The following is a 69,458-nucleotide window of genomic DNA, read 5'->3' on the forward strand; positions in this document are numbered from 1 at the left end:
ACTCATGTGCCACTCCCCTGCTATAGAGCCTTCCATGGCTCCCCGGAGCATCCAGGTCAAGTCCTTAGCTCAACTCCAAGCTCTTTAACATCTGATCTGTTTGCCCCTCTCCCAGTTCCTCTTTAGTCCCCCCTCCCCCCAATCTCTGTTTAACTAAACAGCGTACTATTCACTAATATGCCATGTTCTTTTGGGACACTACCTTTGCACATGCTGTTCCCCTGCCTGGAATGCCCTTCCCCACCTTGGCCTCCTTGGAGCCTGACTCGAGTCATCTCCGGGCAGCCTTCTCTGACTTCCTGAGTTAGGGGCCACTCCAAAGCCTTCACACTGTATGTCATCCCCACCCCTTGAGATCAGGAGCCAAGTTCTGTGAATGGCTGTGGCCCCAGCACAGTACTTAACACTTAGCAGGGATCCGTGAGATGCTTGTTGGATAAAGGACTCAGGATGCAAAGGGAGAGTTGTGCTGGCAGGAGGTGGTAGACTAGGAGCCAGGTGACAGGGCTTCTGCACCAGGCTGCACTCCTAGCCCCTGGTGTGATCATGAGCACATCTTTGCCCCTAGGGTCACCAGCCATTGCCTTCCTAGGGTAGCTCCTGGGGCCTGGGCAGCTATCCAGGAGGCCACCCTGCCTCCTCTGACTCCACAGTGGCCTCCGGACAGCTGGCAACCAGGCTGAGCAGGAAGCAGAATCTGCTCAGTCAAGGATATGAGGTTGGTGCCCAGAGCCTCATTTAATCTCCAAAAACGGGCCTCAGATCAGGCGGTTTTATTCCAGGCAGCTGAGCTCACCAGGTGAGTGGACATTGGAGGCCCGGGGGCAGGTGGGGGTGTGGCAAGAACCCAGGACCCAGGGCTCCCCCACCCTTTGGCTCACAGTGGCGGCTGCCCACTTGGCTGTCTCCAGGCCTCTGAGGGCACCTCCTCGGGGCACCCTCCACCCCGACCTCTCAAGTTAGGCTGGGGCGACACTGGCTGGAATCTGTTCTCTGGAGTGGATACTCCCAGGCAGCCTCTGCATTGGGGGTGGGGTGGGGTGGGGTGGAGGCTTCAGATGCTCCTACTGCAACCTGGAGGCCACATCCTCATTGCTGAACAGTTTCCCCCCAGAGTCAGCAGTGGAGGACAGGGCAGGAGAAGAGAATCGAGAGGCGACAGGCTGGATATGAACCCACCAGCCAGGCCCGGGTGACCATCCGGGCACTCGGGGAAAGTCTTGAGCACCAGCTGAGGGCCCTCCTCCCTCCTCGTGCCCTCTCTTGGGTGATGTCAGGGAGTAGGCTGGGGGACAAGATGCCACTCCTTTCACAGGGCCCCACGGCCCCAGAATACTTGTCCCCTGCCTGATGGGTGCCCTGGGCTCTCTGAGTCCAAGAGGTGGGCCCCAGCTCTGCAGGGGGCAACTCCTCAGGTCAGCACCTGCTGGATCCAGCCAATCACACCTGTGATGCGAGTGTAGACACCAAAGTAGTTGGGCCGGCCACAGCCCAGGCCCCAGCTGACCAGCCCAGCCAGGAACCAGCGGCCACTGGGCTCCCTGCACACCAGTGGGCCGCCCGAGTCACCCTGAAGGGAGAGAGGAAAGGCCTACATCAGGGTAATGGCACCTCGGTTCCGGGACAGGATCCTGACTGCTGGAGTTTCTGAGTGACAGCAAGAAGGTCGCATTGCCTCTTGAAGCCTCGGCTTCCCCTGTACCCTGACCTGGCCTTCAGCGCGTCCTGACTGGCCTGGCACTGGGGACCTGTGTCCACATGCTCCATCCACCTCTGCCTCCCTCTGTGGGCTTGTTCTAGTCCCCTCTACTGTGTCACCTCGGGCAAACTGCCTTGCCGCGGGAGAGGAGCAGAACCAGGTTTGAGCCTCAGACCTGCCTGCCCACCACAGATCTCCCGATCTGTGGCCTGCAACCTGGGGCAAGTCCCTCAACCTCCTCGAGCCTTGGTTTTGTCAACTGCAAAGTGGTGACAGCCATTGACCTTACTGGGGGCCCGGGAAGCTTCGGCAAGTTGATGTGAGCAGATGGCCAGGCCCTGGGTGACGGGAGTGTCGCCCTCTCCCTCCTCTCCCCCAGCCCATGGGAGTCACCTGGCAGGCATCCTTCTTGCCCTTGTGGTAGCCGGCACACAGCATGCGGGGCGTCACCTGGTAGCGGTAGGCCTCACTGCACAGGTCCTGCGGGATCAGCTGCACGTCCACCTTCTGCAGACCGTTGCTGGTGGGGCCTGCCGGGTGCCGTCAAGGCCAGAGGGCAGAGGTGAGAAGATCCGAGATGCCCAGGAGTCCCCGCCCTTCCTTCCCAGTTTCCTTTGCATCTCAGGAGCCTCCTCTCCTGCTCCACCCACCCCTGCACCTCCGCCTCATGGTCACTCTGTTCGGGCTCCTGTGTGGCCCACGGGCACAGACCTCTACCCAAAGCCTGTCTGCACTGGTGTCTTCTCCACCTTTTCCTCCCCTTCCTCCTGCTCGAGGCTCTTGCTGCCTCCCCTCTGCTCTCTGACAGCCCTGGGGGATTTTTCCAGAGCCCACATCTTACTCCTCCACCCTCCCTCTAACTCCTCCGCATCTCCCCACTGTCCAACCCAGCGCTTCTCAGTGAGGGCTGCGTGTGAGCCCCAGGAAGCTCCAGTGTGCACGGTGCCTCTTCTCAGAGCTGCTCGCCTGGGGTGGGGCCGGGGCACCAGGATTTTTCTTGACGCCTGCAGGTGGTTCTAAAGCCCAGGGCAAGGTCCTTCCCAGATCCTCGCCCAGGTCCACCTGCCCCACTTCCCTCTGGTGCCGGGTGTTGGCTGGGCTCCCCGCGTCGCTTTCCTGGGAATGCCTTTCCCCTGTTCCAGGGCACTGCCAACACCCTCCACGCCTCAGCTCAGCCCACCCGTCCCCTGGAAGCCTCCCTGGCCCATTTAGTTGCCTCCTCTGAGCGGCCTCTGCTGCCACCCAGGTTAGCTCTTAGCACACTCTCTATCTCCCCAACAAATGTTATCTCTTCCTCTGTATATCCCCTTGGCCCAACTCGATGTCTGGCGTATAGTAGGAGCTCATAAATGTGTCATTGAATGAGTGAGTGAATGAATGAGAGCCAGCCTTTGCTTCACCACTGTTCTCCGTCATCCTCTTGGACAAGTCACCTTTCATCTGAGCCTGTGTCATTTATAAATGATTTCTGCAGTTCTGCCTCCACATTGTAAATCCTTGTACACATTTTAAAAGCCACCACCACCACGAAGGGCGCAGGGAGGGCATGGCTGTGGTTCTGCCAGCCCAGGCCTGTGTTCATAGAACTGAGGTGACCTCTAGGGTCGGCTGGCTCCGGTCAGTTTAGGCAGGAAGGGGAGAAACCCCCTGTATCTGAGAGGCCATAACAGGAATAGCGGGAGCTCGGGTCAGGCAGTCCTGGGTTCCAGTCTCTGCTCCAACCCTCTCTGGCTATGTGTCTTTGAGCAATTGCTAAATGTCTCTGAGCCTCCATTTCTCCATCCATAAAATGGGGCCATAATACTCACCCTGGGGTTACTGGGTGGGTTAAATAAAATCGTGTTCCCCTAAAATCCAACTTTAATTAAGAGCCTCTCCTGCCTTGCCCTCCAACACCCCCCCAGAGGCCCTCCCTCCTCCCGCCTTGACTCCAAGGAGCAGAGGGTTGGAGCTTGCCTGTGGGCTGTGGGGTTCCTGGCCTGGCCCTTTACCCCACACATAGCCACCAAGATAACCTCCCATGACTTTGGTTCTCCTTAATGCCCTCCCAGGAAGAAGGGAAGGGCCAGAAGGGCAGGGACCCACGGGTAGTAAAAGACTCTTGTTCTGTGAAATCCAACCCAACTTAATCCCAAGACTTGCAGGCCTGAGGGGTGGAGCCCTGGGCCCCCCTCGCCCCGCCCCGACAGGCTAGTCCGCACCCCACAGGCCCGCTCACCCCCCTCGCGCAGGGCGCCCCAGCCGGTGATCCAGCAGTGCAGGCCGGGCTCGAAGAAGTGGGAGCGCGCGGGCAGGCAGACGGGCCGGATGGCGGCCGAGCGCACCACGGGGTGGTCCAGCTGCAGCAGGGCCACGTCGTAGTCGTGGCTGTCCTCCTCGTGGTAAGGGTGCAGGAGCAGGCGGCTCACCTTGAAGGACACCTCGCCCGGCCAGCGTGAGCTCTGCCACACCTTGCCCAGGAAAACCGTCCACAGCGCTGGGGAGGCCATGCTGGGGGCGGGAGGGTGTCCTGCTCAGCGGCGGCCTCTCCCATCCCAGACCCTGGAATAGCCAGCTTCCCCACCTGGGACACCGTGCCCCCACCCGTCCCCCACACCCGCCGCCTCCTGCTCTGGAAGGTGGGGTAGCTGGAGGCTGGTACTCATGGTCCGCCCTGGAGCCCGGCTGCCTGGGTTCCAGCCCCACCTCCGCCCTTTTCTAGACAAGTGTGTGCCTCTCTAAGCCTCAGTCTCCTTATCCGTGAAATGGGAATAGCATCTTCTCCTGTTTCTGGGGAATGCAGTAAGACTGTATGGAAAAAGGAGTCCAGGGCTGGCCTGCCCGGGGTGGGGCCTGGGGTCCCAGAAGGTAGGGCTGGGTGGAAAGGGGACATTGCAAGGCCACCCCCATGCACAGCCCCTGGCACGTAGCAGGAGCACAACACACACTGCTGAGTGGATGCATGAGCGAATGAATGAGTAGATCTCTGACGCAGCTTAAAGCAGGATACCAAAAGAGCACAGAGAGGCTGAGCAACCTGCCCAGGGCCACAGAGTATGTTTGTGGTGGAGCCGGGACTGAGCCCAAGTGTGGAAGCAGGCAGTTTGGGGGGCTCCTCACCAGCCTTCCCTCTGTCTGCTTAGAGCTTAGAGACACTGCACTTCCCTGCTCTGGCCTTCCCTACCCCACCTCTTATGGTCTCGGCGCCACACCCCCCCCTCACCTGTCCTCCTGGAAGCAGTGGGCAGCTGTTATCACCCAGCGGTCAGCGATGAGGGCCCCCCCACAGATGTGTCGGCCCCGAACCTGGAGGCTCGCCTGCCAAGGCCACTCACCCTCCGAGGACACGGCCCCACCCACAATGCGGCCAGAGGGGCCCTGGAGGCCGCAATCTGGGGGTGAGGAGAGAGGGCGAGGAGAGACAGAAGTGGAGCGGCAAGACGGAGGCCAGTGAGGCACAGAGACAGAGAGACAGAGAGACAGAGAAGGGAGAGGGAGAGAGGGAGAGAAGACATGGAGGGAAAGAATGAAGGACCGAGGTGGGATGGAGAGACAGATGGACACCTTGTGAGCTCTTCCTCCAGCTTCCCCGCGTGCGCACCTCCCTCCCTCCCACGCTCTAGGGCCCCTAGGGCCCCGTGGGTGGGAGGGCCTGCTGCACCCCGCCGCCCGAGCCCGGCCGCCAGGCAGGGCCGGCTCACCACAGTGCTGCTCATCGGAGCCGTCCCTGCAGTCGGGCCGCCCGTCACACTGCGGGTTGGGCTTCTTCACGCAGCTCCGATCCTCACACTGGAACGTGAACGTCCCACAGGACACCCCTGGGATAGAAGGGGTGGGGGCAGGGCACAGAGGATGGGTCCCTGAGCCCAAGGGAGCCTCCAATCAAGGCCCAGGGAAGACGAAGCCTGGAAGAGGCCAGGAGGTGACTGGTGAAGGGTCTCTTGACCATACCGAAGGTTCCCCTAAGGCTCCTTCAGTGTCTCCTAAAGGCAGGCTATCCCCCCCCCCCCCCCCCCCCGGCCATTCCGTTGAGAACAAGGCTAAGTCTCCACCCTCAGACGGGCCCCTGACCATAGTGTCATACCTCCCACTTTGGTGTGGAACCTGAGGGCAGAACTGTGACTCTACTTTCAGACTAGGCTCAGAAGAGCCGGACGTGGCCTCTCCCATCAGACTAAGGCTCTGCCCTTAGCCTGGCAGTCCTCCAGGTCCTGGCCCCACCTAGCCGCCCACCTGCTCCTCACTGCTTTACCACGAAGAACTTTCTGCTCCACCGCCTGGTTTTCCCCTGGTCTCCTCTCCTCCCGCCTATTTGAATGGTACCTCTCTTCAGGGCCCAGTTCAAGCCTGCGTCCTCTAGGAAGCTTCCCCTGCCTGATCTTCCCACCCTCCAGTCTCCCCATGCTACTGGACATAATGTCCAGAAGGCTTCGGGCAGAGAGAGTCGCCCATCGTGTCTTCCCACTAACAGATAACCCTCCGAGGGCAGGGATCATGTCCCTGGTATCTTTTACTCCCACGGCCTCCCTCTGCCTCACCTATCACTGGGTAGTCTGCAAGTGTTGGTTGGTTGGTCAGTTGGGTGGATGGATAAACCAGTGGACACAGACAGGAGATTGGGCCAACACATGGGTGGAATGACGGTCCAGTAGGGAAACTGACAGCTAGAGGAACGGATAACTGAGAGGATGTGAAGATCAGTGGACAGACAGGTAGTTGGAGAGAGTGGCAGATGCATGCACACATGCATTCCTGGACGCATGAGAGAACGGAACAGTGCCACACAGGCAGACAGTTGGGTAAACCAGTAAATGGGTAGATTGACCGTTCAATGGACAGGGAGGTAGATGGACAGGACAATGGGTGGATAAGTTCTGGTTGGAGAGACCAGAAGATGGATGGATGGATGGATGGATGGATGGATGGGTGAGTGGACGCACAGATGGGTTGGTAAGTATTTGGACAGGAGAGCAGAAACCTTTGCCAAAGACGCATGCAGAAGGGCCGGGCTGCCTGGCTGAGACTCACCCTGCTTCCCCCAGACACGTGGCCATACCCCGCCCTACCTTCCTGGCACTGCTCTTCATCACTCCCGTTGGGGCAGTGGGGCTGCCCGTCACAGACCCTGGCCAGTGAGATGCACGAGCTGTCCTCTTGGCACTGGAATGTGGCTCTGCAAACTGTGTGGGGACACGGGACAGGTAGGGGGAGCCAGAGGAAGCAGGCTGGGACTCCTGATGCCTGTAGAGCCTGTATGGCCTGTCACAGTCACAAGCCCTTCTCAGCTACTTTACACTCGAGTTTCACAGCAGCCCAGTGAGAGACCCTGTCTCACTGATGAAGACAGGAATGAAGTGACTTGGCCAAGGTCAGCTGGCTCAGCCAGAACTGGAAGCCAGATGTTCTGGTTCCAAATGAGGCACCTTCCCCAGCACCCAGGCAGGATCACCCCAGAGGAAGGCGTATCTCCCTTCCCTCCGGCTTCTCTCCCCACATGTTGCAAACTTTGATGGGATAGGGGAGGAGGTAGGTCTGGGAAGATCAGACTAGATTTAGAGGAAGAGGTATTATTCCAAGAGGCTTGGCAACTGCCAAGTCCCTGAGCCTCTTCTGCAGGGCTGGGCAGTGGTGAGCATACTTCCGCAAGAGTTGGCAACTCCAGGCTGAACCCCTGAAGTGGACGGGTGAGAACCCATTCAAGGGAGGGAGATGGAGGAGTCTCTCCTTGGCCACCCAGGGCCTGCCTGCCCCTGCTTAACAGCCTCTCCCTCCTGGGCCTGCCCTCTTGAGTGGATGGTTGGCACAGAGACTGGGGGTGATGGCCTGATGTGGAGAAGCCCTGAGCTGGGAATCAGGACACCTGGTCCCAGCTTGTCCCTCCCACTGCCCCATGGGGAGGCGGCTTTCCCACTCCGTGCCCCACCTTGCCATCTCAGCACAGAGAGCCCCCCACTTCTGGAATGCTGATAATGGGAGCTGCACTTGGGGGTCTCTACTCAAAAGGGTTGGCTCAGCTCAGCGCCGAGATGAGGAGAGGGCAGACTGCTCACCGCAGTTTCTCTCGTCCAGGCCGTTGGGGCAGTCCTTGACGCCGTCACAGGCAGGCACACAGAGGCCGTTCACAGAGCAGAGGAACTCTCCAGGGCAAGCTGGGGTGGGGAGGTGCCATCAGGACATGCCATTGTGAAAACATGTAGATGCAGCATCTGTGTGCTACACATGTACCCACATGTACACAGGCTGTGTCCACGGTCCACGTGGACACCCATGTCCAGGCACACGCGAGTGGCACACACGCGGGTATGTATGAGAGCGTACACCTAGCGGACACACGGGACTGCTTTGCACTTACGGGCACACACAAAGCTATATATGTTCATGCACAGGCATACACGTGTTCACACACATGGGTGCACACACGCACTTACTCACACACTCCCTTTGCCTAGCCCCTTGGTGCTCCCAGAGACGGCAGGGCCCGACGGGGCCGTGGGCTGTGCGGGCACTTCCCTGCCCGGCCAGCCCATACTCACGGTCCGACTGGTTGTACAAGCCGTAGTGCACCTGCACGCCCGGCCCCGTGAGGGAGATCTGGGAGGTGAAGTTGATGGTGATGCCGGTGCTGGCCACCACGGGAATCCTCTCGGCATAGGGCTGCAGGGTGCGCAGGCCACACAGCCTGGGGTCACAAGAGACAGACTCAGAGCCACTTGGGTCCATCCAAAGGAAGGGACAGCCTGGTCCCGGTGCAGACAGGGCAAGGACAGGGCAGCTGGGAAGGAAGGAGGAGCCATATCCCCACCCTGCCTCCTCCGTCTTGCTTTTTCCCTTGCTGACCGCTCACTCCCAGAGTCATCTTCTAGAAAGCAGCCTGGCTATGTCACTCCCCTGCTCAAAAACCTTCAGTGGCTCCCTATTACCTACAGAATAAAACTCAAAGTCTGGGTGCCAGTCCCCATTACCTAGCAATTCAAGACCCTTCTCTGAGCCTCACTTCCCTCCCTTATAAAATAGGATATTTGGTTTCTGTTGACCTGGAATCTGACAATACGACTTGAATGTGCCAGTGGAGGCAGAATCCTGACTGTTCTCTCTGTAGACAGGAGAGGATGTCCCCCTTGTGCTCCATGTAGGGTGAGGAGGCAGCAGAGCTCCGGCTCAGCCACTGTCCCTCCCACAGAGACACCCGCATAGCCCTCTGGTCTCCCTGTGACCCTCTGGGCATGAGGGAGGTACCAGTCCTGCTCCAGGACCAATAGCGCGGTGCTGATGGGAAGCTCCTTCTCTGTGCCTGGCCACTCCTGGTGGGACCATCCCCCAGCCATGAGCACCCCAAATCCCTGCCGGACCCCCTCCCTCCCAAGAAGATGCTCTTATTTCCACAGAGCACGTGGGAGAACATCCACGGAGAGGACGAGTTCGCCCCAGAGAACAGGTGGGGGTCCCTCCATCTCCACGGTGGGGGATCAGGGAGCTCACCCCACAGTGTCTGGGTGGATCTCACCTCACAGAGCAAGTGGGTGGATGAAACCACACCCCGGAGCAGCATGGGGTCCCTGGCTGCTCACAGATGGGATGCTCACAGGAATGCCCCCCAGGGAAGGGAGCCCTTCGCAGGCGAGGGGAGCACGCCCAGAGCGCAGGTGGGCAGACTCCGGAGAGAGGGGAAAGTGCCCCAGCAGAGAGGTAGGAGGAAGCCAAGAGGCAGGGGGAATGCCCAAAGCATGCTGGGAACATCCCACCACGCAGGCCGCCCAATCCCCAGAGGCCGGGTACTTCCACAGGACTTCTAGAACATGCTAAGCACTTCAATTCATTACTCAGCGAGTTAATCAGTGAACAGCTGAGGACCACTTTGGGGCCACGCTAACGTCTCAAAGCCTGGGGCCGGGGCTGCACGCAGCTGGACCTGGTCCCGCTCCTCCCTCAGTGGCTGGAGCATCGCAAGGCCTCGCTGTATAGGGATCTCGAGGTTCCTGAAGCAACACCACCCTGTGAGGGACGAATTGTCCCCAAGGCCAGAGTCCAGCTGCCTCAGGGCCCAGGAGGACGCACCCAGCCTGCCCAGGGGGAGGTGGGCCCCTACTCTCAATGCAACGTGAGCTTCAGGGGCTGGGCCCTCACGCCCCCCATGTCCCCGCACAGCCTGGCCTAAGGTACAGCTTGCCACACTGTCTGGCCACAGTGACTGTATTCTTGCCTCATACCAATACGTAGTTCTCAAGGTGAGGTCTGGGGAGCCCTGGGGGGCCAGAGTAAAAATTATTTTCATAACAGTGCTCAGATATCATTTGCCTTTTTAACACTCTCACAATATTACAGTGGAATTTTCCAGAGGCTACATGTTGTGTGGTATGGTAACCAATTAAATGCAGAAGCAAATGTAGGATCCGGCTGTGGTCTAGTAATGCAGTTATTAAAGAAAGTTGCAAGAGTGTGCATTTTTCTCACCAAATGTTATTGGCTTTGGAAAACATAATTTTTAAGTAAGACATGTTAAAATGTAATAGGTTTATTATTATTTTAAATGAATTGGTAAGTATTTTAATTTTTTTTTCAGTTTTAACTTATAATACTGTAAATATAAATTATGTAACCTGTATAAAAACTCTTTGGGGTGCTCAAGAATTTAAAAAAGTGTCAAGGGGTCCTGAGGTGGAAAAGTTTGAGAACCATTGCTCTACACAAGATTGCCACGGCGGGGAGGGGGAGGGGGATGACATGACAGGGACAGGACACAACACGGGAACATGGGACAGGCTTGGTTAAGGTGCCACCAGGGGGCACCCCTCGCCCTTCTGGTCTTTTTAAAACTAAGGAAACAAAGGGATTTTGTCTGTTTTTTGTTGGTTTTTTTTTTTTTTAAGAGAACATTCATTTGGTAAATCACAGAGGTAGGAAAAGTAATTTCTGTTTTTAAAGTGGATAAACAAATGTTATCATAGATTGTCATCCACAGAGAACTGCCCTGGGAGCAGACAGAGGGGCCAGGGGCTGGGAATGCTGGGCAGGGAGGAGTGCCGAATCCAGAGCCTCCCTGAACAAATTCAAGTTCAAGGGTATGGGACGCTGTCCCCACACAGTTCCTGGAGACTGTGGAGAGACTAGAAGGAACCAGAGCCGGGTGGAGGGGAGCGGAAATATTCCAATCTAGAAGAATGTTTCATGGTCGCTCCAAAGTACCAGCTCCTGTGCACAGGATGTGTTCTCAACTGGGGTCCGAGAGAAAATTCCCGAATAAGCTCATGGCTCAACCTGGTACCCCAAGAACCCAGCCTGGGCAGCATTTGGTTCTCACCCTGGAGGCCTGGGGCAGGGGTGGGTGACAATTCCTGGGGCAAGTCTCTCGGTTACCAGGGGGCCAGGCAAGAATTGAAGGCAGAGGCTGCAGGCCAGTTACTCAAGCTGAGTCACTCAACTCAGAGATGATCTGTTTAGTCTATGCAAGAGTAGTGTTTTTTCAAATTTAGTTGCTAGCTAATTTCACATCATAACCTAGATTCTTGTTTCTCCTGAAAAATGAGCCCCAGAAACACAGCTGGTATTTGAGGCCACCTGGATTGGGCAGGACACATGTGGCCCTGCTACCTGACCCACTCCCCCCAGGCGGCCTGCCTCCTGGGCCTGCACTCCCGCCCGGCCCCCTGCCCATCTGCCTTTCTGGCTCCTGCGGGGGAGGGTCTGCATCCTCTAGCTCTCCCACGCCCCCCACCCGCCGAATGCCACCTCCTCCCCCGCAAGCCCTCTCCCAGAAGCGCCAGCAGTGGGAAAGCTGTGGGCCCGCCGCTCATCTCAGCCCAAGGTTCTGAAGGCACAGCTTTGCACTATGGTCTGCTGGGTTTTTCACCCGGATTTGGGGCCTTTTCCTTCTCGCCTCAGATGCTAAGCAGGGACCCTGTCAACTGTATTGCGTACCAGCAACTCCACCCGCACAGGGGGGAAGTCAAGGAAGATTGGATGGCTGGATAGATGATGGATGAATGGAAGGGCAAGAGGCCAAAGGGAAGAAAGCACAGGTGGGTGGGTGGGTGGATGGCGGATGGACAGATGCCAGGGTGGTGGAAGGAAGGAAGGAAGGAAGGAAGGAAGGAAGGAAGGAAGGAAGGAAGGAAGGAAGGGAGGGAGGGAGGGAGGGAGGGAGGGAGGAAGGATGGGAGGAGGGAGGATGGGAGGAGGGAGGATGGGAGGAGGGAGGATGGGAGGGAGGGAGGGAGGGAGGGAGGATGGGAGGAGGGAGGATGGGAGGGAGGGAGGGTGGGAGGGAGGGAGGGAGGGAGGATGGGAGGGAGGGAGATGGATGGCCGATTTCCTTCCCTGAGGACGGGTTAAGGGGAAGGAGGGTCAGGGAAGGCAAGCAGTAAATAGGGAGGAGAGCAGCATCTGATGAGGCAGCCAGAGCCAGGACCTGGAGCTGCAGAGCTGAGTTTCAAGCCCAGCGTTGCCATATGACACAGCTGTGTGACCTGGCATGTGGCTCAACCTCATCCAGCTTGTTTCCACTTCTGTAAAACGGTGACATCTCCCTTGTAGTGTGTTTTAAGGAATACATGAGAAAATGACTTCTCTGTAAGCCAGCTGCTGATGTCGTCAGGCTGAGTTCATCTGGGGACCAGCTGGAGCTCTGCCCCGCTCACTGCCAGCACCCAGCACAGGCTCTGACAGTCGGCACTGTCCAGGCGGCCTTCGGGTTGCAGGTAGTGCTGGCAGCCCGGGGGGCTCGGGGAAGCGGAAGGGCCAGGCCAGGGGAGGCTCCAGCAGCCCAAGGAACGGAGGTTCTGCCTGTCCCCATCAGCAGGAGAGGCAGAAATGGTTGGAAAGATCACAAGAAGGGTGACATCACAGGGGAGGAAGCTGGTGAGAGGCAGGTTCCCAGAAAGGGGGAAGCCTTGTGCAGAGACGCCCAGCCAGAGCAGGTTCTGCGAAACCAAGCAGCTGGCATCTGGATGTCATGAGGCCCAGTCCCTGCCCCGCCTCTAGGCTGCTCAGAGGGCATAAGGCCTCAGCCAGAGCCAGGCGGGCACCGGGAGAAGCTGGGAAGAAAGCAGGGAGGTGGTGGGGCAGCAGAAAGCACTCAGAGTGAGGCGATGTGCCCAAGGATGCCCAGGCAGTGGAGGGCACCCGGGCCAGTGTTTCCTCCTCACCTAGCTAGCACCTGAGGGCTAAGACAACCTCTGGCCGACCCACCCGCTGCTGCTTCTTACCAGTGGTCACTCTGGCCAAGGACTGTGCCTCCCCCTGCTGCAAACCCTGTGCCTGGAAATCTACACCCATCCCCAGACCCCTCACGTCTTCACCACCCACACAAGCAGATTTTCCAACGAATGCTCATTCAAAGAATTTCCCAGCATCGACACAGGACGATCATTATCTAAAGATCGTAACTAGAGGAAACGGTCTGTCCGGTGCTTATAGTTGGGAGGAACGCCTCTGCCTTCCCTTCCACATGCACGCATGGACAGGAGCCTGGGGGCAGGGGACATGAGTCTCCGCTTGGAGACCCTGGGCCCTTAACGAAGGTCTGAGAAGGTAGAGATGGGACTCTCCAGGCTGCTCTGGGAACTGGCAAGACCACAGAAACTGTCAGTCCTCTCTTCAGGATGCCCATGGATTGGTCGGGAACGCCTTAGCCAAGAGAGTGAATGGCTGGCACGGCTGCCCAGAGGCTCTGCGGGAAGCATCTCCACAAGCACGACCACTACCTGTGTGCACACATGTGCAGGAATGCACAGACCCGGCACGTGTATGCACGCCCACACAACGCCTTGGGTCAGACCACCTAGCTCAACTCTGGTGTCTCCAGTTACAAGCTGGGTGACTTTGTGGAAATGGCTTGGCCTCTCTGTGCCTCAGGGTCCTCAGTGGCCCATGGGGGGGGTGGGATCTGGGCAGTAGGGGGAGCTGCTTCCTTACCAGGTTTCAGAGAATGAAGGAAATGGCACCTAACCCTTAGCTTGCGGCCTACCCGGCACAGTCCACAGCCAGTTACTAATTCATGGTAGGTGCTTTCTCGAGTTTTTTCCAGGCCTGCAGGAGCCAGTGACCTCCATCCATTATCTCACTTAGTCTTTCCTGGGTAGGGATCTGTTTCATGCCCATTTCCCAGATGAGTTACCTGAGGCTGGGAGAGGGGAGTCCTTGCTGAGTGGGAAGGAGAAGAGTCAGAATTTGAACCCTGCTCTGCCTGGTTTCCACCCTAAGCTCTTTCCACATGACATTTCACTAGAAACTAATAAGGACAGCGTACTGGGTACATCTCTCTGATGGGTAAATAGTGAAAAGTTGGGGCCCAGGGCTGACCTAACCCCCTTGTTTTACAGATGAGGAAGGGGGTATCCCCAGAGTTCCATGCACAAACAAGGTGGCCTCCATGAAGAGGGGAGAGGTGTGGGAAGAGAGAGGACAGGGTTGGGGGCACTGAGCCCTGTCAGGCCTCCCCCTCCCCACCCCACCCACCACCTGGCTGCACTCTGGAGTCCCTCCCCCCCACTTCAAGGCAAAAAGACAAGGACAAGAGGCCAAGTCCTTGTCCTCTCTAGGCCTCAGTTTTCCCACCTGTACAATGGGTGAGGGTTGAACTTGATGGCCAGATCAGCTCACACTTTCTATAGCTCAATGGTTCTTTGAGACTCTGAGATGGGGAACCCCTCTCCGACCCCATTAGAATCTGTCACAGTGCCTGAAATTTCGCCATCGTGGCATCATTCCTTCTGATTAAGACTATACCCATCTGTGGTCCACATTTAAAACCCAAGTGTAGCTAACAAAGTCCCTAGCGCCCAGTGCCCATCCCCTTGCCCGACCCCTCCAGGTCTCATCAGGGAGGGAGGAAGAAGGCCCTCTGCAGGGAGCACGATGTGGACCACAGTGTGCCCTGCTGCTCACGGTGGTGGGCATGGGAGAGGCTCTGACTGTGGACCCATACCTGGGCTGGTGCCTCAACAGCATGGGCCTGAACTCATATCATCTGATGTCACCCCCCAAACTGCACAGGCCTGAAGTCACACCATGTGTCACCCCCAAACAGCATGGGCCTGAACTCAAACCGTCTGTCATCCCCCAAACAGCACAATGCCAGTCACACCATCCGATGTCATACACCCCCCCCCCCCCCCCCCCCGCAAACAGCATGGGCCTGAAGTTACACAATCTGCGTTTCTTCTTTCTCATTTCAACCACAGTCCCTTATAAATCTCAAAAGCCCTGGGAAGGACGATACTGAGTCCACGAGCATTGTCAGTCCCTGTCACCTTTGTCTGGCTGGTGCTTTTGAAAAGTGTAAACCTATAAGCAAAGTGTAAGTATTGATGCATGTGGATACCACCCCCAGATTCCAAGCCTTCCAGAGTTCTAGAACCTCCCACTTGCAGTTTATTGGAATCTTGGAAGCTCAAAATCTGCGAAGCCAAGAAGTCAGGCCTTGCATTAGAGTCCCAGCCTCTGATACCCCAGGACCAGCCCTGGAAGAGAGGACAGAGGGCCAACCTGCTCTTAGATGTAGAATCTTCTATTCAACATCCTTGGATCCCAGGTTGGAAGGGGTCTCCTGGCTCTGCAAGGCTACTTTAAGATCCCTCTTCTCTCCACAAGGCTCTGCCCCCCCACAGTGGAGCCTGGTAGGGCCTCCTTCTGCTCCCCGCCACGGCGCCACCCCTCCCAGCCCTTCCCTCCAAGCGTTGTCACCTGCGCCTGAACCTTCCTTGTCTCTCTCTCTCTACTGGAGTTTGCACACAGCATTTAGACCTGGAGCCCTCCCAACGTAAATATCCCCTCCCTAAACATCTACTGGCGCCCCCTCTCCCGTTGGCCTGCCTCCCTGCCCACCCCCCTCCTTTGCAGCTGCCAGGACCACCAGCAGCCTCAGGTTGCCCTCCCCAGTGGGCATTGACCGGTCCTCATCCTACTGACCAAACTGCAGCCACGGCTGACCTGAGGGCGGCCCCTGTCACCTGCGCCCACTGTGGCCTGCCCACCTCCCCGAGGGACTCACTGCTTCAGAAATTTTGTCACCAGGGGAGCCAAGGGCGGAACAGCTAGCAGGGTGGGTGCCCGGCAGGGGATGCAGGTGACACAGGGTGACACCAGGCAGCCCTGCGGAAGAGGGCAGGTTAGCGAAAGCGCTGGACGTGGCCTTGCAGCTTTCCAGCCAGGAGGCCACCTGATTTTGACCAAGAGCAAGGAGCCGGGTGGGGAAGGGGCCCGCAGCTGCACGAGGGTGGTTTAGGGAGGGGCCTCCCGCGGCTCCGTATCGCCTCGGGTAAGGATTCAGGCACCAGACGGGGGTGGGGGGTGGGGGGTGGGGGGGGGTGGCAGCCCCCAAGGAGATGAAACCGTTTCACTCTAACTAGGATCACACCCGACTCTGGGAGGCAGGAGGGGAGGCTGGGCGGCGGGGGGCCACGGGCTTGAGCAGCCCTGCCTCTACTGCCTTCCTGTGCTGTTCCTCTGAGGCAGGGGCTCGGGGTGCCCAGGGGGTGCCTGTGGGGAGAGGCAGGGGTGCCATGGGGTGGGTACCTCCGGTTCTGGATCGTCCACTGGCCCTGGGTGCAGGGCAGGTCGTACTTCTGCCTCCGCAGTGCGTAGGCGTCAAACCAGAGGGCCAGGCCGTAGTCGAGGGAGGGTACCTGTGACACAGAGGCTGGTCACAGGGCTGTGGCTGGTCCGGTGACCCCACCTTCTAGGACAACAAAGGGCAAAGGAGGACTGCCAACAGAGTGCCGGCCGGGGGTGAAGTTGGTCGGTCACTCGGCAAACAGGCATCGCTGTGGCCGACGGCCGTCATCCCCCTCCCGGAGGGGTCCGGGCCAGGCTCGGCCTCTGGGTGCTTCAGCGGAGGCAGGACACTGGGGCCTCCCAGCAGGGGGCCCTGGAGGTCCCTAGGGTGTTCTGGGCAGACAGCAGGCGGGCAGGCAGGGTCCGGGGCTCACCATGAGGTGCCAGGAGCAGTGGGTGCTGGGCGAGTAGTAGCTGGGGAAGTACGGTGTGCTGAGGACGCCCTTTGTCTCCAGCTGGCCGTCCAGGGTCAGGTTCACCTCGCAGGCTGGCCCAGAGAACATGGTTACACAGGGTCCCTCGGCCCCGTCCCATTGCACCTCCCCGCTGCCACTGAACAGTAAAGCCTAGTGGCTGAGTGTGGCTGTGTGGTCTTGGGCCTCCGTTACCTCATCTGTAAAATGGGGACAGTAAGTACATACCTCATAGGGTAGCTGAGAGGGTTAGACAAACATAAAACGCTCACACAGGCTGGTATGCAGTAAGTGCTCAGTAACTTAGCCATGGATATTCGCTGTCAGCATTGGACCGTCTACTGAGTGCACTCACAGCCCTGAGAGCCAGTCACAGGCCTTGGGGGAGGAACCGGTGCCCTCTTCAAAGATGAGGTTTGGAGAAGAAGAGTGACTTAGTTGAAGTCACACAGTGAGAGAGTGAGGGATCCGCAGTGGGAGTGTCCCCAGCTGCCCTGCCACCTCTCCGTGGAGTCAAGTCCCTAAAGCCCTGAGTGGGAAGAGGCAGGCAAGGAGGGGGAGCGCAGCTGTGTGTGGTCTGCTGGTGACACCCCCTACCCAGAGCTTTGGGAGCTGCTGGCTTGCTTTGCCTGCCCAGAGGCAAGGCGGTGGCAGGTCCGAGGACAGCCAGCAGGTGTGAAGGGGGCGTGCTTCTCCTGAGAGGGGTGGTGGAGGGGCGTCCAGAGCAGGAGAGGGTGGCTGGGGAAGGGCCCGTGGCAGCCGGGGGAGAGCTTTCCCAGGAAATGCTGGGTAGCTACCCTCCCCATCTCCCGGGAGACCTTTGGGCACACCTTCCATGTGAGACGATTGTCTGGAGGTGAATCTCAGGTTCTCAGGCCTGTTAACCATGGACCCCAACCTCCAGGTGAGTGCAAGGGGAAGAGAGACAGGGAGGGCCCAGCAGAGGAGACAGAGCCAGGACAAGAGGGAAGGAGAGGGGACAGCTCAGGAAAGGAGATCAGAAGGCAGGAGAGAGAGGGAGGGAGGGAGGGTGAAGCCAGTGTCTCCTCCCGGGTAGGAGCAAAGGAGAAGATGCGGGAAGTGGACCGAGAATGGAGGAAGGAAGAGAGGGGTTGGGGTGTATGCGGGAAGGCGGGGTGGAGCGCAGAGGCTCTTCCAGAACCTTCCCTCTCCCTCATCCCACACCAGCTAGAGCCAGGATGGTGAAGAGCATGCCTGGGGTTGCATTCGGTTTCTGTCACTTCCCTGCTCCCTGCCCCAGGGCCCCGAGCCCTCACCCTGGAAGGCCACGGACTGCACAGAGAGCACGAAGGGGTCGTAGTAGCTGTGTAGACCCTTCTTCCAGACCACCGCCATGATGGCGCCCGATGCCAGGACCTCCACCACGGGCTCCTGGCGGCTGCAGCCATAGACCCTGGGGGACACAGGAAGGTGGGGAGGGTGAGCCGGGGAGGGCATCTGGGAGGAGCAGAGCAGGGTCCACTAGGAATCTATACCTGGGTGTGCAGCCAGCCTGCTGTGTGTTCACAGACAAGTTGCTGACCCTCTCTGGCCCAGGGGACTGACGGGAGGCCCTGTAAGGGTCAGGCCAGCACCTCAGGTGAGCAAGGCCAGGAGGTTGCTCAGACTTCTAGAGCTCATACTCGACTCTGCCAGCTGACCCCAGTCCCACAGAATCTCTCCCACCCCTCGGAATCCCTATGACTCTGAGTATCCAGCCTGTGCCCGCAGGAAGACCAGACTGGCACCTGTGGGAAACACGTCCTTTCTGGGCTGGGACAGAGAGGAGGCAAGAGTATGGTCTGGTGACCCCTAGAGCTTGGTGCCTGGGATGCACAGAAAACGTAATGGTATCTTTAAATTCTAGGCTCAGAGGTCTGAATGTCAGCCCTGCAAAGGCCCTTAGAAGATTGTCAAGGTCAACTGCTTGGTTTCCAGGTGGGAAAACTGAGGCCAAGGCCCCACTGCAGGTTCACAGCAGAGACAAGGGCGCTGGACAATGCCTGTAACAGCACCTGGTGTGTCCTCCCAGCAGGTGCCCCCTGGTCTGCCATCTCAAGCAGGGGTGCTCCCGGCTTCCCCTCTCCTTTCACGAACCTCCATCAAACTACCCCTCATCTCTGACAGAATCCTCTGAGCCATTGCTAATCGTAGACCAATTCCTAGGAAGCGACTAACCCGGCTCCCAGAGTGGGCATGCCACTGGCCTGCAGCAGGGTTCTGCCTGTCTATGACGTGCTGGCCACGGACTTGACCAGAGGGGTGGGGGCCGACGGGGCACTGCAGGCATCCCCGCAACTGTGTATGTGAGATGGAAACACAGCCTCGAAACCCAGAGTTCAGTGAGTAATCCCAAGGGGCTGGCGGATCCTGGGAAGGGGCTCTGGCCTTAGCTCCTGCCAGGGAGGGAGACGGCACAGCCGCCGCAGTCCCCCACTCCTCCTGCTTTTACCACCTGGTTTGTTCTCACTGCTGGGCGCCCCCACCCTCCCCCACACCAGGCCCCCCTCTCCCCACCTCCTCTTCTCCCCCAGAAAGTGGGAGGTAAGACAGTAGGGTCAAGAGGGATCTGGAGGTGACCTTTAACGGGGGCTTCAGCTTTTAATGTTGGGGCTTCTTTTATTGTCTTTTATTAACTTAGCAGCAGAGCTGCTCCAGTCACCCAGGGTGTGAAACATGAAAACAAGCCAACAGGTTGAACCAGCGAGGGTCTCCCCTGTCTTCCCATCATCACTAACGTTCCCTCGCACACTCCGGGGTGCAAGTTTGAGGATCTCCCCCAAGCTTATCTGTCATTTTAGACCTTCTCTTTGGGTCTAAGGTGGAGTGAGTCACCTGCCCAGGTGCCGCAGTGAGTAGGGACAGAGCTGAGCCCAGCAGCCAGGATGGGGGGTGGGAGGGACACTCAGAGAAGCCCCAGGGGAAGTTCGTAAGTGTCCCCACCCTCCCGAAAATCAGATACCATCTGGCTTCTCTGTACTTCCCAGAGCCCTCCAGGAACCCTGCCCACACACACCCAGACTGAGGTCACTGTGTGGCAGGGCGCAGGGCGGCAGGGGTGGGTGCAAGGGAGTGTACCGCCTCAGTGCCTGGAGACTCAGAGAGGCCCCGGGGAGAGAGCTGGGAGGAAGCCTCACCCGGCTCACCCTTTGGCACCCCAGTGTCTTCCCCTACCTGCTACAGAGCCTTGTAGGCCCATCACCCATCCCCACCCTGTGAACCTGGGTCCGGAGACTAAGGCCATTCCCAGCCCTTTTATGTCTCCCCACCCTCCACTACCTGCCCTCTGGCCTGGTCACTTTTGCACTCCACACTATATCCTGTGTCCTAAAGCCCTGCTCCTTGGTCAAGACTGTAGTTAGTGCCCCACTTCCCAGGTGTTGAAGTTGAACTTGCTCCTGGCACTCAGTGCCCTCTGTGACTTTGCCCCAGATGGACAGCATTGCTGTGTGTGAAGACCTTGGCACAGATGGGCTGATTTAAATGCTCACAATAACCCTGCAAGGTGAGCATGAGTGTGCACCCATTTTATAGGCGAGAAAACTGAGGTTCAGAGAGGCAAAGTGACTTGCCTTAGGGCACTTAGCTAGGAAGCAGCAGAGTGGGAGTTGGAAGTCAGGGCTGCCAGACTCTGGAGCATTCTTCTAACAAGCCATGTGGCCTCCCACAACTGACCTGAGGGGTCATCTAATCCAACTGTTTTGTCACAAATGTGGAAATTGGCGGTGGAGGGGGGGGAGGGCTGCCCACAGTCCACAGTCATCTCCAGCTTCCCCTCTCCCTCTCCTTCTGGGCTGGCCTCACTGTCTCCCTGATAGTGAACCTGAGGTCACACAGCCCCTGGTCTGAGAATGCTCGGTGTGACCTTTGACCCCATATCACCACTTCCTTCCCAAACCTCACACCTCCACCCCACACCCCACCTTCCCAGGGACTCACGAGGTGATGAGCCTCTTTTCCAGGGGCCCAGCCACGTCGTACATGGCCAGCCGGTCCCGGCAGTCGGCCAGCGTCCACTCCAGCCGGAGTTTGAGCATGAGATCCTCGGGGCCCTGCAGGTGCCACAGGCAGCTGGAGACCAGGTAGTCGGGCCCCTTCAGCTGGAGGACCTGGCCCCGGCCCACGTAGCTGTATCGGTAGCAGCCTGGAGGGGGGAAAGGGACAGGCTTCCTGACCTCTATTAGCCAGGAGGAGAGACCTGGGGAGCCAGCCCCTGCAGGTCCTCACTGGGGCGGGGGGGGGGGGGGGAAGAGCAGCTGGATGGGGGTCAGCCCAGAGCTGCTATGTCCCATCTTTCTGCTTCCCTGCGCTTTTGTCTCCAGTCTCCTCATGCATGCATTCATTCGTGGGTTCCTTCATTCATTCACATAGCACTCACTGAGCTCTGTGTGCCAGGCGTGTGCCAGAGAAAGGTCCAGTCGCCACTTCGAATGCCAGGAGCAGCGTGGACAGATACGAAGCCCAGCGGTAATAGCTTAGGAGGTGAGGGCTCTGGCCCGGTCTGTGAGGTAGGGGAGTCCTGGGGGGTCACCGTGTGAGCAGAGCAATGGAGGCCCAGGTGGGGGGGGAGGAGTCAGGCTTGGATCACAGGCTCTCTGGCTGCAGGGAGCCCCGTTAAGGAGGCTGGAGACCAGCGAGCTGGCTGTACCATACGCGTGAGGGTTTCATTTCGGGTGGAGAGAAGGGAGTGTGTGCCAGTGGGGCTGGGGCAGCCCCAGTGGAGGAAATGTGCTCTAGCTGATGAGGACAAACAATGAGAGTGAAACCGAGCAAGTGTCTGATACACACGGAACTAGCTAGAGGGTCCTCTGGCCACCTCATCGAATGCCTCTGTGAAATAGTTTCTGTTATGGTCCCCGTTTTACAGACTCCGGACAGACAGGCCTGGGTTCACCTAACCTCCACCCAGGCTTTTCTAGGCCTTGGTTTTCTCCTCTGAAGGATGGAAACAATGAGATCATCCTTGCAGGATTGCCACATTGCTTAGGGGCGATGCACGCTTGAGTGCTCAGCACAGTCCCTTGCACACAGTAGGTGCTCAATATATGTAGTGGCTGTTCTTTAGGTGGGTATGGGGGAGAGGGTGAAGGTGAAGCTCGAGTGAAAGCTCTATGACTCGTCACCCTTCAGCTGGCCCCACTTGAGGCTCGGATGTAGCTGATCGCATTGGCTGCTCTCCCTTCACACCTCCCCCTTCACACAGACACACCCACTCGCACCCACAGCCGGAGGCTTTGCCTCCTCTCTCAGGTGTAATCTATGAGCTTTGTATGTGGTGCTCAGTTTGCATAGCAGAACCACCTACACCATTCAATCGTTCATTGGGATCCTCCACTGTGTTTGATTTAGGCACCAGGGACCAGCAGGGCACAAACAAATCTCTCCCATGGAGCATAAACATCTGGCTTAAACCTCACCGTGAGCCTGCAAGGCAGGGAGGCTGTGCGCTCGGCCAGGAAGCGGAGGGATGTGGGATTGAGGCCCAGATGCAGGAGGCAGCCTGGTGTGCAGGGCGTCCATACCCTGCACTAGAGCCCCCACACCACCTCTCATCGGCTGTGTGACCCTGGACCACTTGCTTAGCCACTCTGAGTTCTGTCAATGGACACAATGGTGCTCCCTGTCCCACCTCCCCTCTGAGTGCTTCTGAGGACCAGGAAGGGAACGGCAGCGAACAGGCTTTGCTCGGATATTGCTGCCTGTTGCTGGGTTCCCTCTCTCTGACCCCTGACCGTCCTGACCCCACTGGGGAGCCGGCCTCCTCCAGGGAGTGACTTCTGACATCTGCAGGGGAAGGGGCAGGGACTGTGACATCTGCTCAGTCAGGGCTGGGGAAAGGGCCTGGCTGTTCCTAGGCACTTAGGTGTTTATATTCTTTAGATCTTGCTCCAGGCTCATGCTTCGCTTTTGCATTTTAATAATTACTTTTTTTAAGGCTAATTAAATGGAGAGGTAAGTGCTGGTCTCTGTTGATAATTGGAAACACTTTTGGGAGCCTGGTCCCTGTGGTCGCTGGAAGAAAGTAACTGAACCTGCCTTGTGCATTCTCTGCACCCAGCCTTTGCTCACGCCGTTCCCTCTGCCCAGACTGCCCTTGCCCCTCTTCAACCTGACAGATTCCTACCTCTGCCCCATGCTTGGGACTGCCGCCCCCTCCTCCATGAAGGCTTCCAGGACCCCCACCCCTAGGCAGGAGCAACTCCTTCCTCCTCCAAGAGGCATGTCCTGTTCCCTGCTTTGGATGGTAGCCCCTGTCCCCAGGGCAGGATGATCCCCTCTGTCCACTGCCCCGGGGCCTCCATTCTAGCACGGGCACTTTGGGTGTGAGATTCTGGTGATGAGTCTGTCTCCCTCCTCGAGCTCTGAGCTCCGCCGAGGGCAGGGGTGAGGACACGGTCACCTGGTGTCCCCAGCACAGGCACGGGGCCTGGCATGGGAGAAGTGCTCAAAAACCAGTTTAGCCCAGCTGGGCGTGCTCAGCAGTTGAGCATCGGCCTAGGATCCAGGAGATCGCAGTTTGAGTCCCGGTTAGGACACATGCCCAGGTCGCGGGCTTGATCCCCAGTTGGGGGCGTGCAGGAGGCAGCTGATCAATGATGACTCTCTCATCATTGATGTTTCTAGCTCTCTCTCCCCCTCTCCCTTCCTCTCTCTGAAATCAATAAAGATATATTTTTTTAAAAAACCATCCAAAAAAAAAACCTGTTTAAAGGGTTTCAATGGGCATCACTGCACCGTTAGACATTGTGTTCCCAGAGGGCAGGGGTTCCAGGCATTCATGGAACCAAATAAGGGTAACTGCGAAGAAGCTCCCAGAAACCTGGGGACACATGGACATCTGGCACAGGCCAGGGCAACGGGAAGGCCCATCCAAACCAAGGGTCAGAGCTCCCAGCGTGCCAATGCAGTGTAAGATAGATAGATAGGTGACAGACAAACGGTGACAGAGAGACAGAGAAGAGGGATAGATTGACAGGATAGACAGATGGTTGGTCATAGATCAATTACAGATAGACAGATGATATAAGCGATAGACAAATAATAGATAGATGATAGAGAGCAGAGGGATAGGTGACAAACAGGTGATAGATGGGCAGGCAGATAGGTAACAAACGACAGGCGGTTCTCGTGCATGCCTTTGAACCAGCTCTGCTCTCCTGCTGCTTCCTTCATACAGAGCCAACCAAATCCCTGACGTGTGCCCACAGCTTCTGTGTGTGAGAATCATGGTCTTAACTACCTGAAAGTTGTACTTTGAGCCCATTATTTCCATCCACCAAGGAATTAACCCTTTGCGGTCGTATTAAATTTGGACATGGGTGTCGTACTGGTCGGAATTAAGAGCTTTCAGAGAAATTATGAACTGATACATGAGTGAATAGAGCTAAGATTCGTACGGTTCCTTGCTGTGGTGGCTGAGAGCAGACAAACGACCGCAAAGGGTTAAGCCTTTGACCAGCCAGATGGGAGGAGGGGAAGGTCAGCGAGGGTATAACCAGGATTTAAACCCTGACCCCACATGGAGAGGGCAGCGAGGCCCTCAGCCCAGCCTCAGCTATGGGTGGAGACTCTAGGGAGTGTAGGAAGACCCTGAGGGTGTCGGGGCCTGTGCTCAGGACCGCAGAGCACAGCAGCACAGGAGCACCGCACAACCCCAAGACCTGCCAGGCACATGGCTGCCGCGCAGAGAGCGCCCGGCCTTGTGCAGCGTGAGGGCCCCGCACTGCTCTCCTCCGGGGGCTCAGCAGCAAGGCTGCGGGGCCTCTTGGAAAACAGCGAGGGGACTCGAGCAACGTGGCACAGGGGTGGGTGGGGGCAGAGGGCGGTTAGCGGGCCGGCTGGGGAAGGGAAGGAAAGGTGGAAGGGGTGTCCTTGAATGTGGCAGAAATGTCTCCAGAAAACCAAGGTCTTTTGTTTGTTTTTAACCCTTACCCAAGGATATCCTTCCCATTGCTTTTCAGAGAGAGAGAGAGAGGAAGGGAGAGAGAGAGAAAGGTCAGTGTGAGAGAGACACGTCGATTGGTTGCCTTCTGCATGCACCCCGACCAGGCCTGGGATGGAGCCTGCAGCTGAGGTACATGACCTTGGCCGGAGTCAAACCCGGGACCTTCAGTCTGAGGGCCAATGCTCTAACCTCTGAGCCAAACCGGCCAGGGCAGAAGGCCAAGTTTTAAACCTAAAGCGACTGGCATAGCTTGAACTGGCAAGATAATTTTCTACCATCACGGCAAACAGTGGCTTGTGGGCAAATTGAACTCAGTGATAGAACAGTAGAGCCACTCTCACGCCCGACACAGGCAGCACATACACACTGTGTACAAAGCACACACACATGTTCACACATGCACACCTCCTCTCCCCCCACAGGCCCCATGCTTGCTCGGGACCCATCGCTGAGTCCCTCGTGGCATCCCCTAGGTGACTTAGGCCAGGGCTCCCTGCACCCGCCGTGAGAGCCGTGCGGGGCCCTGACATGGACCAAGCCGAGAAAGACAACTGAGAAGTGAACAGCAGCGTACCCAGAGTGGAATTCAGTGCAACTAGGTCTCTTATGCTGGCTTCTGTTAAAAGGAAATGAACAAACAAATGAAGACAAATAATAAATAAATAAAATGAAAATAAAATAGAGGAGAGCATCCGAGCCAGCCTGTCTGAGGTTTGCCCCGAGTGCGACCCCCCCCCGGGCCTCCGCCCCGGCCTGGCTCCTGGTCCCTGGGCTTCCACCCTGAGAGCATCCCAGCCCTAGCGGGCGGCCTTCCCGGGCCTCATCAGACCGTCCCACGCTGCGCCCCGGTACTCACCCAGGATCACCAGGCCCTCGGGGTCCGGCTCATACTCCGCCCGGTAGGGAGCGGGGCCCGAGCTGTTGGCCGTGGACAGCAGCTCCTCCACCAGCAGTGTCCGCACCACCTCGGCGCTCAGCATCCGCTGGCGGTGCTCGGGGATTTGGAGGATGAACCAGAAGAAGCAGGTGAGGGGTCCCTCCCTACGGCGGGCCAGGCTGAGTGTGAGGGGCTGGGGAAGGGCCTGCGGTCCCCCCCCCCCCGCCCAGCCCCTGCTCCGGTGGGGACACCAGCTGGGGCTCATGCGCGCTGAGCGCTCCCTGCAGCCCAGGTGTCGCTCTCCACCCTCACGGGGAAGCCTCCCAACGGCTCTGAGGCAGGTGCTCGCCTCATCCCCATTATGCAGATGAGGAAACTGAGGCCAAAAACCACGTCGAAAGTGGCAGAACCAGATATGAATGGAAGAGCTGGGTCACCCCCACTTGCACCCCCACTGTGGCCTCATCTAACACATGCCAGGCCCCTGGTAAGCACATTGTGGCCCTTGTCCCCCCCGCACCTCTGTGCCCGCTCTGCAGATGAGGAAACCAAGCGCAGTGAAGGAAGGTCACAGGAAGCCGAGTTGCCTCTCTGTGCCTCAGTTTCCCCATTTTTAAAAACGAAGGCATGGCATCAGAAGCCAAGTCCCCTTCCCTTCTTTGAGTTCGAGGTTCTAGCGGGGGTCAGTCAGGGGATCCAGGCCACTCACCCAAAGGAGTAGACGGAGCTGGAGTTGTAGTAAGTGCCCAGGGGTGTGCTAGCGAGGAGGGCCTTGAGCTAAAAGGAGGGGAAACAACAGCCCCCTGGTGACCCTCTGCAGAAGCCCCTCTGACCTTGAGATGCCCTTTCCCCCCCAGGCAGCCCTGCATGACAGGGAGCCTGCAGGGTAGATAGTATTGCCAGTGGTCACACAGGGGCTGTGGCCACACCAGGAAACCTCAGAGCCATTCCACTTTCCCCTCCCCCTACACTCAGGCACTGCCCCCCAACCCCCTCCACCAGTTCTGACCTCCTTCAGGCCACCAATGGTCTCTGTCCCCCTCGTTAAATGTCACTCAGCTCTGAGAAGCCCTATGTGGCCCTTGAGTTCCCTCCTTACGCCCAGCCAGCAGCCACAGCGCTCAGCTGGCTGGTTTTCACACATGTTCAACCACAGTGCTGGTGGCAGGGGGACCGGCAGGGTTGGGCATCAGTTAAGGCCTTGGCACAGCATAGAGGAAACGTCCTCTCATCTCATTTCAACCCCTCAGCAACCCTACTGGCAGGCACTGCAGTCACCACCGGCTTCACGGAGGGGGAGAGAGCCTCGGTGGGTCCTCCAGAAGCAGGTCGAGTCAAGGATGTGAGGCAAGTGGTTTGTGTGGAAGTGATTCTGGGGACACCAGTGGGGGTGGGGAAGAGAGACTGGAAGTGGGGGCAGCCCACATGGCTGGGAAGGAGCAGGGTAGAGCTGTGGGCCACTGAGGCTCAGGCCGCAGGGAACCCTGGGAGACGGAGGGGCATCCTCAAATCTGCCCCCACCAAGGGCCAGGGTTGCTGGGTGTTGATCTGCCTGCTCTGTGCCCCACGGCTGAGGGTTGCTTCTGGGAGTAACTCCTCAGCACTCCAGCCTGCCTGTGGGCAGGGTGAGGTCCTGCACCTGAGAGAGGAGGTGCTGGCAGTGGGAGACCATCCCCAGTGGCAGCAGGGAGCCATTGCCCTGGAGGGGAGGCGATGTGGGGGGGGGGGCCCTGACAGCTTCCTTGCACTGCCCTAACTTTCCAATGTCACCCTCCTTGGAAGTGGCACAATTAGGATTTAATCCAAGTGCATTTGATGCCACAGTCCACTGACTCCCACCACCCTCTACCACTCCCCCTTCCATCGTTCCAGGACCAGGCCTCTGCTCCCAGCCAGCTCCCTAGATGGACTGACCAATGGGCTTGACACCATCAAGCCCCTCCCTCTCCCTGCTCACCACCCTCCCATCCCCCCCCCCCCCCCCCGAATCCTTCCCTACCATTTCCTGGGCTTTGGCCGTTTCACTGCGGAAGGCACTGGACTCCCGGTGGGCAAGGTCCTGGGAGAAGTGGCGATTGAGCACGCGGAGGCTGCCTGAGTACACCTGGCTGACGGTCACCTCTGCCTTGGACCCTGCGCAGGAAGAAGCCAGCAGGTTAAGCGAGGCGCAGCAGGGAAGGCTCCCACCTCCCCCACACCTTCCCCACCTGAACCCTCGGCTCAGCCTCCAACATCTTGGGCCTCCAAGGCACCATCCTCATCTTTGTCATTGTCATTGCCATCCAAAGTTCATTTAGTTACAAACTGGCCCCCAGGTGCCAGGGAGGAGGGAAGGCCCACAGATGGATGGTGTCCCCGGGGCCCCCAGTCCAAAGCTGATGCAGCAATCAATCCAGGACATGGATGACATAAAGGCCAGGAAACCCCATGGCCCAGGTCAAGTTCATGGGTTACAACCTCTATTCATCCTTCCACTCACCATGTTGTCCAGGTTGCACCTACTGCGTGGGGGACACTAGTAAACCAAGACAGATGTGTCTCCCCATGAGGAACTAACAGTGGAGGGTAAGACAGGTGTTAAGGGCCTTCAAGAAGAGGCGCGAGGTACTATTGAAGGGACATGACAAAGAAACCAGGCCTGGGTCAGGGTGACCCTCCAGCTGAGGTGGAAAGACGAGTATAAATTGCAAAGAGGGAAGGGAGGGAAGTATAGCATGTGCAAAGGCCCTGAGACAGAGGGTTCATGGTAAAAAGAGGGCTAAAACCTGTTTGGCTGGCACAATCAGGTCAGGGCAACAAGAGGCTGTGACATCAGCTGGCAGGATTTTGTCTTTACCAGATAAACAAGGAACACTATGAAAGGTTTAAAATTGGGATGACATCATCAGATTTCCCTTTTGCAAAGATTATTTTGGTTGATGTGAAGTGAATAGATCCATAGCCTTCAGTTTATACCTCTATCTATTCACTTATTCATTCACCCAACTAATATTTATGGGGAGCCTACTATGTGCAAGGACTGGCCTAGAGCACCTGGGAATATAACAATAAACAAAACAATAAAGAAAATAAACCCTTGCCCTAAAGAGCTTTTGGTCTAGCAACAAACATACTATACAACATGTTAGAGGTGTCAGTGGAAACCAGGGCTGGGGTGAGCTGTGACATGAAGGCCAGAGAAGAAGGTGGTGGTGTCAGCCATGTGGATGTTAATCTGTAGAAATAGCTATCCAGGCATCAAGACCAGCAAGTGCAAAGGCCCTGAGGCAGGAGCTTGTCTGGTGTTTTTGAGGAATAGCAAAGAGTGAGTGAGGGGGAAGCGGGAGGAGATGAGTTGGGGGAGCACTTTGGTTTTACTCTGAGTGAGATGGGATCTGTGGGGGATTTTAAACAGAGAAGTTAGATGCTTCAATTTGCTATTGTGCTGAGAACAGGAGGCAAGGGCAGAAGCAGGGAAACCTGCAGGAAGCGGCCCAAGTGAGAGAGATCCAGGTGAGAGCGGTCTGGGTAAGAGGCGATGGAGCCTGGACCAGGTTGCACCGTGGAGAGGGTGAGATGTGGTTGGAGTCAAGCAGTATTTTGGAGTTAGAGATGACCAGGTGTGCTGGCAAGTCAAGAAGGAGCATTGCTGGAGCCTGGCCACCGTGCGGAGCCCGGGGGAGCTGGTTTTAAAACAGGCAGCAATGGTTCACCTTGGGGACAGGTGGGAGGGCAGAATATGTGGGTATAGCTGGGAGGGCACCTAGGGGCCTTCTCTTCTGACTGGTTCCATTTTGTCATTGAAACAGGTAGCAGAGTGGGTGGAGGTACAGGAGGTTTGAGAATAAAGCACAATACTGTCACCTGGAGAGCGGGAGAGGGGAAGGACCAGGGAAACACAGTTGGGCCTCATTAGGGAGCAGGGCCCATCTGCCTTGGGAAGCTAGTCCCCACCCTCTCCTCTCCTCGGCCGCTTTCTGGGCCAGGCTGCCGCTCACTCGGGGCTTATCCTACTCCGGTGTTCTAGGCCTCTTGACCATCTCCCCTTCCAGACCTGGCAGGGCACATCTCTGATTCATCTCCTCGCCCAGTGCCCAGTACCTGGAGCACAGCCTGGCCAGGGCGGGAGGAATGGCTCAGACGTCTCCTGAAGGGCCTCTTCTACCCTAATCCCTTTGCGGGTCAGGAATTGGCTTCTCCCAGCTGAGGCTTGGGGGCACTCAGCCCCATGGAGCATACCCTCCGGGGGGCAATTTACTCCTGGAGCGTAACCAGGAGAAATTAGACTCATCTGCAAAGAAAGACAATTGACAGGTGAGTTCCTGGCCTCGCAGCCTGATGGTCTGTGGTTTACCCCGGAGACTCATTACCCTGCAGCCCAGGGAGGCTGTGGCAGCCCCATGCCATCTGGGGCACTGGCTTCCTGAGGTGGTGAAACGCACTCAGCTTCCACTCCCTGCCGCAGTGGCTCAGTTCTGAGCAGAATTACCATCCACCCTGAGTCATGGCAGGCGGATTCTCGGCAGGCCTGGGCTTCCTCACAGTGTCTGCCCAGCGGGTGGTTCGAGACTACCGCCACCTCCACTCAGTCTGGAGCTGGGCCTAGGCTGATCTCCCCACGACTACTCCAAAGCGGGTCCCCCTTCCTTTCAATGAGCCTGACATCCCACCATGAGACTTAGCCAGTAAGAATACTACCTAACTTTTGCAGAGTGTTTAATGGGAAGTCTCTGATCATGATCCCTGCTGTGGCTGCCCAGCCCCTCAGCTTCCTCTGTCCTGGCACATGCCAAGCTTTATGGTGAGGCAGGACTGTCTTTAGAACCTGGCACAGAGCAGGTGTATAGGAGGTGTTCAGGAATGAATGAATGAATGAGTCTTCTACAGTGTACATGGAGAATTTTCACAGGCACCATCTAGCTTGGTTTGTCCATTACTTTGCATAGCCAAGAGCAGGAGGAATGAGGTACAGTCTTCATTAGTTTTAGAGAAAGACGTAGTGGGTGCTCCAGAGTGTTTATTGAATGAATGAATGAATGAATGAATGAATGAATGAATGAATGAATGAATGAAAAGGTGGACAAATGGACCCAGAACATGGGCCAGTTGCTTCCAGGGGATGATAAAGGCTGTGATACCAGAGGAGGCCAAAATTCAGAACCTGGGAGAGGCTGAGCCACTTGCTCTGGACACTCCAGGCCCCCCTTTCACTGTGTCGAATTCCACATGTGCCCGAGCTGGGGTATGAAAGCCCTCTGTGTGTGTGGACCTCATCCCCATTCATGATGGGCCCTGGAGACTAAGAGATGACAGAGCTGTGGTCCCTACCTTAGAGGAACTCCCAGGCAGCTCTCAGGTGAGCAGAGGTGTTAATTGGTGCCAGGAGCCACAGGCACCACTCTGCCTTCCCTGCAGAGCCAGCTGGCTCAGAGCCCCAATGGCAATCCTGGAGGGCTGCAAGCAAGGGGAGGCAGTGTTTATACAATTTTGGCTTGTTGGCTCACAAGAACTGAGTGCTGGGAGAGCACTCCTTCCCTAGCTGGTGCGAGCTCGGGACACTTGGTGGTGACATTCCCACCTCACAGGACAGGAAGGGAGACAGAGTGAGGAAGTGCTGGCCCAAGGTGAGTTGCTAAGCATTGCTGACTTGGAATTCTAGTCTGTTCTGCTGTGCCCCCCACAGCCGCCCCAAGTTCTCCCCAGGTGCCTCTCCCAGGCAGGCCCACACCTTTACCTAGGAAATACCAGAGCAGGAAACTTCCTGAAGCCAGCATGACCAGGGCCAGCCACAGGGGCACCAGGCGGAGGTAGTCCCGGACTTTTCTCTTCGAGTCCTCAGCGGCCTTGAACATCCCCTCCGGCTCTGCCTCCTCGCCATCGCCTCCATCACCCTGCCCACCAGCAACCTGGGGGGCCTCAGCCACGGGCATCCTGGCAAGGAAACAGACCAGGGTTGAAAATGGCCTAACATTTGCAAGGAAGCCTTTGCTGACCGCCAACGGTGCAGAGAAGTAAGACGGCCTGCCTTTGGGAGTCGGAGGAGCATATCGCCAGGCACCGATTGAAAGTGAGCCCTGAGCCAGCTCTCAGGGGGCGAAAGCGAGGCTCAGAGCAGCTCCCCTCCGAGGGTGACAGGCGGAGCTGGGCTGGCTGGCTCTGGAACCCTCGCCTTTGCACCCGCATCAGCCTCTCTGTGGTCAGAGGACAGATGGAGGTTTCAGTGCCTGAACCTGGACCCCTGAGCCTGTACCCACAGATGGAACTGAGTAACGTGGGGTACAAATGTGGGGTCCAAAAACTTACCCCATATCCCCGCATTCAGGGGGATGTTGTTAGCACCTCCTGGTTCTCCATAGCAGAGCTTCCCCAGATACCGACGCAGTCAGTTCACTTAGCCGTCCCCCAGAAGCCCCTGGGCCAGTGCTGTGCTGGGCCAGTGACCTGCCCTTCAAAGAGGGCTGTCCCCTTTGTTTCCCTACCAGCCCAAAATTCTCTTAGGGGCAGAAGAAGGAGACAGTGTCTACAAAAGACATTTCACAGGTATCACCTCACTAATCCTCTGGTCACCCAGGGATGTGGGGACCATTGTCCCCAAGCATTCTTCTTCTGCAGGTCCACTCTGGGTGGACACTTCACGTGGATTATCCTGCTTAAACCTCTAACACCTTCCAAGGTTCTGCACCCATTGGACAGATGGAGAAACTGAGACCCAGGGCGTTTTAGCAATAACTCAGCCCAGGGTTTTCCTGTCCCTGTCCTCATTTTCCCAATGTGATTTGAATATCTAGCACTCACTACCAGCTCCATTTTACCAATGAAAAAACTGAAGCCCCGAAAGGCTAAGCCACTCGCCCTAGGTCACTCAGCAGGTAAGTGGGGTCACGCCCAGGTGTCTGACTCCCTGCTCCTTCCACTACTCCTGGCTGCTTCCTGTAAATTGCCTGTCAGTTAACAAATCATGGTTAAGTAATAACTGACTGCCATCCCGCTCAGGGCCCTGGGTCTGCAGCTCTATCATCAGACGCCCCCCTCCCCGCCCAAGCAAACTTCTGAATGTTATCTGATTCTCAGGCAGGTTTTCTCACAGCACGGAGAAGGCCCTCCACCCATCCTGCCATCAGCAGAGCAAGGATTGCTGCCCACTGAGAGGTTGGTCTCTTCTCAAGTCCACAGATGCGCGCTGGCTTTGAAATGCATCCGTCCCCAGAGGTGTGGGGTGGGGGCGTTTCTTTGGGCTGCATCTTGAATCTTCACACAGTGGATTTTCCCAAAACGAGGCTCCTCAGTGATGCTCAAAGTCCTCCCAGATGGGTTCAAGGGGCCCTGGCCCTCCTCCCACTTTCCTACTTTCTGCCGCTCCTCTCAGCATTGTTCCCAGTCAAGGATTTCTGGCATCCAGCCATGGTGACCCTCTTGAGTAGCCTTCACCTAATGCAAGGAAGGGAGAGGTTCTCAAGTGGGTATAAACCTCCCCTCCACCCCTGACCAGAGGACATCCAGACATGGGGGGCAGGCCCTCTGGCTTTTATGGGGCTAGGCCAATGATGGTAAATATCCCAAAATAGGTGGGACAGCCCCTCCCACTCTCCAAAGTGTCCACAGTACCCCTGGTGAGAAACTGACTGTCCCCAAAAGCTGAGCAGGGTTGCTAGATTAAGGTGGCCCAGGTGCTCATCCTCTCTCAGTCCCGGGTCCCCTCCCTGCTCCAGAGGTGGCCACACCCATTCTACTCTTGAGTCTGGATCACCAAGGATCTAGTTTGAGATGACCCACAGAACTATGGGGACTCAAGGGCACTAGACGTGACAATAGTTGACATTTATTTCAACTGTTCTCAGTGCTTTATACTCACTGTCTCATGTAAGCCTTACACAGACACTATGGGGGTAAGTTTTCTTATTATTTCCATTTTACAGATGAGGAAGCTGAGACACAGAGAGGTTGAGCAGCTTGGCCAGGGTCACACAGTTGGTTAACAGCAGATCCAGGCTGCAAACCCAAGCGGTTTGTCTACAGAATAACACCCTGACCCCTATGCTCTACCGCCTCATTCATCACCTGGGTACTGAGAGGGAAACGGAGGCTCAGGGAAGGTCATAGGTCCATTAGAGGAGGCAGCAAGAGGAGCAGTCCAGGGCAGGACACTCAGTAGGCCTCCTCCTTCCTCACGCCCTTCCCCAGGCCAGGCCTGCACTCGGCAGATTTTACATCCCTCATAAATAAATGCCCCTCATACCTGTGTGGGAGGATTTTGAACATCACACAAAAGCCCACTCGCAGAAAACCCACTGTGTAAAAACCCAAGATTAGATCCAGCCTAAAGGTGGGGGCGGGGGGGTGTTCACCTGCCCATCGCCTCCCACCCAGACTCCTGGGGCAGCCTTCTCTGCTCCCATCTCTCCTCGGGCACATCCTCCAAGTTGTCACCAGATTACTCCCCCTGCCCACTTCCAGTCATTTACCGCTCGGAACCCTCTCATGGCTCCCAGCCACCTCCAAACCACGCACTGTGACACCAAGATCTCCCCTGACCAGGCTGCTCCCCAACCCCTGCAGCCCTAACTTCCACCAGGCACATCACTCTGCAGGCCCAGGGGACCCTACCTTTCTGCAGCCACACCCTCTGCCTAAAGGACTGAGGGGACCCCTAAAGGTAACTCCGAGGCCACCTGCCTGGCCATGGGTCCCTGGGCCCCCAATAGTAGCTGCCTCCTCCCCTGGGCATCCCTTGGTCAGATCAACAATATGCCAGTCTTGGCTTTGTCTCTCCCTCATGAGAAAGCGGGCCTGTGTCCTAGTCACCCTGGTTCCCTGCAGGACCCAGCACAGGGCCTGCCGGGAATGGATGCTCCATGAAGGAAGGAGTAGGAGTCGCAGGTCTCTGGACTCCTGGTGCAGTGCTTGCTGCTACATCTTGCTGCCTCCAGGAAGCAGGACTTGGGAGACTTGGTGCTGGGGCATGGGTGATGGTGATGGCCATGGAGTCCTAGACTCAGTTATGGAACCACCTCTTTTTCATCGGGCACATCTGCTTAATGTGCTGGCCATGAGGGGCACATTGGTGAGTATCCTCTTGGGGCTGACAGCCCAGCAGGAGATGGACAACTGTGATAACTGACAGTTGTGAGGGTGACCATGCCACTCCCGTCTTTTACTATAACACAGTGACTTCCCCACTGTTGCAAAGGCCCAGTCTGTGAGAAAAGCCTGTGGCTCTACCTTCCAAATGCTCCCAGAACCCAACTCTTTCTTGGTACCTCAATGGCTCCCACCATCATCCAGGTCAACGCTGACTCCTGCAATAGCAGGTCGTCTGGCCCCCTCAGTAACAAATTACCACACAAGCGCCAGAGAGGTCCTGTCACCATGTGCCCTGATCACAAGCCTCGCATGGCTCCTGTCCACCTAGAACAGAGCCCAAAGCCCTATCACAGCCCACGGGGGCCTATGTGATGTGACCCTCGTTCATCTTTCTGTCCTCTCCCTGCCTCTGCTGCAGCTCCACCCAGCTCCTTGTCAGACCATCAACATATCCAGTGCACGCCACCCCAAGGCCTTTGCACTTGCTGTTCCTCCAGCAGGAACGCTTTTCCTCCGGTTTGCCTCATGGCCGACTCCTCTACCTCCTTCAAGTCTTTGCTCAAATGTTACCTCTTCGGTGCGGCCTTCCCCGACCACACCCCTCTCTCTCCTGCATTTGGTTCCCTAGCCTTTCTCCAGACCTCAACTGCATGAAAGCGTATGTGTCCTTTGTCTGTCTCCTCCCTGGCTGTACGCTGCACGGGAGCAGGGGCTTGGTTCTGTTCCCCACTGTGTGCCCTGCTCCAAGAGCAGAGCTTGGCATCCGTAAGTGCTGAATGAATGAATGAATGAATGAATGAATGAATGAATGAAAGAATGCTAAGATCCCAGTTCCTTCCCGCATAGCTCCAAGGTGCTGTGTGCATGTGGGGCCAGGCCGACTTCTCCTGCCTCCTTTCCCCCCAGGCCTTCTTCCTGTTGCACCTCAGTGACACTCGACTTCAAGGCTACCAATTCTAATAATAAATATGGTAGATAACTGTTACGTATGGATCAAGGGCTCTTAGCCAGCTCTGGGTGAAGAGCAGAGCGCAGATTGGTCCTTGAACAGTGAAAGTTCTTGCTTACTGCCTAGCTTTCCCACACACCCTTCCTTCTGCCTGGGCTGCCCCCTCCTGTTCTGGACAGCTTTTAGATGGCCCCTCACCTCTCAGTTCAGCTCTCACCTCCTCCTGGAAACTCTCCCAGAGTGCCCAAGAAGAGGCAGATGCCCCTCCAAAGTGTCCTGGGCCACCCCCATCCATGAACAGTCCACCTTAGGGGACACTCTCTCTGTCCCACTGACAATGAGCCCCTGCAAGGAGAGACTGGGTGTAACCGATTGCCAAAGGGGCCTGAGGCTCCTCCCCTAGCCTGGTACCTGGACCCCACTCTGGAACCTGCTCCTCTCTCCCTCCTGCCCTTCTGACCAACGGAGGGTCCCCAGTCTGCCCACTGAAGGCTGAGCACACTGGGGCTGGGCCGCATCTCATCCTGCGTGCCAGCCCCGTTCTGGGCAACACCGCAAACCACAGTCCGCCTCAGCCTCCAGCTGACCAGGAAGTGTGCCTCACTGTTTCTATGCAATGGTTGGGGAAACTGAGGTATATAGAGATGAACTTGTCACTTAAGGTCACTCAGCCACGGCAGAGCAGAGCAGGGTGAGCGGGAATTCTGGTCTATGACCTTCCAGGGAGGCCATCTGGGCCGAGAGTAACCCCCTGCTCTGAGCTGCTGTGACCGTGTGTTCCCAAGTGTGGGGACGTGGGTGAATGTCCCTTCTATACACACAAACTTACACACAGGTGTACATTGATGGAAACACGCAGAAGTACACACATACACACACACGTATCTGTGACACAGATTCATAGATGCAACCCTTCCACTTCATAAACACGCACGCGTGCACACACACACACACACACACACACACTACCAGCTCCACTCAATGCTGAGCCTGGGAGCTAAGGGTCCCCTGTTTAGTGGTGTGGGACTCTGGGCCTGTCCTCCACACCTCATAGCCCAGGTGGGGCACCTAGGTATGGAGAAGGCACCATGTCCAGTCCTGCAGAGTGAAGGTGGGGCGCTCGGCTGGCAAATCAGGCCTCTGCCCCTGCCTTGTCCCTGCCCCAGGAGCCACCAGCCTCACCTAACCCGGGCCTCCCGCACTAGGAACCTGCAGCTCCTCCAGTGTCCCCGTGCTGTCCACATACCTGGCCTGGATCCGCCCTGCCCTGCCCCGGCCCCAGCTCTGTGGACCCCTCACCTTCTGCTCACCCGGTCACTCTGGCCGATGAGGCCCTGCAGACCTGGCCTTAGAGCAGGGGCAGGCGGCTCAAATTCCAGGAAGCCAGGTCCAGCTCCCAGAGTGGACACTGTCACCAGGTCATTCACAGATCCTGGCCCCCTATCCTGGAGGTCCCCACTTACCTTTGGGAGTGGCAAGTGGGTGCCAGGCCTGCACGCAGACCTCACAGCCTCTGTTTGTCCAGGCCAAGGTCTCCCCACCCCCACCTGGCTAGCTGGGGCTGGATCAATGGCCCAGAACCATGGTCAGGGTGTCTGGCCCTTGTCCTCTGTGGCCTGTGGCCCCAGGCTCCATGGGCCTACTGCTAGGTTCAGGATAGCGCTGTGACTGTGCTCAGGTAAACAGTCCAGAGGCAGGAGACAAGCAGTACCCGCCCTGTTCTGCCCCGCCCCGTGGGCACCCTGGAGGCTGGCGGGCAGGTGCAGGAGATCTGAGCTGTCCCCCGAGGCTTGTTGCCTGGTGACATTCCTGCCTGGTTACAGCCCCTGGTCCCCTAGAGCATGAGGAGGGGGTGGCGAGGACTGGGGGCTATGCTGAGGGGCCTGTGTGGTGCACTCAGAGGCTCTCTCTGGTCTCCATGCCTGGACAGGTGAGACCAGAGAAGCCAGTGGCCCGAGAGAGAAAAGGAGGCGGGGCCCACGTGCTCCCAGGACAGGAGAGAAGAGAGTGGCGTGAAGAGTGGGGTTTGGTGCTATTTTCTGTTTAGCTGGAAATTATTTTAATTTCTACCTGATTTTGTAGAGTTGTGCTGTCTATTTTGGTGGCCCCATGTGGCTCTCGAGCAGCTAGGATGTGACCAGGCTGAGCTAAGATGTGCTGACTGTTGAGATACACGCCAGGTTCAAAGATGTGGTACAAATAAAGAATGTAAAATATCTCAATAAGGAGTTTTTACATTGATTACATGTTAACATGGTACATATTGGCTATATTAGGTTAAATAAAGTATATTATTAAAAGTCATTCCACTTGCTTGGTTTCATATTTTTTCACGTGATTATTAGAACATTGAAGTCACAGTGTGACAGCTGGGAAAGAGGCAGAGGGTCTGACCCCACGTGCTCCAAGGCACGTGTTGGGCACCAGGGTTTCTGGGTGCGTACAGGCTGATCGGTGTTTGTCTCAATGTCCCAATGAGGAGGTTGCACACCCGAGACCCTGTGTGTTGTGACATGTGGTCCCAGACTCTGTGTGTGTGTGTGCCCGCGTGCGTGAGGTGTGAGTGTGCCCAGCTCTGGCTAGGTCAGCACGTGCACAGTTTTCGGTGCAGGTAAGGAAGGCTGCCTGTGCAATACCTACCATGTGGTACCTCACATGTGTTCCACACACACACATGTGCATGCTCCTGTGAGTGCTCTGTAAGCAGCCTGCTGTGTGCAAATGTCAGGGGTGTTCGGGGCCCACATGTGTCCCAAGGAGAGTCTAGCAGGAGTGAGAGTCATGCACAGAGATATCTGAGCATGCGCTCTCTATCACTGGACAGTCTGAAGAGCAGATCTTGCACAATCAGTGTCCTCTGTACTTATCCCCTGCCCTGTCATCGATCTATCTGCTATAGCCTGGGGGAGGGGCTGGCATGGGAGTGGGCAGGGAAATGCGGAGGGAGGTGTTTGAAAGCATGGCCTGTGGACGGGGCTGCCTGCCACTGAGAGAGAACCTCCGTCAACAGGGCAACTGTATGGCCTGCGTAGCCTTGTCGCCACAGCAGAGGGACATATTCACACACAAACAGAGGACGGAGACCTCACTGTTCTCTGGGCACCTGCATTTCACACTAACACTGGGCCCCGTTGGTCTCCAGAAAGGCCCCTGGAGGCTTGCCTGGTGAGGCATGGAGGCCAGGCCTCAGCGTGCCCACCACACACAGGTGACAAGGATCCAGCCAGGTGCTGGAGGGTGAGAGGATGTGGTCAGAATCTCAGTCCCTCCACCTGTTGGTGACCTGGCAAGACACGTCACCTCTCCAAGCTGCCATCTCATCATCTGTGCATGGGGAAGATGAAGCTGGGTTGTTGAAGGCAGGAAGGTGGAACTGAATATAAATTGCAGGTGCTGGGCCCAGTCTAAGGGAGGCCCTTACAGAAGGTTGGCTGACTTTCTTTAATGGGGGTGGGGGTGGGGGTGGGGGTGGGGTGGCTGCTGTCCTCCCTCACTCTCCACAGCAGCCTATGATAATTGTCACCCGGGTCCTGGCTGACACTGTGAAGCCAGGTGAGCCAGGCGCTGTGCCCAGCGTGTCATGGGTTATTTCATTCACTTCTCACAACAACCCTTTCGTCAATGCCATTTTTAGCCCCAATGTGCAGAGACCAAGGCCCTGGAGAAATCTGAACTCGAAACTCCTGGTTTATTAATTACAAAAACCTGTATTAAGTGCCTACAATGCGTCAGGCCTGTGCTAGGCACTGAGGACAGGAACGTGAAGGAGACACGACTGACTTCTGCCCAGCAGAGCTGGGTGCTGTACAGAAGTCCTTGGTTTGGAAAAAAAGCAGTGGGCCATCCAACATGCCACATCCTCAGGCATTCTGGAGACGAGCTGACACTCAGGGAGGCCTGACCTCAGCCCCAGTGCCTCCCATCGGGACAAGGACTGTCTGCCTCCCTGGAGGCACAGAAAAAATGCTTGCTATGTGCTGAACAGTGTCCCCCAAATTCGTATGTGGAAGTCCTAACCCCCAGTCCCTTCAGATGTGGCCTTATTTGGAAAAGGGGTTAGTGCAGATGTAATGAGTTAAAATGAGGCCACACCATGTGAAGATGAAGGCAGAGATCAGGGTGACGTTTCTGCCAGCCAAGGAAACCAAAGATGGGCAGAAAACCACCAGAAAGTAGGAAAGAGGCAGGGAACGGATTCTCCCTCACAGCCCTCAGAAAGAACCAACCCTGCTGACACCTTCACCTTGGACTTCTGGCCTCCAAGCTGTGAGACAATAAACGTCTGTTGTTGAAGCCACTCAGTTTGTGGTACTTTTTACGCAGCCCCAGCAAACTACCATGATGCTGAGTGAACCCTCAGTAAACGCCGTGTGAAGGCCTGTGTGTGCCCCACTTCCTCCCAGGGCCCCGCACACGGCAGGTGCTCCCAACTGTCCACCAGAGGCCGAAGGGCCAAGACCGGCTGCGTTTTCATGGGCCTTGAGGCAGCACCAGGTCTAAGTGGTTTCCTTGTCATCTCTCCCTCCCCAGCCCTAGACTGTGAGCCCTGTGAAGAAGACAAAGTCCCGCCTGTCTTGTCCCCTGCTGGATCCCAGCCTGGAACAGTACCTGGCACACGGGACAAGCAAACACTGGTTGAGCGAACAAATAACAGTCACTGTCAACTCCTTCAGTGATGATATAGTAAGGCTTTGAGCTCTGGGCTTCCAGCTGGGCTCCTCACAGTGATGCCTCAAGTCCGGGCTTGGGAGTTACATGTCCCCACTCAGCTGAAGAGGAGGCCGAGGTCCTGAAAGGAGAGGTTGACCTGCCCCAGGTCCCATGCCAGTGCAGGTGGAACAGGCCTCCGTTCTGTTCTCTTTGCTGGGAGGCGTATCAGGTTCCTGGGCTGCCGTAACAAATTAACATAGACCGGCTAGCTTCAAACAATTTATTATCTCACAGTGTGAAGGCCAAAACCAAATGCCAGCAGGTCCGTTCTCAGCTCCAAGAAATAATCCTTCCTTGCCTCCCCCTAGCTTCTGGTTGCTGCCAGCGGTCCTCGGGCTTGTAAGAAGCATCACTGGACCTCTGCCTCTGTCTCCCCTGTGTGTCTGTGTGTCTGGGCCCAATTCCCCTCTTCTTATAAGGACACCAGTCCTATTGGACTTAGGGCCCACCTTATCCCACAGGGCCTCATCCTAACTTGCTTACATCGGCTAAGACCCTGCGTCCAAATAACGTCACAGTCACAGGTTCTGGGTTTTGGGGGGACACTATTCAGTCCAGTGGAGGGAGTGATGGCACTATCCTGGGAGTTCAGGGTGGGAGATCACAGGAGAGCTGCCCGTCTTAGCCAGCCTGTCCTGCGGGTTAGCTAAGCCTCAGCTCAAGGAGGTCACTGTAGGGGGTGGGGGCTGACAGGCCAGCCCACAAACCTGGAGGCGGTTCTCTGCTGGCGAAGCGTCTCTCAAACCCTCTGGGGAAGTACAGGGCTCACATGCTCAGGAGCCGTGGTTAGGGGTTAGGGGCAGACAGGAAGAGTCTGGGAGGACAGAGCCCTCTAGGCTCCAAGGCCATGTGTTAGTTTCCTAGGACTGTCCTAGGAAAGCACCACCAATAGGGTGGCTTAAAACAACAGAAGTGTATTGTCTCACAGTTCTGGGGGCTAGAAGTCCAAGGTCGAGGTGTGAGCAGGACGTGCTGTCTCTGAAGGCGCTAGGGAAGGACCCTTTCTGCCTCGTCCTAGCTGTGGTGTCACCGTTGCTGGCAACCCTTGGCATTCCTTGGGTTGTGGCCACTTAACTTCAATCCATCTCTGTCTCCATCGTCACATGGCCATCCCCCTGTCTTTCCCAGTGTCTCTTCTCCTCTTCTTACAAAGACACTGGTCATAGGCCATATTGGATTAGGGTCTGCCCCATGACCTCTTCTTATTTACATCTGCAAAGACCCCTTTTTCCAAATAGGGCCACATTCATAGGTGGGGGCCAGTTAGGACTTGAACATGTCTTTGGGAGGAGATAATTGAACCCATTATAGGCAGGGTAAAGGGGACGGGAGCAGGCTGGTTATTGACAATGCTGTGGACTGCTCTTCCAAAGGGCCATGTCACCCTGGACCCTCAAGTCACTTCTGAAGCATGTCACACCTCCTGGAATCCCCTCATCAGAGATTCATCCCTTTGGGTGTCTGGATACCCTAGGGAGAGTCATGCCTTAAACCTATAAGCCCTGAGACTTACCCAGGTGCTGGGGGAAGACAGACGTGAGGAACGAGATGTTGGAAAGAGCAAGGCGGTGCGGGAGGGGCAATAGAACCCCCACCTGCATTGTTCCAGGTCATCCCCACCCAGGCAGCATCGCCAGGACAGCGGAGCGCCTCCGGGAGGCAAGCCAGCCGCCTCCACACCTGCAGCCCCGGGCTTCTCCCGGTCACAGCCCTGTTCTTGCCTGTCCCATCTCTTTCGAGGACTTTACATACACTCACATCTTTAATCCTCACAACAGTCCTGGTACTTCCCCTCGCTTACAGATGAGAAAACTGAGGCACCAAGAAGTTCAGGCGTTTGCCCAAGGTCACGGCTGGTGGTCCACAGAACCAGGATTTAATCCAGGCTGCCCAGGTCCAGAGCCAGCACTTTAACCACAAACCAGCTGCCCCACAGAGACCACAGGGGCCTCGGGACCGGGCAGAAGGTGTTTTGTCCGCCGCTGGATCCCCAGCACCCAGCACCGTGACCTGCCCTTAATAGGCCCCCAGTAAATGCTTTGAGTGAATGAAGGAATGAGTCTCTAAGAAAATTCCTTTGCCTTCCAGGAGCCATCCTCAAGCAGCTATCTCCCAAACCTGCTAAACTGTGCTGATCCCCTCTGGCTAAAGTCCCTACAACATTCTACTCCCTCCCAAAGTTAGGGGCATTTCCAATGAAGGCTCTGATTGATTTCCTTCCAAGAGGCAGGGTGTGACTGTCAGTTTTCTTGCCTGTGTCCTCCATGGTCACTCCCTCCCCCACAGAGCTGGGGACGGCAGACAGGGCAGTAGTCAGGCTCCTCCTCTCTGTGACCGGTGCCCCATGAGGCCGCCTGCATGGAGGAATGGAAGACGCTGTCCCACCAGCTCCTCCCTCCCCTCTGCATCCTGGCTTCCTGGAATTGCACACTGGGCACCCCCCCCCCCATGTCTCCCCACTCAGCACTTCCTGCCTTGCCTTCTCACAGCCCCGCACACCACCCCCCTCCCCGGCGCTGTGATGGGAACCTCGAGTGTGTCATACCTGTGGTGGTGGAAAATGTCTCTAAGCAGACAGTAAGGGGATGTCCCGAGGCTGTCACCGGAGCCAGGCTGAGGCCACTGGTGCTGAGCTCAAGTTTAATCAACAACCCAACACCTGCCCCTCATCCCCAGTGACAGTGGCCAGAAGATGGAAGGGTGGAGGGGTGAGAGCCCAGGGTTCCAGTCCTCCCCTTCTGGCCCCTAGACTCACTGTGTGGCCTGGGACATGGCGCCACCTTCTCGGGGCCACCTGTCTTCATCAGCGATGCAGGACTCAGAATCCCCGTCATTCTTGCCTGGCTAGGTCAAGAGAGCTTTTATGAGACTCTAGACATGCACACCCTTTCCAAGCCATAAAGAGCTTGCCTGTGCGAGTGCGAAAGGCTGCCTGGATTCGGATCCTTGCTGGACTGTGTTCTGGCTGTGTTACCTTGCACAAGTCATTAGCCACTCTGCCTTAGCCTTCTCACCTGTAAAATGGAGTAAGAATAGTTCCTCTCTCCTCCTCTCTGGCATTATAAAGATCAGGTGAATTAAAAGAGATGCTTAGAACAACTAAGTGCTCAGGAAATGCAGCTCTTTTTGTCGTTGTTGTTAAACCCCACCCAAGGATATTTTTCCCATTGATTTTTAGAGAGAGTAGGAGGGAGAGAGGGAGAGAAACATCGATGTGAGAGAGACACATTGATTGGTTGTCTCCCACAATCTTCCTGACCGGGGCCGGGGATCGAACCTGCAACCCAGATACTTGCCCTTGACCAGGAATCAAACCAGCGACCCTGCAGATGTGACCTGCGTGAGGTCCCTCAAATCATGGGCTATCACATTAAGGAGTTCAGCCACTGTCCCAAATGTCACAGGGCTTTGTCACAGGGGCTTAAGCAGGGGTGTGGCATGACCAGAGCAAGACCGCCCTGGCAGGGCTCAGAGATGGAAGGATTAGAGGGACAGGTGGGCCAAGGAGGAGGCTGAGCCAGGGATCGGGTCTAGATCTAGAGGTGACGCTGCCAGGTCACGGGTGGGGGTGGTTTCGACTGCGGTCACCATCATGGAATGTGTGGAATGCGGGCTGCTTTTTTTTTTTCTCTTTAAGTGGCTGCCAGGAAGTTTAGAATGGAATTCTGCTTGTTGCTTTTTTCATTAATGTGACTGTCTCCCATACAGCCTTGCATATGCAAAGGGCCTAGAGTTCTGGAGCCACATGCACCTGAGTTTGAATCTTGGCCGCGCCAACCACCAGCCGCACTTCATAACCTCCCTGGGTCTGTTTTCTAATCTGCAGACTGTGGAACATAACACCTGCCTGCTCTCCAGGTGATGAGAGGTGAGGCTTGGGGAGTGCCTGGCAGTGTCTGAAATATAGTTTCTTAACCCTTTTTAATATGCTTCTTGACTATTTTAGAGTTATCTGGAATGTCAACAATTAGGAGGACAGTGGGAGGTTTTTCATCCTAGTCGTGGTCTGTGTCCACAGTTTTTTTGGTAACCGTGGGCACTGGGAGTTGCTTGGAGAGGGAGCCCCCAGGTGCAGCAGGGGTGTGGTGGGGGTGGAGAGCAGAGATGGGGGGTTATTGGGGAGGTGAGGGAACAAATGCAGCTCGGAAATTGGAGACCTGAGAGGCTGAAAAGCCCTCCCATCTCTCCTCCCTTGTCTCTTATCCCCCAATCTGCCCTGGCTGCCTCCTGCTTCCCGCTCTGCACCTGACGGGATCCGGCCTCAGGCCGCCTGGTCCCCAGCTGGTGCTGTTTCTCTCTCCTGCGATCTGACCCAGGCCTGTCTCTCCTTTACTCCTTCCACCCCTGCCAGTTGCTCGCTCCTCATTCCAGCTCCCAGGGCCCGTACTCGAATCCACCCTGGACCATCAGACCATCTCCACCTGGTGTAAGGTGGCCCCTTACTCACGGTCAGCTCAGGTCTCATCAGAAATGGCGGGGACAGCTGGGTTCCCTGGGCCTACCTGCTCATAGGGCCCTCTCAGCTTTCTAGCCTCCAGCATCTCAGCCTGTTTTTTCCGGCCTGGGAAATCCGAGTCTGGAAAAATAAGAGCTTCTGTTGTGAAAGGAACCCAAAGGATTATCTGGTCCAGAGATGTCACCAGGTACCAGCTATGATAAATTGGGACCTACCTACAGAAGCTAAAGATGCACCTAAGCTCCAGAGGAAGGAGGGCCATGATCAGTTAGCAATGTCTGCCATGCATGGGTGCAATCGATTAGCAATGTCTGCCATGAGTGCAGTTTTATGAATGCCAGATATTGCCATCCATGATCTGGTCCAACTTTTCAGAGTCAAGGGTGTTGAAAAATAAATAAAATTTTATATATCCCAAGCATCATCTCTCATCACCTGGAAAGGACACTTTGAGGCAGGTGTTATGTTCCACAGCATGCAGATTAGGAAACTGAGGCTCGGGGAGGTTAGAAATGCAGCTGCTGGTGGGCACAGCCAAGATTCACAAAAGTCAAGTGCAATATTTTCCCATGAGACCACATCAGGTGACGTCTGGGCACAGGATAAAATAAAGCTGGCTCCTGTAAGTGAAAAATGTATTTCCTTTCCGCCCCTCCGCCTTTCCTCATGAAGGAATGCTCTGTCTGGTGATGGCATGTCTTTTTTTTTTTTTTTAATATCTTTATTGATTTCAGAGAGAGGAAAGGAGAGGGAGAGAGAGAGAGAAACATCAATGATGAGAGAGTCATTGATCGGCTGCCTCCTGCACGTCCCCGACTGGGGATCGAGCCCGCAACCCGGGCATGTGCCCTGACCGGGAATCGAACCCCGATTGCCTGGATCCTAGGTTGAAGCTCAATCGCTGAGCCACGCCTGGCTGGGCGAGGTGCTGGCATGTCTTCAACAGCCTCTGGCACTTGGTAATCTCCCCCCCCCCCCTTTTTTAAAAAATTTTTTATTTAGTGATTTGAGAGAAAGATCAATTTGTTGTTCCACTTATTTATGCATTCATTGGTTGCTTCTTGTATACACCCTGACCAGAGATGGAACCCACAACCTTGGTGTATCAGGACGACACTCTAACTAGCTGAGCTACCTGACCAGGCTGGTAATCTCCCCTTTAAACTAAGAGACAGAGCAGATTTCCAGCAGGCAATGAATTAAAACTTTTTTTTTAATTGTATTTACTTTTTACAGTTACCTTTTATTTATAGTGAATATCAGTTTTCCATTTACAGAAGCAATATAAAGATTTTCCTTTAAATAAAAGTATTTAACCAAAAATGTGAATTGTAATAAAAAACAAAGATGTTACACACAGATCATTAAAAAATATATATATAACACAAATGACCAAGGCTTGAGAAATGTAACCCTCCCAAGAACTCTGCAGAGTGGAAACTGACTTGCAGAGAAGTTCCCTAGTTTACCCAGGACACACAGCAAAGGTCTAGGCACCAAGTGGGGTCTGACAGTTGGGCAGGACACAAGAGCCCGGTGGCCCAGAACACTGGCAGGAGGCGGGAAGTGAGACTGCAGGGAAATTAAGCTACTCCATGGTAAGAATTCAAGACTCAGGCAACTTCCGGAAAGGGGAGTTTATTTTGGACAGAAGGGAAACAGGGATCCTGAGTGAAGCCCAGTAGCCCCTCAGCAGCAGGAGTCATTGGATCAGGAGCCAGGGCTCGACTCCTCCAGCCTTCCCCAGCGCCTGCTTCCAGGGGCCTCCCGCCCTCCCTGAGTTTAAATGTCCAAGACGGAGAGAAATCTGATTGGCCAGTGCGGGCCCAGCTTCCCTGATTGGACAGAGCTTGTTCTAGCTCACCTCATAGGTTGCTGGTTAGCCTATGGGTGGGCTTGTGTCAAGCGTCCAATCAGCTGCAAGCAGGGCCTATAAATACAGGCCCTCCCCTCTCCCTGCTCAGGGTGGATGCCTTCCCCAGACCCCTAGTCAAGGAAGAAGGTTGTGACAGACATCATAGGTGTGAGGTGGGGTCAGTGCCAGGGGCAGAGGGAAGAGAGGTGGAGGGGTGATGGGGAGCCCTGAGAAGGCGGGAGGGGGAAGACTTCCATGTGAGGGGATGAGCCTCTTGCTGGAGCAGGCATGCAGGAACCTAGTGGGCATGGCTTCGCCTGAGTCCTGATCTCAGAAGGGTCAAGGTGCCCAGGGTGCTCCTGTGAGGGGACGGCACCCCCTGCGAGAAGGCAGCTGGGCACAGGAAGCCCAAGCAACATGGTACCACACAGTTCACGAATTCGTCCGGGGAACACAGTGGGGTCCCAAAGGCGCTGTGTCAAGCGCAGTGAAGGGAGCTGCCCTTCTGGAGATGTGCCAGCCCCTGGGCTACCTCTGCAGTAGATAGTGGAGTAGGAGGGGCCTAGAAGTGGGCACTCTGTGACAGCATCAGGACCCGCCACCAGGAGGGGTTTCTTCACAGCAGCATGCTTGTGACTCTGGGAAGCCACTGAGGAAGGATCCAGTCAATGTCCACTTTGTTGGGGGGTTTCTGTCCATACTTGGGTCATGGTGGTAAAGATGCAATAGCCAAGCTTTTTGAAGTCACAAGAGATCCCAAAGGGAAGTGACAGGGCCTCTTTATCCAGCCACCCTGTGACCCTGAGAACTTGTCCCTCCTGCACTGAATCTCAAGGTTTGGGCACATTAGGGAGGCCGTGTTTCCCTCCAGGGGAAGCTGAACTTGAAGGGTAAGGGGAGTTTGTCACCTAGATGAGAAAGGAGAGGGTACCCCAAGCACAGAGAATGGCATGTGCAAAGGTGGAGGGGGGGGGGCATGAGGGAGCTCCACAGGGCTCAGGAGGATGGTTGAGAGGGTTCCAGAAGGAAATGACCCAACATGGTGCTGGAGGGCAAGGGCCAGCCCAAGAAGTGAGGACCGTGGGGAGTCCTGGCAGGGTTTTAAACAAGGACAGCATGGCCATATTTGTGTTTTAGAAAGAGCGCCCTGGCTGCTACATGGGGGGAGTATGAAAGGGGGTGAGACTGGGCAGGAAGCCCAGTAAGGAGGCCAGGGTACAGACCCCTGGAGAGCCACGAGTACTCTCCTCAAGGAGCAGCTACAGGCCGGAGAGGAGCGATGCTTCAGAGGCAAAACCCACGCTACCCCATGATTGACGCTCCCTCCCCCTGCAGTTCCTGACTTGGGCAGTAAGTAGGATCAGGGAGCAGCAACTGAGGTTTGGAAGTGACCAGCCAAGTGTGTAGGGCCTGGTGGGGTCCATCTGGGTGAAGATGTCCATGGGGTAGCTGGACACTGTGTATCTCAGCAGTGGACAAGCCTTGAAGACAGAGAGTCCTCAGCTGGGCCTGGAGCAGCAGTGGACGGCCACCGGACCCCACCCCTGGCCATCTGTCTACACCAAGTGAGTTGGGTCCTGATCTTGAAGCTCTTGGAGGGACAGGTAAGCGTCAGTGTTCAGGGTCAGACAGGAGGTGGGAGCCCTGACCTGGCATTGCCCAGGAGGGCTGGCCCAGGGGAAGGCGGCCCCCTTCCCAGGGCCAGGGCCAGGGCCAGGGCCAGGGCCAGGGCCAGGCACCTCCCCTCCCGCTCCTCCCAGTGCATGCTCCAGGGGTGACTGGAAATCCACCAGGTCAGTGGCTCCAGGGGTAGGAGGCCCCAGGGCCCCAGGGACCCAGTCATTGGGGACTCCTTCCTGCAGGGAGGGGGGCAGCCTCTCATCACAAGCCCCAGTGCCTCCTAGGGCAGTGTTTGGGGGGCTTGGGCCACCGAGCAGATTGGGGGAGAAGAGCAGCAGGTCATCCCTGGGGGGGAAGGTGCAGTAGGCATCATCCTCCCCTGGCGGAGGCGGCAGGGGTGGGAGGAGAGACCCCTCAGGCGCTGCAGGTCCCCCCTCTTCCAGCTCTGCAGCGCAGGGGTCGTAGGTGAAGTACACCTGGCAGGCCTCGATCTCCAGCGCATCCGGGAGGTGGAAGAAGAAGTAGCCTTGGTTGGTGAAGCAGCTGGTCAGTGAGTGGCCGCTGGTCTCAAGGGAGGGCGAGGGCCCCTTGTCCTGCTGCAGCAGGAGCAGCTGTGTGGCCTTGGTGTCCCTGTCCAGCACCTCCAGCGGGGAGATCTCAGGTGCCGGGCCGCTGGGGCTGAAGGAGGAGGAGGGGAAGGGCGAGGAGAGCCACTTCTGCCAGGAGACAGACCGGTGGAGGGTGAGTGGGATGCCTCCTCCAGATTCTCAGCAACAACTCCTAATTCCTCCTCCAACAAGCCACCCAAGGCTGCCTCCTCGGGGAAGCCCTCCCTGACTCTCCTCCCATACCCCACCCGCCTGCCCACTGGCTTGGGGAACCCTCTGGATCAGCCTGAGGAGGTGCTTGCTTCCCAGCCCAGCACAGGCCTTCCTGGCTCACTGCAGATGCCCAGGGACTGTGCTGGCCTAATGAGTGACCACTTAGCCAGTACTGTAAGCCTGGCGCTACTGTAGGTACTGAGGTCACAGCAAAGGGCAGAACATCAGTGTCCGGCAGGGACTAGCGGGAGTGTGTGAATCAACCAGCCAATGCTGGTCTCGTTCCCTATACTGATAAGCCCTGGCCCTGGTCACACAGCCAGCTGGTAGCAGAGCTGGGGCCCAGGATCCCCACTCACATCACCATGGAAACATCTCTGGTGGGGAGCTAATAGTCCCCCGATTCACTTCTCCCTCCCAGTGTCCTATACACCCCCAACCCTCCCTCTACAAAGAGAGGAACTTGCCCATCCAAGCACTTCTCAGTTGCTGCAGAGTCCAGAGAGCCCTGGCCAGGAGCAGGGAGATTAGGCTCCAGCCCTGGCTCTCAGTAGCTGTGTGACCCTGGGCAGGTCCCTGCACCTCTCTGAGCCTCAATTCCACAGCAGTTAGCTGCATCCCCCCTGCTTCCTTACTGTGGACCCTCAGGGAGCTGTCAAGTAAGAAAACGAAGGTGGAGACAGCTGGCACATGGTACAATGCAGGCTACACAGTGGGGAGCAGTGGGTCCCTCGGGGTGGTGCATTTGAGAACCCCAACAGCTCTCTGTCCTGGGAGCCCTCAGCAGCTGGACCATAGTCCCCAGAGCCCAGAGACCAGGCCTGATGGGCTCCCCCCAACATTCCTGTGCCCAGCACAGGGCCTGGGGGTCCAATCAATATATTTCAGATGAATTAATGGACCAGTAGAGAAATGTCCTTTTTCTCCCTCCCCAGAGTGAGTTTCTGGAGCTAAGCCGGCTGTTAAACAGACGCACAGACACACACCCCATGTATGTGCACACACGCACACGTCACTCAACAAAATCTGCCCCCTCCTCCAAACCAGAAGTTTGTGTTACAAGAGGAAAATCCAAGAGTGAGAGGCTCTAGGGCGAACTGAGGATGGCAAGGAAGGGTAATCAACGAGAGAAGGAAAGGGCGCAGGGCGGTGGGGTCCACAGAGGGTGGAGGGCAGAGCCAGGCAGCATGCCAGGCACGCAGCCAGGAGAGGCCAGGCCTCCCTGGGCCCCTGGGAGGTGTGTGTGGTCAAAGCCACTTCCTGGGCCTGGGCCTCCATCCACAGCCCCTGAAGCAGAGGCGGGGGACAGGGACACCTCCTTCACACACTCACACGCTAGCGTGCACCCCCAGGCCCATGGACAGGGCAGTGGGCCTTGTGGCCTTATAGCCGGGGGTCCTGGGATAGAGGAAGAGGAGCAGGCCTCCCACTCAGACGCAGAGGGTGGGGGGCCCACTTGGCCAGCCCTGATGCCCAGCCACCGCGTGCGTCCCCGGGGACTCCGCCACACGCTAGGCTGGGGCAGGTATCTAACAGGAGGATCTCATAGGAAGATGGAGTGGTTTGCAGCATTCTAGGAAGGACCCCATTTTCACCCCAAAACGCCTAGGCCCACAGAATCAGAAAGACTTCGAGCTGGAGGACTGAGAATGCACCTAGTCTTGGCCTCCAGCCAGGTCCAGTGCAGGAATCCCTTCAGCCATGGGCAAGACTTGTTTCGACACATAGGCAAGACTTGCTTGCATACCTTTGATGATGGGGAGCTCACTACCTTTGGGTCTGAAGGAGGAATTTTAAGTTGCTACATTCCCCCCACATTGAGAGCACTGTAGGTAAGATATCCCAGTCTTTGGGAGTTTTCCAAAGAATTCCAGCAGGGGGCCTGACTATCCCTAAGAGAGAACTCTTGACAGCCCCTCAGCACTCCTCCTGACCTCCCTCCACCCCACCTTATCCCCTCCCCCCCAAATCTAGGGAGCCTGAGGCAGGGGGTGGCTGGGTGGTAGAGGCAGCCCACCACATCCCCCTTCCCCCTTGAAGCTTCCTTCCTGAAGCGGGTGTGGACTGGGGGAGGGGAGACTCAACTTTGAATGGTGTTCAGAGTGTCACTACTCTATGGGCTAGTGCTTCTCAAATGAATCTGTGTTCTGTGGCCAGAAGTGACTGGAGGACTGTGAGCGTCTGTGAGAAGTTATGGAGCCTGCCCAGGGGTTCTCTGCAGGAGCAGAGGGCACATGTCTGCACAGAGCAGGTCTGTTCTCTGTCGTGTGGGGAGAACCTGTACCCCACAGAGCCCAGGGAACCAGGAGGAGGGAGTTAGGCCAGAGGCCAGAATGTAGGCCTCCAATCAGGGCTGTGGTGGATGGTGGCTCAGGTTGGGCACTGCCCAAGGGCACCTGGTTTGGGGTAGGGGTAGGGCTGGGGCTGAATTCTAGCCCGCGCTCTGCTTGCCAAGACCTGCTCAGTCAACAGACCGGTGATAGCAATTCTAGCGAGGGCCCCTTGAGCACTGACCGTGGGCCAGGCAATGTTCTCAGGGCCATATACACAGTGACACTATTTCCTCCCCATTTTACAGGTGAGGAAACTGAGGCACAGAGACATTCTGTAACTTGCCCAGGGTCACATAGCCAGGAATGGTGGAGCCAGGATTAAAACCAGGCAGTCTGGCTCAAATGGGAGGTGCCACTTAGACAGAGAACACTGGTGCCAGAGCTGGGGGAAGGGGCCCATGCCCACCTGAGGCTGCTCCTCGCAGTATTTGTCTGCTCTCACACAGAGCAAAACCTGCTACTCCTGCACCACCTCCCTCCCTGTTGGCACCACTACCCACCCGCCCATTGGCCGGCCCACGCCAGCTGCCCTCTTCTGCCCTCCATCTCCAGGCTCCTACCTGGAAATCTCCTCCATGCTCTGAGCTCAGCTGGGAAAAGAACCCCGAGGGGTCTGGGATGTGACACTTCAGAACCTTCTTCAACCTGGACATGGGAGAGGGAGGGAGGGAAGGAGGGTGAGAAGGGAAGGGGCCATGGTGCCCTGCGATCAGCCCACGGCTCTGAGGGCAGAACATGGAGCCACTCTTCATTCAATCATTCGGTCCATAGTGATCGAATGTCCAGTAAGGGAGGATGTTGTGCTGCGTGCTGGGACAAGGACCGGCCGACACAGCAGGTCCCTGCTCTCAAGGAGCTGACATTCTAATGGGGAGACAGACACAAACCAAGTGTGAAACGTTACCATTCGCACTGTGGAGACAAAGAGCAGTGGGCTAGGGAAGAGAAGGGTGTGGGGTGGGGACCACAGCAGCCAAGGACAGAGATGGCAGGGCAGAGCGGAGCAGGAGGAGGGAGTTAGGCAGAGGCCAGATCATGGGCCTCCTAGTCAGGGCTGTCACGGATGGTGGCTCAGGTTTTCACTGGCCGAGGGCACTTGGTTTGGGGAGAGGTGAGTGGGGCCAAATCCCAATCTGAGTGCTCCGTTATCTATAGGCATCTGTGTTGAAATGTATGCCACAGCCTGGAGAGCCCAGGAAACCTGGCTGCTGCCCACATGCCCAGGCTCAGGTCAGCCCTCTTCCCATCCCCTTCTGGTCTTCAGCCACAACCACATCCCTGCACTCTCAGTTTCTGAAATATTCTCCCCTCCTTCCCAGCCAGGGCCTTTGCACATGCTGTTTTCTCTGCTCCGCCCGTTGCCCACTCCCCCTTAGCTCCTCCTTCCCATTCAAGGGAATCATCACTTCCCCAGGAAGTTTCCCCGGCCACCCGAGCTGGGGTTCCTCTCCCTGTAGTCTGCTTCCAGTGCACCTGGCACCTTCCTTCCCCATCCTAACGCGGTGTGCCATTATATATGTGTATGCCTGCCAAGTATCTGCCTTCCTCCAAGAAGATGGGACCGCAGGCATATGGCTAGCCCTGGCATCCCCAGCACTCAGTGCCATGCCTGGCATGGAGCTGGGCTCAGTAAGTAAAGGCATAAATGAGTGAATGCCTGGACCCAGACAGAGCCATGAGGACCTACACACAACAGCTGGCGTGAACACACACACTCGGTCCTGAGAGTATTGCTCCCTGTCGCCTCCCCCCTCCAGGGCTCTCCCTCCCCCACTCCCATTAGGCTGGTTCTGTCTTTGGGGATGGATCACAGAGAGAGGGCAGGTGCTAGGCAGGGCAGACTCCTGGGAGGGTAGAGGGAGCACTGGTGTGTCCGAGCAGGGGGCTCAGCCCAGAATGTGACCTGGTGAGGGGTGTGTGTCAGACGGGAGCATACGGGACAGACAGGGAAGCCAGTGCTCTTACCAGGGCCCAAGGTACCGGCAGCTGGCCAGCAGGTAGACTAACATGACGAAGCCAAAGGCACCGCAGAGGCCCACGACGATATGGCCCAGTGAAGGCGCTGCTCATGGATGGGAAGAGACACAGGGAGAGGGGTTAGAGAAGCACCCCGACTCACCCAGATCACCGCAGCGTCCCCCCTCCCCAATCTCTGCCCCAGGGCCTTCACAGCATCCCAGCAGGACCAGCAGAACTGCTGTGTGCCAGGCCCACAGGGGGCATCACATGCCTCCGTCACAGCAGCCCTGCCTCGGTATCATGGTACCCACTTCACAGATGAGGAGGCTGAGGCTGGGAGGTGAAAGCAGACCACCCCAACCCTGGAAGAAACCAGGAGTTTGAGGTTTCAGGATGGGGAAGTGAAAAGAGCCTCTCTGGCCTTCCCACTAACTCACAAGGCTATGAGTCCCTGTTCCCATCTGTAAAATGGGCACAATTATGCCCCTGCTGCCCACACTGCAGGGCCACATCGAGTGAGCTAATGGTGACAGATGAGCACTGTGGCCTCAGCCCCAGGCCTCCCCCACCAGCTGCCCCCAGGGCCACCCCCAGCCACCCCTCCCTGTCCAACTCCATCTTACGTTCACTCCTCGTCATGAAGGCCAGGGGCTGGCTCCAGGGGCTCCAAGTCATGAGGTTGCCTCGGTGGGCCCTGACCCGCACCTGAAACTCATACGGGGTGCCTGGAGATAGCGTCTCCAGGCAGATCCATTGCTGGTTCTGCTTGAGGGTCAGCACGGTGGCCTCCTGGGGTAGAGACAGGACTGTCAGAGCCAAGGGGCCCCCACTGCCCACCTCGCCTCCCATGGCAGGGCTAACCAGGACACTGAGCAAAGCAGTGCCTTCCTTCCTCCCCTCCAGCCACCCTTCCTCCTCGACACCCCCCATCCTCCCAAAAGGCTCCCTGACTACCCAGTTGCTGGGGCTCAAACCCCAGGGTCATCCTAAACCCCTCCTTCTCTCTCATCCCCTCTATCCAAAGCCAGCTGCCAGTCAACTGGTTCCACCTCCAGCACCTGGTTCCACCTCCAGGACCTATTGGGGACCCTTTCCCTTCCTTCCCCTCCTCCCTGCTCCAGGTCTGAGCTCCCACCACCTCTCAGCCTGAGGCGGATCTCCCTGCTTCCCCCCTGTTCTCCTCATGACCAGAAAGGGGTCCCCCGCAGACCTCTCCCCGCTCCTTCTGCACCCTCTCTTTCATTCCTCCCCCCCCCCCCCAGGCCATGTTTCGCCTTTGCAGTGGCCTTTTCCTCTGTTTGGAAAACCCTCCGCAGATCTGAGCAGAGTCAGCTCCCCCTTGACCCTCAGATCTCAGAGCAGCCTTCCCTGGTCACCTGCCCAAGGAACTAGCCTGTCCCAGTCCCTCTTAGAAGTGTTAGCGCATTTCATTTTCTTGATAACTTTTATCAGTATCCTACGGTCTACTGTTTCTGTGTTTGCCAACTGTCTGCCTCTCCATCCCCCTGCCCCGCACATACACGGGAGTTTCCTGAGAGCAGGAAGCTTGCCAGCCTGGCCCTCCACTGTCTCCCCAGCATCCAGCACATAGCAGGTCCTCAGGGGATGTTTGCTGAGTGGCTGAGTGAGCGACGGAATGAGTGCGTGAGGAAGGACAGCCTGCTGTGAACCTGGACCCGCTGGATTTGAGCAGTGGAGAGGCGACGTCCAGGGCCTCGGAAACCTCACAGAGGGAAGCCGCCTGTCTCTCGGTTGTGTAAACCTTGCCCTAGCACCTGCCTGCAGTCTGCCACCAGCTGGAACCCCGGGTTGTTAGGGGTCACGTGGAGCGGGGGAGAAGCAACAGCAGGCAGTGCAGACAGGCCCAGGGCTGCCTGGGGCTGCCCTGCCTTTGCCGAGATGAAGGATGGACGGATGGACGGGGTGAGCAGGAAGGAGGAATCAGGGCAGGCTGGCCCTGCACTCACCTCCCAGCTGCCGCCTGGGGACCTCGTCCGGGCCTCAAACTCCAGGTATCTTTCAAGGTAGTGGGAGGCCTGGGGGACGCTCCAGGTTATGTTGCATCTGTGGGTCCCTATGTGGGTGACTTGGAGGGAGTCAGGGGCCATCAGGCGAACTGGAGGGGGAGAAGGAGGGGAGAGTAAGTTTTGGGGATGCTGGGTCATGACGCCAAGACGATCAAGCCTAGCCATGCTCCCACCTCCACCTTTGCAGCTGCTGTTCCTCCCTCCCGGCGTGCCCTTCCCCCAGAAATCCGCAGGTCACCACTCAAATATCACCCATTCAGAGATGCCTTCCCCGGCCACCCGCCTCGCCCCTCTGTGCCCTCGCTGGCTTCATTTTCCTTCCTAGCGCTATGACCACCTGACATAGAAAATCCCTATTTTGGGTTCTTTATTTATTTTCCATCTCCCTCACCAGACTGAGCTCGCTGAGGGCAGGGACTTTGTTCTCTCACGTGTCCTTGGTGCCTGGAACTTTAACTGGCACATAATGGGCGCTTAATTAAATATCTGCTGAATGGATGAATCAGGGCAGCCTTTCTCTGGACTCAGAAATGATCTACGTTTTAAATGGATCATCTCATTCATTTAATTTAATCTCATTAATCTTATATGATTATAAGATTTTATGATTCTGAAGTTAAGTTGATCTAAGTTTTATAATTCTGAGACTTTATAGAACTCCATGAGCAACAATAAGTGAATGCTTACTGAGCATGTGCTAAGCAGTTTCTGAGTCTTGGCTTATAGGCTCCTTACAAAAACCATGTGCAGCAGGTAACTGATTATGCCCATTTCACAGATGAGGGAACTGAGTTCAGACATGTTAAATGATCGGCCAGTCAGATCACACTCAATTAAGGCAAGGCTGCATTTAGAACACTGCCTGGGTCTCACTCTCTGCCCTACCTCTTCCCTAGAGATGGCCTCCAAGGTTTAGAGGGAGGCAGGAAGGGCTGGGGGGGGGGCAGGCACTTAGTTATTCAACAAACCTTCCCAGAGCACCGCCCAGATTAGACCTGGTGCTGAGTACTCAGGATGGAGACAGGGATGGCAGAAGCTCTGTCCTCACGGAGCTCACCGCCCAGTGAGGGAGACAGACCCATAACCAAGCAGTGATGACCCAGAACATAAACACCCTGAAAGGGGAAGTGCAAAGGGCTAGGAGAGTCTGGGAAGGCTTCCTGGAGGAGGTGACTCTTCACTGAGCCTTGAAGGGTGAATGGAAATTTTCCAGGTGGGAAGAGCCTTCCAGACTGTGTGACCAGCATGCGAAAGGGCTCAGAGGCAAGGATGGGCAGCTGAGTTCGGAGAGTCGGCCTTTGGTGTGGCAGGAATATAGGCCGCAAGAGGAGGATGCTGGAGAGGTGAGCCAGGTGAACTCCCAAGCGGCCTTGAATGTCAGGGTAAGGAGCTGGGACTTCATCCTCGGGCAGCGGGCAGTGAACTTGTCAGATGTGGGTGTGGAAGTTGATGGAGAGACTGTAACAGTGTGATCCCAGAGAGACAGACAAGGAAGGAGGTACCCTCCCCACCCCCCGGATTCCTCACTCACGGTTGTCAAAGGGCTTGAAGTCCTGCGTGATCACCCTCCTCCACCTCTCCCCTTCGAGGCACATCACACTCATCTTGAGGGTGTCTGCTGAGGTCAGTTGCTGAGACTGCGAGGGAAGGGGGGGCAGAGATGTTGATGGGGGCAGTTGGGGTGGGGAGGGAGACCATGGGGGTGAGGGCGTGGGGGCAGGGCAGGAGGGGAGACCACAGTGCAGGTGGAGCCCCCACCACGAGCCCACACTGTCTAAGGTAGGGGTCAGTAAACTTTTTCTGGAAAGGGTCAAGTAGTAAATATTTTTGGCTTGGCAGGTCATGCGGCCTCTGTTACAACTACTCAACTCTGTCACACACAACAGGTAAGAGAATGGGTGTGGCTATGTACCAATAAAACTTTATTTACAAAAACAGACAGCAGTTCGTCAACCTGATCTAGAGTGAAGTGAGCTGCCTTGGGAGGAAGGGAATTCCCGGTTCCAAGAGGTATGCAAACAGGATGAGTCCCCAAGAAGGTGCAGGGCTAGGACTGTACCTATATAATAGTTTTTAAGTGTGAAAGGCTCCCCTCTCCCGTGTTTTCTCAGCCACAGCCCCTGACTTTTCTGGAAGGAAACAGCCAGGTATTAAGCCTCTGCGGGCAGGCCCTGCTCAGGTGCCTGGGCCACTGCTCTGGCTGATTCTCTCAGCGGTCCACCCCCCTCCCGCAGGTGAGAAACCTGAAGCTCAGGTAGGTTAAGAGACTTGCCCGATGTCGTGCATCTGGTCCACAGGGGAACCCAGATTCAAACTCAGGCTCTGTGTCCACAGCCCCACCAAAACTGCAGTCCTGGCCTGTCGTGCCTGACCCAGGGCTGCCGAGCGAGCAGCGCTTGGTGGCCTCCTCTCCGCACAGAGGGAGCCCTGCATCCCTGCAGGCACCGGTGGGGTCTACGCTCTGGGGCTGTTTTTATGTCCAGGACCTGCGGCATAGTCCCTCTGACCTGCTGCAGGGCCCACTATGAGCAAACCTTGAACCTGGTCCTCAGAGTTCCCAGAGCTGGAACAATTCTTCCCTCTGTACTCCAAGGGCCCTGCCCTAGCTTTCTGCCAGCTTCTACGGGGGCCAGATTTTCCCAGACAGTATTAGTACTACTATTATTATTATTACTATTACCATTGTTGTAAAGATGCCAACAATACATTAGCCTGTGGCAGGCTCTCTTCTAAGAGTTTACGAATGTTATCTCATTTAATTTTCTCGACATCCTACGAGACAGGCAGTTACTATTCCCATCGTATAGCTGAGGAGACCGAAGCACAGAGAGGCTTAAGGATTTGCCTGAGGTCACACAGTTAGGAAAGTCACACAGCTAGGGGGGACCAGGACCTGACGCCAGACCACCCGCAGAGCTCACGAAGACAGGCACAGCAGTCTGGGCCCAGAGGCTGTCCTTCATCAGCTGCACTGTGCAAGCCTCCACTCTCCTGCTCCCTGAGTATGCTTATAACTTGATGATGGTTGGAAAATATGGTTTGGGCATCCCTGGTGCCCCTCACTGCCAAGCAGGGTTTGCCAGGCAGCGATCTGATGTGCATCCACATGGACATGGCCACGTGCCCTTCCAGAGGCAGCCTAGTGCCATGGTGAAAGGTCCAGCCTGCCTCTCCCCAGGGATCCGTTGACGATCGTGTCAAGTGCATGCTCTCCTCTGGGTGGCGTTCCAAGTGCTTCACGCTCAGATCAACCCCAAGGGTAGGTGCCATAATCATTCCCATTTTATAGAAGGGGAAACGGGCACGGAGGCCATCCGACATCACCCAGCTGGTGCACAGCAGAGCCAGGGGTGGAGCCTAGACCGTCCAGTTCCGAATCCTCACTCCTGACCCCACACCACCCTGCATTTGGTGAGACCTCGGGAAGTCAGAGGTGTGGCTATTACTATTCCTGGGGTGCTCTCCCCACTTGAAGAGGAGTGTGAAGTGTCACAGGACCCACCCAACATGGGGAAGACAGCGGGAGCTGCTGCAGAAGGTGAGCCTCATGCACCATGGATCTGTCACCGCCAGGTCAGGCCTGCATTCTGGCCTTTGGACACTGCCTTCCTTCCTTCCACCTCCTAGCCCCAGGCAGCCCGCCACCAAAGCCTGCTGGCCATTGAGCTCTTCTCTGGAAGGACACCCTAGGCACCCACCCTACCCCTGGCCCTCTTCCCTCCGCTACAGATACTCACATATGGGGGGGACCCAAGGATCAGGTTGCAGGACCACGATGCCGGCCCCACTGGGAACAGCTCACAGGATTTGTTCCAGGGCCTTTCAAGACAAAAGGACTGCTTAGAAGAAAAGGCGGGACCCCGGAACTAGCCCTCTGGGCGGTCCCCGTGCAGTGAGGCCAGTCTGCACGGGTGCTCTACATCAACCTCACAGGGGTGCCAAGTCCTCCATCTATTGTACCTCCCCTCATGAGCACCTTTTCTGCCCTCCCCACCCCAGCCTGGCCCACGGCAGCCAGAGTAATCTTCTAGAAACAAACCAGCTCTGGACACCTGGCCTCCGCACCTAAGGCCCTGCAAAGTCTTCCCACGGGGCTTGATTGGGCCTTGGGAGTCTATGCTGCCGTCACTAGGATGTTTGTAGCATGTTATCCCTTCACCAGCTCCCCCACCCCCAAGCTCCCCAACCACTTCCAAGTCCCCTCTCCCCACAGCTGCCATAGGGGGTCTCTCAAAACCCCAGTTTACTCCCAAAGCTTGGTGCGCCCCTTTCCTCCTCTCTTGCCTATAAAGTCAATTCCAGCCTCAGTAGATCAAGTTCAAAGCCCAGTGTCCCCAGTCTACCTTGTCCAGCCTGGATCCCCACACCCCACTCCCACCCAGGTTCCAGGAGTCTCAATATCTGACTCTCGAATTTTCCAGACTCCTGTGACACCAAGAGTCTGTGGGTTCCATGAATCCAAGGTTCTCAAAGTACAGACGCCTTGGAGTCTGACACTTAGGATTTCAAGAGCCTAAGTGTCAGCTATTGTAAGATCCCGCCGGCCTGAGATTCTGCGGTTTTGCCCGTCAACCGCACACTCACCGCTGATCAGGCTGGGCTTGGACGAGGCAGGTTGTGGGCAGCAGGCCCCCATCCCGGCTCCAGACACAGGAGATGTTGGCTCTCGAGTTGTAGAAGCACGTGAGCTTGGAAGTGTCTGCTAGCAGGACGGGGCGTGAGTGGCTGGCTGCAGGGTGCCCACTGCCCTTCCCTCCCGCCCTGGCTGCAGGGTGCCCACCCGCTGTCCCTGTTCCTCAAACCCTCAGCCTACCAGAGGAGGAGCTAAACAGCCCTGATGGGCAGAGAAGGGGTTAGTGGCCCATTTCAGAGGGAAAAACTGAGCCCCAGGGCCTGCAAGGTCCCCACAGGCAGGCTGGGGCGGGACAGGGCGGAGATGCCAGTGTTTCTGTGGCCTGGAGAGGCGTGTGGGAGAGGACAGAGGGGGACAGGGGAGGCAGACACCTGGTCTCTGGTCCCATTGCCTCTGCCTGCCTCCTGTCCTGGATGACAGGCCTTCCGCCAAGAAGCAGGGCCCAGGAGGGCTCTAGAAGGCCCTGGCTTCCTTCCTAAGGGAACTCTCGCTGTCCAGATGCCGGGATCCTCACCGTTCTCCGCTGCAGACTCCCGAGGGATGGCCAGGAGCAGGAAGAAGACCAGGAGGGGACAGCGGGACAGAGCAGCAGCCGCCATCACATCCACGGGTGGGAGCTAGGGAAGGGAGCCCTGGAGGGAGGGGAGGAGGGGGGAGAGCACAAGTGAACACCCGCCCCTGCCCTGCTCAGGGTGCGAAGGTCCGCCCCTCACCGCTCAATGCAGTCCGGCCTCAGGACCCTTGTGCCTGCTGCTCCCTCTGCCCCACACATGCTCACTCCCTTCCTTCAGCCATCCAGGGACCCCAACACTGTCATTGCTGATAGGGCTCCGTGAGTAAGCCCAGTCCCTGGTTCAAAACTGGGGAGACTGAGGCCCAGGAAAGTGAAAGATTTGCTCGCGTCCACCTAGGGAGGCTGGGATTAGAGCTTACCTCCTCTCTGCCCTGCCGCCCCCTTAGCCAATCTGAAACCACTCGGCAAGACGTTCCTGTATGCCAGACTCTGTTTTAAATTTTAAATGAAGCAGCAAGAGCATCTGCTGGAGACAGTTCAATTATCCCCATTCTCAGATGAGGAAACTGAGGCACAGAGACATGAAGAGCAAGCTACCAAGGCAGATGTGGGTCTGAGTCAGTGCGGACTGCCCGGAGCCCAGGCAGGGCCCGCCTGTAACTTCTCTGACTATATCTTTCCCACCCACTGAGCCAGCTCACAAGCTCAATAAACACATACCTCATAACAATACTTGCCAAGGGCTTTGGTACACTGGCTCATCTAATATGCTGAGCTGCTGGGGTTTGGAGGGGGGGCACTTAACTCACACAGATTATCCCCTTACACAGATGAGAAAACCAAGGCTCCAAGTCCTTAACCCATCCAAGGTCACACACACAGAAGAGGCAGAGCTGGGATCCAATTCCCGCACTCCATTCCAAGGTCCGTTCTCTCTCGCCATTCCACCCTGCCAGCCCCTGTCCCAGACGTGGTCCTAGAGGTAAGGCTGAGAGCCTCCCTGCCCTGGGGAGGCACAGGCCTGCTGGTGGCATCTGGCCTGGTGTGGGAAGGAGCCCAGAGAGGTACCTGTGGACTCCTCCATGCCTGGCCTACCATCCCCACCAAAAGGTAAGCTCCCCAGGGTGGGGCTGGTTGCCTCCCTCTTTGGACCCTCCAAATATTACAGGGCACAGGGTTGGGACCTCAAAGGGTACAGAGCCCCACAAAAGGGCATTCCCAGCAAGCCCCACTGTTCCCCTGAGTCACTCGATCGCAAACCTGGGACACAGGCACTGTTGATCCCCTGGAGAGTGTCCCTGGGAACTGGCCCCAGCCAACAGGCAACCTATATCCAGGACAGGACCTGGTACAAAGCCCCAGGGTGACAGGAGGTGGGGGCAGAGGCCTGCAGACTGCCCCGAGGCCAGAGCCAAACCCCAGCCCCCAGGACAGGGAGCGAGGCAGAAGAGAAGCAGGTCCAGGGCTCCCCGTGGCCCTAGCCCGAGGGTGCAGCAACACAGACCAAGACGACAACATGCAAGAGAGGAGCGTGAGGGACAGATGCCAGGACAGAGCAGGACCGCGCGCCAGAGGGGTGGGGGCTGGGGATGCCTAGCTGTCTTCGAGGCTGCACCATCCTGCAGAAGAGGAAACTGAGTCTCAGTTTAAGAAATCTGCTCAAGGTCACAGAGCAAGGAAGAGGCCCAGCTTCGTGGAGGACACGCCAGACCTCTAAGCCCCAGGGCTCCCACACGCATCCACCATGCCCTTCTCGATGGCAGGGCTGTCACACTGCCTGACTCATCAGGTCCCCACCACAGCCCTGGGAGGTTGGCGTCATTGTCTCCTTTCTGATAGATGTCAGGACTGTCGACTGCCTCACAGGGTTGCCCAAGGGGCTGAACTCAAACCAGGCCATCTGATTCTGAGTTAAAGAAGATGCTGGTAATGACAGTGACAACGATGACACTGAGGATGGGGTTGATGAGGGTGACTAATATTCAGCTCCTGCCCTGTGCCCGGCACTGTCGTGAGCACTTCGCAGATAATACCTCATTCAGTCCTCCAGCAGCCCTCTGAGTAGCTACTGTTATGACTCCTTTTCTCAGATGAGGAGACTGAGGCACGTGTGAGTGAGCAAGCCTCTTGCCCAGGCTGTAGGCTGGGGGAGCTAGGGGTTTGAACCCAGTTGGGTGCAGGAGAGGCTCCAAGGGGCAGATACTGTGGAATGTGGGGGTTCGTGGGGACTGGGTAGCCAGAGATGAGTCCCACTGACCTCTGACCTTGACAGACACTACCTTCCCTGGTCCCCTCTAACCCCCCTCCCTCCCCACGCACAAATGCACACACACACATTCACACAGGGCTCACTATTGCTACTTCCCCCTGGGGGGCATCTCCCCAGAAGGCACAGGATCCTGGTTGTGGGGGAAGGAAGGGGACCTTAAGGGTGGCTCTGCCCCCCAACAGCCCCATTCCCATGGTGTTCCAAACACAGTTAAGAGCAGGTGGCCTGGGCCCCCAGGAGAAGAGAGAGAGAGTGCCCCCTGGGCAGCCCCAAGAAAGGAGTCCCATCTCCCCAGCAGTGACTGGAGACACTACTGACCTGCCAGTTACACAGCCAAGTAAGGGACCAATCCGGACTCAAACCCCAGAGGCCTCCCAGCACCCCCATTTCACAGCCAGGTCTCCTCTTCCACCCTCTAAGCCTCCTCAGAAGCCTCCCCAGTGTGGCCCCATCCCCGTGACCTTTACTCCCAGCCCCCTGGGGCTGGTGGCAGGGGCCCCGAGGGAGCTACAGTACCTGGGGACCGGATTGGGGCAGAGTGAGGGCAAGGTGGCATATCACCTGGCTGAGACATGGGGCTGCGGCAAGCTCTGTCCAGTTCTGTCTGCTGCTGAGACCACAGCCATCTCCCCAGGGCCCGGCTTGGGCTCTGGAGACTCATAGAGCAGACTGATGGGGGCAGCCGCCTGAAATCCCAGGGCCAGCCCACTTCCTGTGCAGAGGCTGGAGGGGGCAAGGCCTAGGGCGGGTGGGGGGGGTAGAGCTGGCTGCTGAGAAAGCTAGAAACTCCTGAAGCACCTAAGGGCCAGATAAGATCTTCCTCCTCGCTGGGGGCGGGCGGGGTTGGGGGTGTGGGTGTTGTGGCGGCAGGCACACATACTCAGGCAGACACCTTGCTGCACACAGGAGCCAAGGGGCTCAGCCTCTTTTCTCTCCTACGCCGCCCCCACCCCGTCCCACACAGGCCACCTCAAGCCTTTGACGCCTTCATCTGGTCACATACGCCCACTAACACCCAGACCTCACACAAACATGTCCCTTTAGGTGTCCGGCCCCCGCACTTATCGCTCTCATCAAACCCATCTCTCTGAGACCTCCCTTTTCACTCGGCCTTCCAGGAAGCCCCTCACTCAGGTTAGCATTGGCAGGTTACTATTTTGGGGGGCTTTGGGAACAATTTGATAGCCACTTATTGGACATTCTAGAACCTTCATCTTCCTTTCAAATCATGGTTCTTAACCCTCCCCCCCCCATCCTGTTTTGAGGGGAAGGGGTCAGCTCAGGGCTTCTTTTAATATTGAAAATGTATAGACTCCCCTTTAGAAAAGTGCACATTTATTTATATGAAGTGTCACAGGCCCAATGACCCTGTAAAGTAGCTTCCAGCATCCTAAAGAAGAAGCTCAGGCCCTGGCCAGGCAGCTTAGTTGGTTGGAGCATTGCCCCAATTTGCCAAGGTTGTGAGGAGAACCCTGGTCTATAGACGCAAGAAAGAGGAATGAAAAACGCTGCGAAGAGAATGAGGCCCAGCTCCCTTCCCAGCGGGCAGCGGGCAGCTGGCAGCGCTGCCAGGGAGACCTGATTCGTGGCTGCTTGGAGCTGAGTGACCTGCCTCCCTGTGCTAACAGTTCCTGCGGGGTATGTCCAGAGGCTAACAATGGTGTGACCCATACAGCCCAGCCCCGAGCAAGGCTTTCTGGCTGCAGATAACACAACCACCATAAAGATAAGAAAACAAGCCAAGGCATATTTCTGGAAGCTTCTCAAGAAATCAGGAAAGCTGGTTCTGGGGAAGAAAGTCAGGTGAGGAAGGGGTAGAGAGGCTGTTTTTCACTGTAGACCCTTTTGACAATGACATGAATATATTTCCCACCCCAAAATATGTGAATTCAGTTAAAACTTAAAAACACAAATAAAGAAAAACATACATCCCCAGGCAAAGCTAGAAATCACGAACCCAGCTGGTAATAAGGGCCTCGGCCCACAGTGTGGCCCCAGGGGATGCGTTTCCGCCCTGAGTGTCCTGCCTGAGGCTCTTCTCGCCTCTGCCTCTCCTTCTTTCATTCATTTGGCAAACGTATTGTTAGGTGGGCCAGGTACAGAAACTAGGTACATAGGCTCACCAGGTCAGGAAGCCCCGAGGCCTGGCAAGGGGCAAAACTGGAAAAACAAGAACCTTGTCCCCAGGCTATCCTGCCCTCCCCAGCATATCACATATCCCCAGCTTTCAGCATATCCCCAGCATGGTCACGGGGGTTAGACCCCCGGAGTGTTTCCTCCCTAAAGATAACATCTAGGCCTCAGTGGTATTTCAGCTCCAGGCCCAGATAAGCAGCAAAACCAGACAAGTAGCTGCCTCAGGACCAGATACACTGACTAATGACCCCCTGCACTGGCACCTGCCAATCAGTGGTGACCACGGCCCTGACTTGGAGAGCGGATGGATATTCTGAGACACTCCCCTGAGATGTCCCCGAAGAGTCCCATCTGCAAGAAAGAAAGAAATACGCTCTGGACAGCCCTGGCTGGTTTGGCTCAGTGGTTAGATTCCAACCAAGGGCATGAACCTCGTTTGCGAGCTTGATCCCCGCCCGGGTCTGGGTGTATGTGGGAGGCAACCAATCGATGTGTCTCTCACATCAGTGTTTCTTTCTGTCTCCCCCTTCCACTGTCTCTGAAAAGCAATGGAAAAAATATCCTCGGGTGAGGGTTAAAAAAACAACACAAAAAAAACCCCCGCTCAGGACAAAGGCCCCAGTGCATGCTCCCTCCCCTCCCAGGGGAGCAGCCAACGCCATCTCTATCCCCGGAGGGGACCCCGTGAGACTCGCAAAAGGGGAGCAATGGGCAGCCGCAGCTCGCCCAGGCTTACCGCCTGAGCCTGTCTCCAAGGCCCCCCAAACCCGCCTTCGAGCTCCCTTCTCTCGCTCTCTGACTTCTCAGTGCGCCAAGGCAGCCCAGCCTAGGGTCTCCTGTTGTTTCTTCTGTGCCCCAAGTATATTTTTGCTGCCATCCTGGACCCAATACCATTTGACTCAGAGCTGTGTAGCCTTTCCCTTTGGATATCTCCATCCCCCTTTTAATAAATTTAATTGCTCTTTATTCGCCCGCCTGACATGGCTGTTTAGCCTACCTGTGCACCACCCACCATTAACCTCTCACATTTGCTGAGCACCCAGATGGCCCAGGGCCCAGCCAGGTGCAGGGGAGCCAGGTGACTGGCACAGGCCCCGCCTTCACGAGCAGCGTGCGGCACACAGGAGGGCCAGGGGAGGGAAGCGAGGTGTCTCTAATGAACCAGGTGCCCTTCTTGGGGGCGGAGGCACATGAGGCTGAACTAAAGGGGAAGGGGACAGTTCCCACACTCACCGTCCCCCACCCAGGCCCAGTGGGTCTTGCTTTTGCCAAGGGGCTCAGGCCAGGACATCTCAGGTGGGCTACGCTGAGCCACGAGAACCTCGCAGCTGCGCAGTCTTCCCGCCCTCCACCTCCACCCGGGCTCTGGGGCCACGCAGAAAGGGGCACATCAGGGACAAGCTGGGGCTGTGTCCCCACTCCCTGCTGGGCGTCTGCCGGACTCCATATCCCAGCCTCCCCGGCAGTTAGACGGGGCGTGAACCGGGTCTGGCCAGTGGGATGCGGGTGGAAGTGATTTAGTTGACTTCCAGGTGGGACCGCCCTCACCTTGGAGCCCCCTTTGTCTCCATCTCTCCTGTCTCGGTCCTCTCCTCCCTCCCTCCCTCCCTCTTCTCCTCTTGGTCTCCCCTCGTGTCTCCCCAGCAAGAATCCACTAGAGCAACTCGAAGCCGGGCAGTCTACATTGGCCCGGGCGTGACAAAAGAGAAACTCCTGCTGTGTGGGCCTCTGAGGTTTGGAGGCTTCCCCAGCTAGTGGGCATTACTGACTGATACAGAAGGTGCCCCAGGTAAAGGGGTGGGAAGGGCATGCCAGGCTCGGGCCCCTGGGCGGGGTGGAGGGCAGGTGCACAGAGGAGCACAAGTACCTTACGCGGCCCCCACCCCTGTCCCAGCTGCCCTCCCCCAGCCAGGCCCCAGTGGCCCCCGGACCCGCCTCCCTATTTCCACTCCTCACTCCCTCCAGCCTATTCTTCACTCAGCAGCCAGAACAATCTTTCCCAAACCAAATCAGGTCATTTCATGGCACCACCCCCTCCAAACCTTCCTGCAGTTCCCAGTGTGTTTATAATAAAACACGCTCTTCATCTGAGCCTCAGAGTCGTGCATCTCTAACTTCGCCAGCTCAGGCTTTGCTGAAGGTCAGCAAACCTGCCCAGCTCCCTCTCCGTGCTGTGCCCAGCTCTCTCTCCAAGCTGTGCCCAGCTCTCTCTCCCTGCTGTGCCCAGCTCTCTCTCCGTGCTGTGCCCAGCTCTCTCTCCAAGCTGTGCCCAGCTCTCTCTCCATGCTGTGCCCAGCTCTCTCTCCGTGCTGTGCCCAGCTCTCTCTCCGTGCTGTGCCCAGCTCTCTCTCCAAGCTGTGCCCAGCTCTCTCTCCGTGCTGTGCCCAGCTCTCTCTCCGTGCTGTGCCCAGCTCTCTCTCCAAGCTGTGCCCAGCTCTCTCTCCGTGCTGTGCCCAGCTCTCTCTCCCTGCTGTGCCCAGCTCTCTCTCCGTGCTGTGCCCAGCTCTCTCTCCAAGCTGTGCCCAGCTCTCTCTCTGTGCTGTGCCCAGCTCTCTCTCCATGCTGTGCCCAGCTCTCTCTCCCTGCTGTGCCCAGCTCTCTCTCCAAGCTGTGCCCAGCTCTCCATGCTGTGCCGGGGTTTTCACACGTGGTGCCCTGCGGAGGCGGCTCTCCGCACAGCAGCCCCACGCTCAGCCTTTTACAGGCAAGGAAACCGAGGCTCACGGGCCATCCAGCGGAATGTGACAGCCAGGATTAGAGCTGGGACTGTTTGACAGAGAGCGTCGCACTCTTTCCGAGGTAACCTGAGCAGGAATCCAGAAGTTTCTCTGATGGTAGGGTCCTACCCAGGCCTGCCCAGACCTTGGTCTCAGGAGTTCTGGGGCTCAGACTCAGCCTCCTCTGCAGGCCCCCTGCCCTCCCAGCACCCAAACCGTCAAGTGCCTCAAACCTTCCTTCTTTCAATTGCCTCTCCTGCCCCCTTGCCACCCCCACCAGCCATCCCCACTGCGTCCTTACAGTCCCTTTGTGAACCAACTTCCCTGCACCACAGCTTCTGTGGACACAGCCTCAGCCACTCAAGCACCCCTGAACCCAGCCCCACTCAGGGACCCCACTTTCATAGGTGCCACGGGGCAATCACAGATGGGGGACTTCTGGCTTATGTCTTACCCTGACCAAAACGTTTCCACCTGCCCACCACAGGGCTGCCTCTTTTGGGGGTCAAGCCAGGCTGCCAGAGCCCCTTGCCTCCCTCAGCTCTGGCACCTCCCTCTCCCCTCCCCTTCCACTACAGCTCCCGGACACACCAGGGTCCGTGCCTCAGCCTCCAGCCTCCTGCACCACCATCTCCCCAGGGACCCTCTGTCCAACTCCACAGCAGTGCCTGGGCCCAGCCCACACTGGGACCTTGTCATCACTCTGACTTGTGCCAACCCAGGCCCCTCAAACTGCCACCTCGCCTCTTCCTGCCGCCACCCTCTCCTACCTACAGCAGTGTCCCAGTTAGGATGAGGTCCAGCTGTGGGCGTCAAAAGAGAATAGAAGACGGTAACAGTGGCCTAAAACCGGAGAGGAGTTTATTTCTCTCTTACATAAAAGAAGCGCAGAGGCAGCCAGTCCAGGGCTCCAGGGCTTTATGACGTCATCAGGACCCTCAGCTAACCCATCTTGGTGCTAGAGCATCTTCCATCTCTTCCTCCCTGATGGGCTGAGTGAGGTGTTCAGGCTCCATCCATCATGTTCGCACCTCTGCAGCCAGAAGGTGGAAGGAGCAAAGAAAGGCGCGCCCCTGCCTCTTAGGACCTTCCCCAAAGCTGCCCTAGACTCTTCCTACAGCCCATTAGCTACCCCCGAGTCACAAGCCAACCCCTCTACAAGGAAGGCTGGGAAACGGGCCTAGCTATGAATGGAGTACACAGCCAGGGGAGACAAACTCGGAGGGACCATTAGCTGTCTGCCATAGGTCTCCTCTGCCATCAAGAAGACCCCCAGCATCTCCCTGGCCACTGCCCCTCCTGGCCTCCCTCCCTGCCCCCGCTCAGCCTGGATAGCAGTTTTCCATCCAGCAGATGCTCTCACATGCACCCCCAGGCCTTCACACCCCACCCCTCCCAGGTGCTATGACCTGCCTCCCCAAAAGCCAGCAGGTAGCTGAGTCCTCAGCTGGAGAAAATCCCACCTCCACAGAACCAGGCTTTGCTGGCAACAAGATACAATTCCCAGTCCCTGACCAGGAGGAGACACCACACAGGATATTGCATCCAACCCTCAGCTTGGTCACCCCCCAAGACTGCGGGGCACCCTCACATCAGTGAAGGTCACGAGGTAGGAGGAAACCTCGGAGAACACAGGCGAAAGAGCAAGCTGGTGGCTGACCACCCGAGGGCTCCCCTCTGAACCAAGCCCTTGGCTGGCATCCACTCTTCGCTGGACATGCCACCCACCAGTCCCCAAGCCAGAATGTGGCCGTCCTTTGTGGCCTTCTTCCCCCTCCCCCTCCACTTCCAAACCATCACCCTCACCATCTCCACTTTGCCACAGAGCCGCCTCCTCACCTGCCACCCAGGCTCCAGACCTGAATATCTGTGTTCTCCCATGTTCTCCCGTGTTCTTCCATGATCCGCTCTGAGCAGCTGGTCCATCGGCCTCTCC

General features: G+C 56.9%; 2 protein-coding genes across 3 annotated transcripts; both read right to left on the reverse strand.

Annotated features, from left to right (window-relative positions):
* Positions 1–757: 757 nt before the first annotated feature.
* On the reverse strand, positions 758–36,771 carry TMPRSS6 (transmembrane serine protease 6). Its single transcript, XM_081127701.1, is given in 19 exon segments — positions 758–1,414; positions 1,417–1,570; positions 2,093–2,229; positions 3,918–4,189; positions 4,902–5,070; positions 5,380–5,496; positions 6,745–6,858; positions 7,729–7,827; positions 8,212–8,357; positions 16,190–16,299; positions 16,603–16,715; positions 17,919–18,055; positions 20,581–20,785; positions 25,161–25,202; positions 25,443–25,627; positions 26,173–26,240; positions 27,463–27,596; positions 31,177–31,373; positions 36,719–36,771. Coding segments are annotated over 18 exon segments (2,748 nt in total). The 5' UTR covers position 31,373; positions 36,719–36,771; the 3' UTR covers positions 758–1,064.
* Positions 36,772–45,840: 9,069 nt separating this feature from the next.
* IL2RB (interleukin 2 receptor subunit beta) lies at positions 45,841–63,306 on the reverse strand. Of its 2 annotated transcripts, none has more exons than XM_081127708.1 (10): positions 63,231–63,306; positions 60,401–60,518; positions 59,838–59,952; positions 58,991–59,072; positions 56,785–56,890; positions 55,194–55,342; positions 53,850–54,015; positions 53,233–53,329; positions 51,828–51,912; positions 45,841–48,829 (listed from the first exon to the last, which is right to left on the reverse strand). In XM_081127708.1, the coding sequence occupies exons 2-10, from the start codon at positions 60,483–60,485 to the stop codon at positions 48,050–48,052; spliced, it is 1,665 nt and encodes a 554-aa protein (XP_080983834.1). In that variant the 5' UTR covers positions 60,486–60,518; positions 63,231–63,306; the 3' UTR covers positions 45,841–48,049. The 2 variants fall into 2 exon arrangements, with proteins under 2 accessions (XP_080983834.1, XP_080983833.1); XM_081127707.1 differs by having other exon boundaries at positions 59,838–59,955.
* Between the last annotated feature and the right edge of the window lie 6,152 nt (positions 63,307–69,458).

Source organism: Miniopterus schreibersii, assembly GCF_964146895.1.
Source record: "Miniopterus schreibersii genome assembly, chromosome: 2".
NCBI lineage: Eukaryota > Metazoa > Chordata > Mammalia > Chiroptera > Miniopteridae > Miniopterus > Miniopterus schreibersii.

Coding starts and splice junctions, on each gene's coding strand:
- IL2RB (XM_081127707.1), bottom strand. CDS start 60,485: ATGGCGGCTGCTGCTCTGTCCCGCTGTCCCCTCCTGGTCTTCTTCCTG. Junction 59,073..59,837: donor CAAGCCCAGCCTGATCAGCG/GTGAGTGTGCGG, acceptor TTGTCTTGAAAG/GCCCTGGAACAAATCCTGTG. Junction 55,343..56,784: donor CTTCAAGCCCTTTGACAACC/GTGAGTGAGGAA, acceptor CTCCCCCTCCAG/TTCGCCTGATGGCCCCTGAC.